Source organism: Salmo salar, chromosome ssa21, assembly GCF_905237065.1.
Source record: "Salmo salar chromosome ssa21, Ssal_v3.1, whole genome shotgun sequence".
NCBI lineage: Eukaryota > Metazoa > Chordata > Actinopteri > Salmoniformes > Salmonidae > Salmo > Salmo salar.
Window position 1 is genome coordinate 33,349,691 of NC_059462.1, and position 72,089 is coordinate 33,421,779.

At 42.3% G+C, this 72,089-nt stretch overlaps 1 protein-coding gene and 1 long non-coding RNA gene across 3 annotated transcripts; one reads left to right on the forward strand and one right to left on the reverse strand.

Annotated features, from left to right (window-relative positions):
- Window positions 1-2,579: 2,579 nt before the first annotated feature.
- LOC106582228 (uncharacterized) lies at window positions 2,580-30,993 on the reverse strand. The gene is made up of 6 exons (XR_001323273.2): window positions 30,290-30,993; window positions 9,356-9,463; window positions 9,004-9,161; window positions 4,990-5,056; window positions 4,679-4,788; window positions 2,580-3,737 (listed from the first exon to the last, which is right to left on the reverse strand). It is a non-coding gene; the product is annotated as an uncharacterized lncRNA (long non-coding RNA).
- Window positions 30,994-34,407: 3,414 nt separating this feature from the next.
- On the forward strand, window positions 34,408-64,652 carry LOC106582229 (serine-aspartate repeat-containing protein I). Of its 2 annotated transcripts, none has more exons than XM_045704692.1 (10): window positions 34,408-34,679; window positions 47,331-47,702; window positions 47,813-47,866; window positions 50,650-50,682; window positions 50,986-51,018; window positions 57,265-57,348; window positions 58,666-58,683; window positions 60,819-60,935; window positions 61,037-61,097; window positions 62,054-64,652. In XM_045704692.1, the coding sequence occupies exons 1-10, from the start codon at window positions 34,619-34,621 to the stop codon at window positions 62,073-62,075; spliced, it is 855 nt and encodes a 284-aa protein (XP_045560648.1). In that variant the 5' UTR covers window positions 34,408-34,618; the 3' UTR covers window positions 62,076-64,652. The 2 variants fall into 2 exon arrangements, with proteins under 2 accessions (XP_045560648.1, XP_045560647.1); XM_045704691.1 differs by having other exon boundaries at window positions 61,037-61,090.
- The last annotated feature ends 7,437 nt before the right edge of the window (window positions 64,653-72,089 follow it).

Below are 72,089 nucleotides of genomic sequence, written 5' to 3' on the forward strand. Positions count from 1 at the left end.
CACATTGGGCTAACTTGGATTTTTTGGGGGCAAAAAGATCATTATCTGGCTAATAATGGGGTCCTCAATTAATAAAATGGGCCATTGTGTTTGAAATGCCAGGGCCGATTTCTGGTCCCAGTCCGCCCCTGGCCATGAGAGTGTGAGTTGATTGTTTCGATAAGTCTGTGCTTGGATGCACAGGTGGTTATGTTTGTGTGTGTGCGTCTGTTTGTCTGTCTTCATTTTGCTTAATTTCCACTGGGAAATCTACCATCTACATGCACTGGGAGCAAGGAAAAACGAGGTAGCAGCAGCGAGAGAAGATGAAACACCACAGAGGAAGAATCTCTCACTCTCTGTCTCTCTCTCCCTCTCTCACCTCCACATTCATCAGTATTGGTTTCAGTTGTACAGCCTTTTTATTGATGCATACCAGTGGCTGATTCAGGTATAGGCGACGTGGGCAGCCGCCCGGGGTGGCATCTTGCAGAGGGATGGCACGGGGCACCCGCACCAAAAACTTTTTCAGAATGGTGACATTTGAGCTATCGGTTTTCTATCGCTCATTTGCATGTCACGTCAATGATATCATGTCACTGTGTGGGACTGTGGGTCAATTAACCTTGTCGGAGTGGGCGCCCTGATTCTAGTTTGTGAGCCAGGCAGGCTACTGCCTGGGAAGGTCTCCCACTCAGAAGTACAAAATGGGGAGGGGGGTGGGGGTAGGTTGACCTCAGGTCTCCCCACTGGAAGCCTGAGGTTGGGGGAGCGGGGAATCTATCAAATAGCGCACCTCTAACTCTGTACAGTACTAATGCAATCAGTAAAATCAGTCATACTATGAAATGATACCAAATAAACCACCATAAATAACCATAGTTTCACAGACATATGGTTGCATTTTTTGTGTAAAATCGTTAAGAATAATATAGTTTAGTCTTGACTCTTGGTTAAAACCTGTTTGGGACAGGGGTCAGTATTTTCACCAGAGTAGACTGCCTGCTACTTGGGCCCAGAGTCAAATATTTGCATATTATTAGTAGATTTGGATGGAAAACACTCTTTGTTTCTGAAACTGTTTGAATGATGTCTGTGAGTATAACAGAACTCATATGGCAGGCATATGGCAGACCTGAGAAAAATCCAACCAGGAAGTGGGAAATCTGAGGCTTGTAGTTTTTCAAGTGATTCCCTATCCAAACTACAATGTCTGTGGGGTCATTCTTCACTTCCTGAGGCTTCCACTAGATGTCAACAGTCTTTAGAACCTTGTTTCATGCTTCTACTGTGACTGAGGAGAGAATAAGAGCTGACTCAACAAGTGGACTGCCTGAGGCCAATGAGTTGTTTACTGCACAGTCACGCAGGTGTGCCGTTCCTTCTTTTTCCTTTGTAATGAATACGCTATTGTCCAGTTGGAATATTATCGAAGATTTATGATAAAAAGACCCTAAGGATTGATTGTAAACATCGTTTGACATGTTTCTACGAACGGTAATGGAACTTTTTGACTTTCGTCTAGGGTTTTGCGCTCGCGCATTGTGCCTTTGGAATAGTGATCTGAATGCGTGAACAAAACGGAGGTATTTGGACATAAATATGGAGTTTATTGAAGAAAACAAACATTTGTTGTGGAAGTGGGAGTCCTGGGAGTGCATTCCGGCGAAGATCAGCAAAGGTAAGTGAAGATTTATAATACTATTTCTGAGTTCTGTTGAATCCAGAACTTGGCGGGTAACTGTATAGCTTGCTTTGATGGCTGAGCTCTGTACTCAGAATATTGAACAATGTGCTTTCGCCGTAAAGCTGTTTTGAAATCTGTCACAGCGGTTGCATTAAGGAGAAGTGTATGTATAATTCTTTCAATAACTGTTGTAAATGTTATCAACGTTTATGATGAGTATTTTTGTAAATTGATGTGCTCATTCACCGGAGGTTTTGGAGGCAAAACATTTTCTGAACATCACGTGCCAATGTAAAATGGGGTTTTTGGGTATAAATATGAACTTTATCAAACAAAACGTGTAACATTGAGTCCTGGGAGTGTCATCTGATGAAGATCGTCAAAGGTTAGTGATTAATTTTAGCTGTATTTCTGGTTTTTGTGACGCCTCTCCTTGCTTGGAAAATGGCTGTGTGGTTTTTCTTGTCAAGGTGATGTCCTAACATAATCTAATGCTATGCTTTCGCCATAAAGCCTTTTTGAAATTGGACAATGTGGTTGGATTAATGAGAAGTTTATCTTTAAAATGATGTAAAATAGTTGATTGTTTGAGAAATTTGAATTATAAGATTTTTGTTGTTTTGGATTTCGCGCCCTGCTATTCCATTGGCTGTTGGCGAGGGGTCCCGCTAGCGGAACGTCTGTCCTCAACAGGTTGTGTTGTGGGATGGGTAATGTATTGATGCTCAAGTGCCAAATCAACACAAATTTGTTTCTATTTGTCTTTGTTACTTCTTTTTGATATTTGAGTCTTATTTTTGTATATATTTTTATATTTATATAGTTTTAAATGTTATGATTATTTATTTGTGTTGTTCCAAATGTCTGAATAAAAATTACAGTTAGTGCAGAATTGTGCTTTTTTGAGGGGGGGTGCTGAAGGGGGGGTTCGCCCCGGGAGCCATACAAGCTAGAACCGCCACTGATGCATACAAGCCAATGACTGTAAGAAACACACAAACAGCGCACACTGAAAGACACCCACACACACACACACACACACACACACACACAATACTGTGCCCAGAAACACACACAGCAACATGATGTATTGAGAGAGGTGATATGTGTGTATTGATAAAACATCACTCACCTCTAACAGTAACAAAGACGGACAAACACCATGAAACAGTGTGTGACTCACAGCACAGCAGGTGGAACACAATCTAAAAGCATTAATTCTCTCAGATGGTGTCTGCTCCCTGGGGAAGTAACCCACAGCGTTGGGGAGAATTCCACAAAATAACTTTTGCTTGCTTTCACAAGAACTGAAAATATCAGTTTCAGGCTGTGATTTACTGATGTTATTGCCATGCTGGCTTGTTCCTTGGTCCTGGACCATCCAGTCAGGCAGGGATCAGGATATGTTTCACAGACACAGGATGCTCCTGGATGCTACTGACAAAATCACTCACACACAATGATAACTGATATGGACACATACACACACTGATGACACTTGTTTATGATTAAATAAAGTTTTCCCATGGAGGGAAGGTTCTTTCTGTTCTGATCTGTGTACCAACTGGCATAAGGTTGCGGTGCTACAGACACTCATAGCAGCACTATAAACACTCATAACACAGTGTGTGTGGGTTCACAGTGCCAGCGGGAGAAGGTTGCTTCATTTTCATCAGCCCATTCATCTGAAGAGTATGCAACAGGGCTTACTGCTTCACTAACCAATCACAGTCCAGCCTTGGTCATCAATCTTTATCCAATCACAGTCTGGTGGTGAGGAGATTGTGAAAACAAAGATAACGGCAGGATGACAGATGAAGTGTTGGGTCTCAGCCATACAGTGTTGGGGTCAGGGTCATGGAGTAAGAGCTCAGGGGTTAGAAGTCAGGGGTCATGGTTGGTGCTGCTCCTGCAAGCTCACTAGTCTGCAGCTGGAGTCCTAGAGGCTGAGCTGGAGCCTGGGGTTGTAGGTGTTTGGTGATGACATCTCTGTGCGTCCGTTGCTCCTGTAGCTCCCTCTCTCCCCTTCCAGAGATGGAGACAGAGCAGTGTAGATGACCATAGATGCTCCCTGGGACGGGAGCACACACACACACACACACACACACACACACACACACACACACACAGAGGCTGTTATACAAACACACACAACCAGCAGCACTTCACTGGCATAAAGACAGAGCTAGATATGCAAACTCACACGAAAAGCCTGCAGTTTTCCTACATCAACATTACTTTTGATCCTAGTTCTACAGTGTGTGTGTGTGTGTGTTAATGTGATAGCGCTGAGAAGCCTGTGATTAATGTCGCATTTGTAGTTGCAGGGCAGAGGCTTCCCAAAGGTCATTTACTGAGGCAACTGCCTATAGTGATTACACTCTCTCTCTCTCTCTCTCACTCACACACACACACACACACACACACACACACACACACACACACACACACACACACACACACACACACACGGCTGCCTCCTTCCATCCCATCCTCCAGACATTAAGTGTCTCCAAGCCAAGTAATAATGTAAAATATGCAACACATTCTAAAATAAACCCACTAAAATAAACAACCACAGCTTAGTAAGCAAACCATCAAATGTTTTACAACTACATTTTCAGATGAAACACGTGTGTGTGTGTGTGTGTGTGTGTGTGTGTGTGTGTGTGTGTGTGTGTGTGTGTGTGTGTGTGTGTGTGTGTGTGTGTGTGTGTGTGTGTGTGTGTGTGTGTGTGTTTGAGAGTCATGGGACAATGATTTATGCATTCAGAATTTTCTCTCTTAAGCTTCACAAGTTCTCTCTCTCCGTCTAGCTTTGCCTATATACTGACTTAGTGAAATGCCACAGCACACATTTTAAGACACTTATTCTGTAATTAACTTCTTGAATAAATCATTCAGATTTCTTCTGAAAGCGTTGACAGTAGTGTCAGTGATGCTGAAGTTAGTTTGGGGAATTATCACTTATGTCTTCCCTTTATTTAGATACTGGATTAGTAGTGTGTGTACCCTAAAGAGCAGACGTGTGATGGGGGGAAGAGGTGGCGGTAGAGCGACGTGTCGACCATCCCAGGGTCCACTGCACATGAGCTCACTGGGAACCCTCTTCTATTCAGCCTCTGTTGCAGGTGGGACAAAAATAAGAGCAGCGCCAGCTTGGGACGAATAATAATGTCTAAAGAGAGAAAGATGTTGAGAAAAGTGGGAGTGGGGAGAAATAAGGAGAGGTGGAGTGTGTTTATGTGTGTGTGCGCGTGTGTGCGTGCGTGCGTGCGCGTGCGTGTGTGCATATGAGTGTCATGTGCAGCAGTAGGCCCCACCTCTTGACAGTCTGGATGAATTGCCTGACTGACAGCAAAGACGCCAAATCCAACTGCTCAAACTCCACTGAGTACACAAAACACACACACAGCAGTCACTTAAATACACTACACAGTACATACACATATTTATTTATTTATTTATTTATTAGAAATGTTGCCGGATGAAATCTCTTGAGATGCACCATCTAATTTTCAACAGTATATTCAAAACGAATAGATTGTCCTTTGGGCAGATCATCTGAGCGCACACATAAACATGCGTACACACTCACACACCCTTACAACAAAAACATGTCAAATAGTGGTTTTCACATGTATTACATTTTGAGTTCACACATTAACACCACCATTTCACATATAAGGAGAGTAACATGTTTTCACCTCACATGTAAACTGCCGTTTCACGTATGAGAATCGGATTGGCAGCTTCACGTGAAAATCTTTCACATGGGAAAATGTAATTGCAAATTCCCATGTGAAAATCAATCACGTGATAAAATCTAATTTGCAGATTCATACGTGAAAAACTTTCACGCGATTGTTTTTCACATGTGAACTTGCAATTCCACATGTGAAAGTGAGATTACCACATGTAAAAGTTTCACATATGATACTGCAAATTTGATTTTTACATGTGAACTTGCAATTCCACAAGTGAAAGTGAAAATCACATTTGCAGTATCATATGTAAGAAAACTCCACATTTACTCCAATGTTTATAAACAAAGTAATGTAAAAAAAAAAAAATTATAGCCTAAAAACATGATTAAAACTATAATTTTGATATCATGGATTGTCAGTCCTTGCATCCATAGCGTAGTCTATGGATTTGAGAGTGGTTGCATTTCTACAGCCTCATCCCTCAGCTGTTTACAGAACTGTAAACAGGATTGCTGCTTTAAACACCTTTAGTAGAGTCATAGTGACATTATATGGTGCAATCCTCTAGCGTGAGTTCCTTTAATAGAGTCATAGTGATATTATATGGTGCAATCCTCTAGCGTGAGTTCCTTTAATAGAGTCATAGTGATATTATATGGTGCAATCCTCTAGCGTGAGTTCCTTTAATAGAGTCATAGTGTTATTACATGGTGCAATGCTCTAGCGTGAGTTCCTTTAATAGAGTCATAGTGATATGGTACAATCCTCTAGCGTGAGTTCCTTTAATAGAGTCATAGTGTTATTATATGGTGCAATCCTCTAACGCGAGTTCCTTTAATAGAGTCATAGTGATATTATATGGTGCAATCCTCTAACGTGAGTTCCTTTAATAGAGTCATAGTGTTATTATATGGTGCAATCCTCTAACGTGAGTTCCTTTAATAGAGTCATAGTGATATGGTACAATCCTCTAGCGTGAGTTCCTTTAATAGAGTCATAGTGATATTATATGGTGCAATCCTCTAACGTGAGTTCCTTTAATAGAGTCATAGTGTTATTATATGGTGCAATCCTCTAGCGTGAGTTACTTTTGTGCCATCAATATCAAGCAAAACAACTGAAGTCAGGAACAACATTCTTAGTATTGCAAACAAAAATAATGATATTAAAAGCAAAACATAAACCCAAAAGTAATGATAAGAAAACATTACAAGGAAATCATTTTTAAATGCAAGAGCCAATTACAGTGGCAAGAAAAAGTATGTAAACCCTTTGGAAATACCTGGATTTCTGCATAAATTGGTCATAAAATTTGATCTGATCTTCATCTAGGTCACAACAATAGAGAAAACAGTCTGCTTCATCTAATAACACAAACAATTATACGTTTTCATGTCTTTATTGAACACACCGTGTAAACATTCACAGTGCACGGTGGGAAAAATATGTGAACCCTTGGATTTAATAACTGGTTGACCCTCCTTTGGCAGCAATAACCTCAACCAAATGTTTTCTGAAGTTGCGGATCAGACCTGCACAATGGTCAGGAGGAATTTTGGACCATCCCTCTTTACAAAACTGTTTCAGGTCAGCAATATTCTTTGGATGTCTGGTGTGATCTGCTCTCTTGAGGTCATGCCACATCATCTCAATCGGGTTGAGGTCAGGACTCTGACTGGGCCACTCCAGAAGGTGTATTTTCTTCTGTTCAAGCCATTCTGTTGTTGATTTACCTCTGTTTTGGGTCGTTGTCCTGTTGCATCACCCAGCTTCTGATGAGCTTCAATTGCCGGACAAATAGCCTAACATTCTCCTTCAAAATGTCTTGATAAACTTGGGAATTCATTTTTCCGTCGATGATAGCAAGCTGTCCAGGACCTGAGGCAGCTAAGCAGCCCCAAACCACGATGTTCACTCCACCATACTTTACAGTTGGGATGAGGTTTTGGTGTTGGTGTGCTGTGCCTTTTTTTCTCCACACATAGTGTTGTGTGTTCCTTCCAAACAACTCAACTGTAGTTTCATCTGTCCACAGAATATTTTGCCAATAGTGCTGTGGAACATCCAGGTGCACTTTTGCAAACTTCAGACGTGCAGCAATGTTTTTTTGGACAGCAGTGGCTTCTTCTGTGGTGTCCTCCCATGAACACCATTCTTGTTTAGTGTTTTATGTATTGTAGACTCGTCAACAGAGATGTTAGCATCTTCCAGAGATTTCTGTAAGTCTTTAGCTGACAGTTTAGGATTCTTCTTAACCTCATTGAGCATTCTGCGCTGTGCTCTTACAGTCATCTTTGCAGGACGGCCACTCCTAGAGAGAGTAGCAACAGTGCTGAACTTTCTCCATTTACAGACAATTTGTCTTACCGTGGACTGATGAACATCAAGGCCTTCAGAGATACTTTTGTAACCCTTTCCAGCTTTATGCAAGTCAACAATTCTTAATCTTAGGTCTTCTGAGATCTCTTTTGTTCGAGGCATGGTTCACATCAGGCAATGCTTCTTGTGAATAGCAAACTCACATTTTGTGAGTGTTTTTTTATAGGGCAAGGCAGCTCTAACCAACATCTCCAATCTCGTCTTATTGATTGGACTCAAAGTTAGCTGACTCCTAACTCCAATTAGCTTTTGGAGAAATCATTAGCCTAGGGGTTCACATACTTTTCCCAACCTACACTGTGAATGTTTAAATTATGTATTCAATATAGACAAGAAAAATACAATCCTTTGTGTGTTATTAGTTTAAGCACACTATGTTTGTCTATTGTTGTGACTTATAGATAAAGATCAGATCAAATTTGATGACCAATTTATGCAGAAATCCAGGTAATTCCAAAGGGTTCACATACTTTTTCTTGCCACTGTAATTGTAAATGGATGCCAAAAAATATTTTTATAATTCAATTATATAAAACACCTCTCTTTTTCCTGCAATTTCCCCCATCTATGGTTATGTTACCCTGACCTTTAATTTCTCTGCCTTTTTACCAGTTGCAAGTTTTGCCACATAAATTCCATCAACATAACACCCTGCATCCCACTAATGGTTTTCATCTGAAGCTAGGCAAGGTCGTGAGGGAAAAACACATGAAAAATGTACATGTGAAATTTCACTAGTGACTAGTGAATATTTTGTTTTTTCACTACATGATTTTTTCATGTTTTTTTGTAAGGGAGGGTGCACACACACACACACACACACACACACACACCAGGAGCGAGAGGACGTTTGGTGAGAAGCTCTTGCCTCACATGATAATAAACCTTCTGTCAGATTGTCATTCAGAAACACGCACGCGCATGCAAGTGCATACACTCCTCCCTACCCCCACCTCATCGCCCCATCGGCACATTGTCATTCAGAGGACAGAGCTAAATGCTGCTCACCTCCCCCCACTTCCTCCCCCTCCCAACTCACCCCCATCAATCAGAGCACTGTCACGCTGCCCCCCCTCCCCCCCATTCCCTAACACCCCTCAACGCCTGCCTCTTAGTCTTAACGAAAAGAAATCGATCCTGCAACAGTCCCAGTCTGGAAATATACTTCAATGACGCCCTCTCTACCTCTAACTGACGTGACGCACTAGATCAGAGGGTCATTCTGTCTTATAACTAGGGAATGATTTCTACCTTTGTAAAGGTGTGTTCACTCTCCAGCCAATCAGTAATATCCAGAGCCAAGGAGACACAAAACCAAACAGGGTTGTGTGGACTGTGACCTTTGGCCTCTGTTCTCCTCACACGAATCCTCTTCACAGCAGACACACCCTCCCGCTCATGCTGTCCAGCTAGAGAGAGAGAAGAGGGAAGGGGAAGAGAGAATACTGATGTATTTAAACTCCTAATTAAACACACCCAGTAAACACTCAGAGAGAGAGAGAGACACACACACGCACAAACATGCACCTGAACTACGTTAGGAATAATACATTCACACTGGTAGGCCTATAGAGTACAGTATGTTGTGTTACTGTAGCCCTACCTATGATAACGTGTGCCCCCAGGCTGGCCATGTGTCTTGTGGTCTCAAAGCAGATTCCCCTGATGCCTCCCGTCACTATACCAACTCTGCCATGTTGTCTGGGCAGCTCTAGAGAAATGAAATAAACAAAAGTACAAATGGAATGGAGCAATAAACATGGTGCAAATCTTAGGGTGTTTTTACATGTAGTCCACTTTAAAATAACCGATCTCAGTCCTCTCTAAAGAGAACTCTGGGGTAAAAAAAAGCTAAATAATTCAGTTATCTTTGTATTCACACTGCCCTTGCCTTTGAATGAGGACTCAACTCTTTTGCCAGATCATTTCCCCTTTTTTGTGGTCCGAGTCCTCTTTGCATTCACATTGCAAAGATCGAAGATCTTTTTCCAACATTCACAAAATTTACTCTGGGTTTTTACAATATGCAGGACAAGCCATTCCATCAGATCGTGTTATCGGACAGCTAGATAACTACTTACAGTTGAAGTCGGAAGTTTACATACACTTAGGTTGGAGTCATTAAAACTTGTTTTTCATCCACTCCACAAATTTCTTGTTAACAAACTATACTTTTGGCAAGTCAGTTAGGACATCTACTTTGTGCATGACTGTAACGATCGTCTGGAAGAGGGGACCAAGATGCAGCGTGGTAAGTGGTCATAATGATTTTTAATGAGACACTTCAAAAACAAACAGGGAAAACGAAAGCCAACAGTTCTCCCAGGTGAACACACACAAGACAGAAAACAAAGAAATACAAAAACATAGAAAAATGAACATAGAACGCCCACCCAATGTAACACACTGGCCGAACCAAATAAAGAACAAAAACCCCTCTCTATGGCCAGGGTGTTACAGTACCCCCCCCAAAGGTGCGGACTCCGGCCGCAAAACCTGACTCTGAAGGGGAGGGTCCGGGTGGGCCTTCTTACGGCGGCGGCTCAGGTGCGGGACGTGGCCTCCGCTCCACCCTCGGCGTCGCCCACTTAGGTGGCACCCCTGGCCGCGCCGGAGGACTGGTGGGCGACCCTGACTGCGCCCGGCTGGCGGGCGATTCTGGTTGAGCCCGGCTGGCGGGCGACACTGGCTGCGCACGGTTGGCGGGCGACCCTGGCTGCGCCCGGCTGGCGGGCGATTCTGGTGGCTCCGGAGGCTCCGGGCTGGCGGGCGGCTCCGGCGGCACTGACCCAGGATTCACCAGGCTGGCGGGCGACCCTGGTGGCTCCGGAGGCTCCGGGCTGGTGGGCGGCTCCGGCGGCACTGACCCAGGATTCACCAGGCTGGGGAGACCTGAAGGAGGCCTGGCCCTGGGCGCAGGCACAGGACTCACCAGGCTGGGGAGACATGAAGGAGGCCTGGCCCTGGGCGCAGGCACAGGACTCACCGGGCTGGCGAGCGGCTCCGGCGGCTCCGGACAGGCGGGCGGCTCTGGCGGCTCCGGACTGGCGGGCGGCTCTGGCGGGCGGCTCTGGCGGCTCTGGCGGGCGGCTCTGGACTGGCGGGCGGCTCTGGCGGCTCCGGACAGGCGGGCGGCTCTGGCGGCTCCGGACAGGCGGGCGGCTCTGGCGGCTCCAGACTGGGAATGCGCACTGTAGGCCTGATGCGTGGGACTGGCTTTGGAGACGCCAAACTAGTAACACACACCTTCAGGCTAGTGCGGGGAGCAGGAACAGGACGTACTGGAGAGAGAGTGCGAGGCAGGCACCTGAGAAGCATGGGTAGTTGACTCAGGCCTCACCCCTGGTCCAGCCGAACTACCCGTGTGCCCCCCCCCAAAAAAAAAAATTGGGGGCTGCCTCTCGTTCTTCCCAGATAGGCTCCGATATCTTTCGATCACCTGGCCCCATGTCCAGTCTTTCCTCCCCAGCCACTCCTGACGAGACCAGGTGTCCATCTCCTCCCGAGCACGCTGCTTGATCCAGTTGTGGTGGGTAGTTCTGTAACGATCGTCTGGAAGAGGGGACCAAGATGCAGCGTGGTCAGTGGTCATAATGATTTTTAATGAGACACTTCAAAAACATACAGGGAAAACGAAAGCCAACAGTTCTGCCAGGTGAACACACACAAGACAGAAAACAAAGAAATACAAAAACATAGAAAAATGAACATAGAACGCCCACCCAATGTAACACCCTGGCCTAACCAAAATAAAGAACAAAAACCCCTCTCTATGGCCAGGGCGTTACAATGACACAAGTCATTTTTCCAACAATTGTTTACAGACAGATTATTTCACTTATAATTCACTGTATCACAATTCCAGTGGGTCAGAAGTTTACATACGCTAAGTTGACTGTGCCTTTAAACAGCTTGGAAAATTCCAGAAGAAGATGTCATGGCTTTAGAAGCTTCTGATAGGCTAATTGACATCATTTGAGTCAATTGGAGGTGTAACTGTGGATGTATTTCAAGGCCTACCTTCAAACTCAGTACCTCTTTGCTTGACAACATGGGAAAATCAAAAGAAATCAGCCAAGACCTCAGAAAAAAAATTGTAGACCTCCACAAGTCTGGTTCGTCCTTGGGAGCAATTTCCAAATGCCTGAAGGTACCACGTTCATCTGTACAAACAATAGTACGCAATTATAAACACCATGGGACCACGCAGCCATCATACCTCTCAGGAAGGAGATGCATTCTGTGTCCTAGAGATTAACGTACTTTGGTGCGAAAAGTGCAAATCAATCCCAGAACAACAGCAAAGGACCTTGTGAAGATACTGGAGAAAACAGGTAAAAAAGTATCTATATCCAGAGTAAAACGAGTCCTATATCGACATAACCTGGAAGGCCAATCAGTAAGGAAGCTAAAGCTCGGTCGCAAATGGGTCTTCCAAATGGACAGTGACCCCAAGCAGACTTCCAAAGTTGTGGCAAAATGGCTTAAGGATAACAAAGTCGAAGTATTGGAGTGGCCATCACAAAGCCCTGACCTCAATCCTATAGATAATTTGTGGGCAGAACTGAAAAAACATGTGCGGGAAAGAAGCCACTGCTCCAAAACAACCATATAAAAGCCAGACTACAGTTTGCATCTGCACATGAGGACAAAGATTGTACTGTTTGGCCATAATGACCATCGTTATTTTAGGAGGAAAAAGGAGGATGCTTGCAAGCTGAAGAATACCATCCCAACATGGGTGGCAGCATCATGTTGTGGGGGTGCTTTGCTGCAGGAGGGACTGGTGCACTTCACAAAATAGATGGCATCATGAGGGAGGAAAATGATGTGGATGGAAAATGATGTGGATATATTGAAGCAACATCTCCAGACATCAGTCAGGAAGTTAAAGCTTGGTCGCAAATGGGTCTTCCAAATGGACAATGACCCCAAGCATACTTCCAAAGTTGTGGCAAAATGGCTTAAGGATAACAAAGTCAAGGTATTGGAGTGGCCATCACAAAGCCCTGACCTCAATCCCATAGAAAATTTGTGGGCAGAACTGAAAAAACATGTGCGAGCAAGGAGGCCTACAAACCTGACTCAGTTACACCAGCTCTGTCAGGAGGAATGGGCCAAAATTCACCCAACTTATTGTGGGAAGCTTGTGGAAGGCTACCCGAAGCATTTGACCCAGGTTAAACAAGTATGTAAACTTCTGACCGACTGGGAATGTGATGAAAGAAATAAAAGCTGAAATAAATAATTCTCTACTATTATTCTGACATTTCACATTCTTAAAATAAAGTGGTGATCCTAACTAACCTAAGACAGGGAATTTTTACTAGGATTAAATGTCAGGAATTGTGAAAAACTGAGTTTAAATGTATTTGGCTAAGGTGTATGTAAACTTCCGACTTCAACTGTACATTTTGGAAGTTAATAGATTGCATTTAGTTAAAAGACAGTAATTGTAATCAGAAGATACTATTAACATGTCAATATTATTGGTAACAGAATAAATAGCAGAAGAATCACTGCAGATTAAATAATGCTGTAATTGAAAATTGTACACCCAATCTAGGCTACTGCCCCTAGAATAGAATTGAGTTAGATTAGATTTTGTACCCTATGTTGTGATTCTCACCAAATATGTTGTCTTCTCACACTATTCAAACCCCACCATCAATAAACAGCTTATGAAGCTCTATTAGCCAATAGATCACATATTGAAAACAAATAATCTGAACTGAAAACTCCACACATATTTTGGAATTTCTGTCCATCCTTGACAATTGCTAATCAATATCCAAAAACAGCACACGTTTTTTTCCACGAACCTGCACATGATCTTCTTCTCTCATTTGTGGCACCAATGTGAGGGGTTATGGCAGGGGAAATGGTGTTGCAGTAGTCTAGTGTGTGGTGAGGGAATAAACTGGGGAGCTTTGTGTTCACATTGCCCTAAAAAAGGGAACCGGACCGTGGAATTCAAGCGAACCGAACTCAGACCACCTCTCGAGATGGTGTGTGTCTGTGTCTGTGTGTGTGTGTGTGTGTGTGTGTGTGTGTGTGTGTGTGTGTGTGTGCTCAGTAGTAGAATTGGGACAAATTTGTGTTGTAGTCACGACAGACATATATATACAGTACTAATCAAAAGTTTGGACACACCTACTCATTCCAAGGTTTTTCTTTATTTTTACTATTTTCTACATTGTAAATAGTGAAGACATCAAAACTATGAAATAGCACATATGGAATCATATAGTAACCATAAAAGTGTTAAACAAATCAAAATATATTTTATATCTGAGATTCTTCAAAGTAGCCACCATGACATATTTGCACACTCCTGGAATTCTCTCAACCAGCTTCTTGAGGTAGTCACCTGGAATGCATTTCAATTAACAAGTGTGCCTTGTTAAAAGTTAATCTGTGTAATTTCTTTCCTTCTTAGTTCATTTGAGCCAATCAGTTGTGTTGTGACAAGGTAGGGTTGGTATCCAGAAGATAGCCCTATTTGGTAAAAGACCGAGTCCATATTATGGCAAGAACAGCTCAAATAAGCAAAGAGAATCGACAGTCCATCATTACTTTAAGACAAGAAGGTCAGTCAATCCGGATGATTTCAAGAACAGTCGCAAAAACCGTCAAGCGCTATGATGAAACTGGCTCTCATGAGGACCGCCACATGAAAGGAAGAGTTACCTCTGCTGCAGAAGATAGGTTCATTTGAGTTACCAGCCACAGAAATTGCAGCCCAAATAAATGCTTCACAGAGTTCAAGTAACAGACACATCTCAACATCAACTGTTCAGAGGAGACTGCGTGAATCAGGCCTTCATGGTCAAATTGCTGCAAAGAAACCACTACTAAAGGACACCAATAAGAAGAAGAGACTTGCTTGGGTCAAGAAACATGAGCAATGGAAATTAGACCGGTGGAAATCTGTCTTTTGTCAGATGAGTCCAAATGTGAGATTTTTGGTTCCAACTGCCGTGTCTTTGTGAGACGCAGAGTAGGTGAACGGATGCTCTCCGCATTTGTGGTTCCCACCGTGAAGCATGGAGGAGGAGGTGTGATGGTGTGGGGGTGCTTTGCTGGTGATACTGATTTATTTAGAATTCAAGGCACACTTAACCAGCATGGCTACCACAGCATTCTGCAGCATTACACCATCTCATCTTGTTGGCGCTTAGTGGGACTATCATTTGTTTTTTAACAGGACAATGACCCAACACACCTCCAGGCTGTGTAAGGGCTATTTGACCTAGAAGGAGAGTGATGGAGTGCACATTCAGATGACCTGGCATCCACAATCACCCGACCTCAACCCAATTGAGATGGTTTGGGATGAGTTGGACCACAGAGTCAAGGAAAAGCAGCCAACAAGTGTTCAGCATATGTGGGAACTCCTTCAAGACTGTTGGAAAAGCATTCCAGGTGAAGCTGGTTGAGAGAATGCCAAGAGTGTGCAAAGCTGTCATCAAGGCAAAGGGTGGCTACCTTGAAGAATATAAAATCAAAAATATATTTTGATTTATTTAACACTTTTTTGGTTACTACATGATTCCATATGTGTTATTTCATAGTTTTGATGTCTTCACTATTATTCTCCAATTTAGAAAAAATAAAGAAAAACCCTTGAATGAGTAGGTGTGTCCAAATGTTTTACTGGTACCGTATAGTTAAGCAAACTTTTCTATGCATGTTGTTAACCAGCACCTCAAGTACAAGATCCTAAGTAACAGTTGGTTGCAGTTCCCTGTGCAACATTAATATGAATAACATCACTTCCTGATATGGCAACTGCTCAGCATCTGACCGTATGGCGCTACAGAAGGTAGTGCGTACGGCCCAGTACATCAATGGGGCCAAGCTTCCGGCCATCCAGTCCTACATACTAGGTGGTGTCAGAGGAAGGCCCAAAACATTGTCAAAGACTCCAGTCACCCAAGTCATAGACTGTTGAACAATTAATCAAATGGCCACCCGGACTATTTGCATTGACACCCCTTCCATTCGTTTTTACAGTGCCACTACTCACTGTTTATTATCTAAGCATAGTCACTTTACCCCTACCTACTGTACATGTAAAATTACCTCAACTAACCTGTACCCCCACACATTGATTTGGTACTGGTACCCCCTGTATATAGCCTCATTATTGTTATTCTATTGTGTTACTTGATTCCATTTTTTTAAAATGTTTTAGTTTAGTTTCTTTTGCAAATATTTTCTTAACTCTATTTTATTAAAACTGCATTGTTGGTTAAGGGCTCGTATGTAAGCATTTCACGGTAAGGTCTACCTGTTGTATTTGGCGCATGTGACAAATAACATGTGATTTGATCAATATTGCTACATGTTCTCATTTTTTATTTTTACAAGAAAGGCAGACTCTACCTAACTTTGGCTTTTAGTCCATGTCTGCAATAAACTGGAATTTGAACTGAACGGTTGTTTAATGTCTCTGACTGTCCATTACATTATTTTGTAGATTTTATTTACATTCACACAGTCTTTCAGGTGTATAGGTCTTCGGGTGGCCCTACGAGGCCTTGTGTGAGGAGTGTTGATTACATCAGGAGGTGTTTGACCTGTGATGTTTGGATCTTATTGTTGAGGTGCAGCGTTCACCTCTAGGTTGTGTTCCGCACCCTGCTGGGCATCAGCTGGTGCTCTGTTTACTGGCTCTGTGCCAGGCTCCTCAACAGTGAGGAATTCCTCTATTTCTCTGCTCTTCCTCAGGTGTTTCCTGTTCCTTCTGAAGACTTCTCCCTGTCCTCACCTCGTAGGACCTTTGCTCCACAGGTCTGACTACTGTGGCCCTCTGCCACCACTGTTTCTGTCCTGTGAGTGGCTGAACTCTCACCCTGTCATCTTGTTGCAGCACTGTTAGATCCTTAGCAGAGGTGTTGTAGTACTTTGCCTGTCTCTGCTGTCTTTCTTTGAACCTTCCTGCTGACAGTTTGTCATCACCGGTCTCAGTAGATTTTCACTCATTACCAGAAGTGTCTTTGTATCTCCCCATGAGCGCCATTACAGGGCTGCTGTATGTTCCTTGTGATGGGTATTTCTGTGATCCAACATGGCCAGGTATGGGTCAGTACCTGCTCTCTTTCCTTTTGCCATTAGTCTTTTGGATGTTTTCACAGCCAATTCCACTTTCTCATTACTTTGCGGGTGTTCTGGAGATTATGTTTTGTGTTTAAAGTCGCAAGCCTTGCTGAAAGAGTACTGGGGGCCATTGTCTGAGTAAAGGATGTCAGGTATCCCATAGCGTGCAAAGTGTGTTTTCGGTTTTGGAATGACCTTTTTCGACTGTGCGTTCTCCAAATGGTCCACTTCCCAGAAGTTTGAGAGGTATTCAACTGTGACCATGAAGTCTCTGTCGTTGAAGTGGAAAAGGTCGATCCCTATTTTTTCCCAAGGGACGCTTTGGTGCTTCTTGTGGCCTCAGCATCTCTTTCTGCTGCTTCACACCCCATGCAGTGCAGGTGCTACATTGTTCCATTCATGTCTGGCCAGTAGACACACTTGCGAGCTCTTCTCAGACATCCCTCAATTCCTGTGTGAGGAATGGATTCTCTGCATTATCTCTCACCTGAGGGCAGCAGGCACAACGACTCGCTCACCTCTGAAGATAACAACATTTTGCACACTCGGCTCATCTCTGTTGTGAAAATACATGGCTACTTCAAAGGGTACATGTTCTTTCACTTCAGGCCACCACTGCAGGATCAACATTTTCAGTGTCTGGAGCTCCTGGTCCAGATCAGTGTCTCTCTGAATGGCCTTTAGTCTCTCGGAGACACAGGCAGGTCGGGCAGCACCACTTGTCTTCCAGGAACGTATCGGAGACTGACCTTGTAGTTTTGGAGTCTCATGATCATGTGTTGTAGTCTTTTTAGTGTGTTGAGAAGAGGCTTTGTCATGATGCTCTCTGGAGGCTTGTGATATGACTGCACTTCCACAGCTCGTCCATATGTGAATTGGTGGAACCTCTTCATGCCAAAAACCACTGCAAACAGCTCCTTCTCTATCTGTGCATACCTCTTTTCAGTCTCTGTCAGGGCTCTGCTGGCATATGCTATTGGTTGTCCTCCCTGCATCAAGGCTGCTCCTAACCCACTTTCTGAAGCATCACATTGTAGTACAAGCTGTTCTGTTGGGTTGTAGCATTTCAGCACAGGGGTTTGTGCAATGGCATCCCTGATTTTCTTGAAAGCCAGCTCATGTCTCTCTGACCACTCCCACAGTGAGTCCTTGTGTGTTAGCTGCAGCAGTGGCTCACAGAACTCTGTGGCGTGGCTGCAGAACTTGGCTAGGTAGTTTACCATGCCCAGGAAGCACTGCACCCCCTGCACATCTGTAGGCCTAGGCATCTGTCTGATGGCTGTCACTTTTCCTGGGTCCACTTTCAACCCCTCTGATGTTAGCAGGTGGCCAATATAGGGCACTTCCTTCGCCGAAGCTGCAGCTTCTCCGGATTCAGCTTGATATTGAGCTTCCTGCAACTGTCCAGGAGCATTCTCCGGTTCTTGTCATGGTCTAGAGTCGCTGCTTCATCATTGTCTTCTTCTCCCAAAATCAGGATGTCATCTGCAATGATTTTGACTCCTGGAAGACCATCCATTGCCTGGTTCAACTTACTCTGAAAGATCTCTGGGGCTGGACTGATTCCCATTGGCATGCGCAGCCACCTGTAGCGTCCCATGGGAGTAGAGAACGTGGTGAGATAGCTGGATTCCTCCTCCAGTTCCACATGCCAAAATCAGTTTTTCACATCACAAACAGAGAACACAGGTGCTCTGTTCAGATCTGGCAGCACATCTTCAATAGTGGGAAGTGGGTAATGGCTCCTCCAGAGCGCCTTGAGAGGTTTTAGATCAATACACACTCTTAGTTTTTCAGACGGTTTCTGCACTACGATCAGGCTGATAATCCAATCTGTGCTTTTTTCAACTGATTTTATCATCCTTCTTTTCTCTAGACCACCAAGCTCCTCTTTGAGTGGTTCATATAGTGCTGCTGGCACTCTTCTCTTTGGCAGCTGGACAGGCCTTACTCGCTCATCCATTTCCAGCTTCAGTTTGCCAGGTAAGCAGCCGTCTCCCTGGAAGACATCAGCGTAATCCTGTTTTATTTGCTCTTTAGTCCAGGATCCTGTTGTTTTCTGGATGGCCAGGATGTTGTGATGCTGCACTGTAATCAACTCCATTGTATGGATAGCCTTAATGCCTAGAATGGGCCTGTGCACATTATTGTTGACTACGATGAACTCAACTCTGTAGGTTTTCTTATTACGTGGATTGATCACTTTAAGTGTACACTTCCCCAGAGTACTCTTGTTATACATCACCAATACCTGACTGCAGGGCTCTAGGTGACTGGCTTTTATGAGGTTTGCAGGGATAACATTACAACTAGCACCACAATCTAGCTGAAATCTGACTTACATTTGTTGACCAGCATGGTTGTAAAGAGAGGTGCATTGGGGTCTGTGGTTTTCTCCTGAACCACATTGATGCTCTCTGACTTTGGCCCTAGTGTGATGCAGAGAACATCCTCACCGCTATCTGAGTCAGCTGACACATTATCCATTGCCAGGACTCTGTTTCTCTCGCACTTTTGTAAACCGTAGAGATTGTTTTATCACAGAATTGACATTTTTGTCCATATGCAGGGCATTTTTCATTTTTTCTCATGTGTCTGTCCACAGTATCTGTATTGTATAATGCTCTGTCCCTCTGTAGGGTCTCCTCTCCCTCTGTAGGGTCTCCTCTCCCTCTCGTTCCCTCTGTAGGGTCTCCTCTCCCTCTTGGCCCCTCTGTAGGGTCTCCTCTCCCTCTCGTCCCTCTCCCTCTCGTTCCCTCTGTAGGGTCTCCTCTCCCTCTTGGCCCCTCTGTAGGGTCTCCTCTCCCTCTCGGTCTCTCTGTATGTTAATGCATGCACTGCTACAGGGCCCTATGACTTTAGCAGTTCTTCCAATCTATATGCATTCTCTAAACTGAGATCAGTCTCTCTGAGTAAGCGTTCTCTTGAGTGTGGGCCGCACGTGCCACACAATCCTGTCTCTGATAAGAGAGTCTGTGATTACTCCAAAGTTGCAGGTGGCCACTAGAGTCCTCAATTCAGTGATATATTTGTCTAAACTCTCATCTTGGCCATGACTGCGCATGAACAAATTAGATCTCCCAATTGTTTTCATTTTTCTTGGGATCACAAAATGCATCCAGTGCTGCAATTACTCCTCAACAAAGAGAATGTATTTTGTATAGCCCACACAGACGGTCTCACAAATCTCTCTGCCTTTTCCCCAATGAGATAATACAGTAGCTTCACTTCGTAGTCATCAGGTTTTTCTCCCATTGTAAGAGCCATGTACAAATTGAATTCCTCTTTCCTTCTTTTCTAGGTAAAGGCTAAATTGCAATCATCAGTCTTTGTTCCCTCGGAGGTTTCAGTGCATTTTCCATAGCGATTTATTTATAGAATGGAATGTTAGCTGCTCACGAATCTGCTTCTGTCCCATAGCCAGTTTGCTTTAGCATCACTCACGAGCCAGCTAGCGTTGACGTTCGGCTCGATGACTAGCTTGTAAACGGGACACTTGTCCAAACTGCCGCCTGGGATGTATTCTTCAAATACATCGATGAGATCCAGGTTCTTTTGAGTTTCAATATGCTTTGTGTTGTGGTCACGACAGACAAAGATATATAGTTAAGCAAACTTTACTATGCATGATGTTAACCAGCACCTCAAGTACATGAAGACGGTAAGTAACAATTTGTTTCCATTTCAAGTGTAACATCAATATGAGTAACATCAATACTGCTACAGAACCCACTATTTATGGGGGATTTTTTACTGGGTGATTTGAAAAGTCATAGTCAATCGATCAATAATATAATCTGCAGCATTAGCTCCAGGTAAATGTTGCAATTCTTCAGCCATTCCTGGACCTGTGACCAAAAACAAGCTACATATGGACGGTTCCAAAATAAATGATCTAATGACTCTGCCTCCTCGCAGCAAAATCTGCAGAGCTGGGAAGATTGTATCCCCCATATAACATTATATTAGATGCAATAATTATTTTAATAATAATTTAAATAGATATATTCAAAGTTTTGAATCCGCCGTCATTTTGCGTGTCAATTCATGTTTTCAATATTTTTTTTATTTAACCTTTATTTAACTAGGCAAGTCAGTTAAGATAAAATTCTTATTTACAATGACGGCCTACAAGTGTCAATTCACAAACCATGTGCCATGGAATTGGTACATCGAAAATCTCTTCCCAACTATTTTGCAATCTATATGGCACAACTGTCAATGTTTTGGTCCTTAAATGAAACTGGTATATATTTTATTTATTTTCTTTAACCAGTTTTGGTCTTTAATGCAGGGCCGACGGACAAGTTCCTTACTTTTTCTCCCTTCCACTTGCCTTTAATAATTTACAAATATCATACCTTTTATAAACATTTAATCAAGAAAAAATATCTATATATTTATTTATTTTTATTTCACCTTTATTTAACCAGGTAGGCCAGTTGAGAACAAGTTCTCATTTACAACTGCGACCTGGCCAAGATAAAACAAAGCAGTGCGACAAAAACAACAGAGTTACACATGGGATAAACAAACATACAGTCAATAACACAATAGAAAATCTGTATACAGTGTGTGCAAATTAAGTAAGGAGGTAAGGCAATAAATAGGCCATAGTGGCGAAGTAATTACAATTTAGCAATTAACACTGGAGTGATAGATGTGCAGATGAGGATGTGCAAGTATAAATACTGGTGTGCAAAAGAGCAGTAAAAACCGAAACAAATATGGGATGAAGTAGGTAGTTGGTTGGATGGGCTATTTACAGATGGGCTGCTCTGACAGCCGATGCTTGAAGTTAGTGAGGGAGATATAAGTCTCCAACTTCAGTGATTTTTGCAATTCGTCCCAGTCATTGGCAGCAGAGAACTGGAAGGAAAGGCGGCCAAAGGAGGTGTTGGCTTTGGGGGTGACCAGTGAAATATATCTGCTGGAGCGCATGCTATGGGTGGGTGTTGCTATGGTGACCAGTGAGCTGAGATAAGGCGGGGCTTTACCTAGCAAAGACTTGTAGATGATCTGGAGCCAGTGGGTTTGGCGACGAATATGTCGCGAGGACCAGCCAACGAGCGCATACAGGTCGCAATGGTGGGTAGTATATGGGGCTTTGATGACAAAACGGATGGCACTGTGATAGAGTGCATCCAATTTGCTGAGTAGAGTGTTGGAGGCTATTTTGTAAATTACATTGCCGAAGTCAAGGATCGGCAGGATAGTCAGTTTTATGAGGGTACAAAATTAAGGAGGCTTTGTTGCAAAATAGGAAGCTGATTCTAGATTTAATTTTGGATTGGAGATGCTTAATATATGAGTCTGAAAGGAGAGTTTACAGTGTAGCCAGACACCTAGGTATTTATCAATTAGTATATTTGAGTTTAACCACAATATTTGTTGTATTATTTGTCCTGTCTTTTCTGGTGGATTAAACTGAAATTGCAACCAACTTTCTACGGCTTGTTTAAAAAAAGAACGATATTTTGGAGATTATTTCGTCTTCAAATAACCGTAAGTGAGCGGTTGTAATCTGAATAAGGGGGAAAAGGCCATTCTTGAACATGGGGTGAGACTAATTTAAGTATAACTTTTGTATGACTGACGCCTTTAATGAGAGGTCTAATGCTTTAATATTTTATCATGTATGCCCTCCGAATTGATATTCATTATATAAATAGACCCTTTTAATTTTGTCTCGCTTGCCATTCCAAATAAAATGGAATATTGTTTGCTCATATAATTAAAAAAACAGGTCTCTAGGTGTAGGCAAAACCATAAGCAAATAGGTGAACTGTGATATGACTAAAGAGTTCCACAAATAGACAGGTGTTTTCCTTTCCAGGGTAGCAAGATCGTATCTATTTTTGCTAACTTTCTTTTTACATTTATTGGAGTGAGATCATTTCTTTCTTTCGGGATATGTTTACTGACTATATCCACATCCCGTCAGACCATTTTATTGGTAAACTATCTGGTAATGTGAAAGTTGTATTTTTTTGTGACCCAATACGTAATATAATACACTTATCATAATTTGGGTTTAATCCAGAGAGGTTAGAAAAAGTATCTAGATCCTCTATGAGGCTGTGGATGGATTCTAATTGTGGATTTAAAAGAAAACATGAATCATCAGCGTACAATGACACGTTTGTTTTTAAGCCCTGGATTTCTAATCCTTAATACACTGCTCAAAAAAATAAAGGGAACACTTAAACAACACAATGTAACTCCAAGTCAATCACACTTCTGTGAAATCAAACTGTCCACTTAGGAAGCAACACTGATTGACAATAAATTTCACATGCTGTTGTGCAAATGGAATAGACAATAGGTGGAAATTATAGGCAATTAGCAAGACACCCCCAATAAAGGAGTGGTTCTGCAGGTGGGGACCACAGACCACTTCTCAGTTCCTATGCTTCCTGGCTGATGTTTTGGTCACTTTTGAATGCTGGCGGTGCTTTCACTCTAGTGGTAGCATGAGACGGAGTCTACAACCCACACAAGTGGCTCAGGCAGTGCAGCTCATCCAGGATGGCACATCAATGCGAGCTGTGGCAAGAAGGTTTGCTGTGTCTGTCAGCGTAGTGTCCAGAGCATGGAGGCGCTACCAGGAGACAGGCCAGTACATCAGGAGACGTGGAGGAGGCCGTAGGAGGGCAACAACCCAGCAGCAGGACCGCTACCTCCGCCTTTGTGCAAGGAGGAGCAGGAGAAGCACAGCCAGAGCCCTGCAAAATGACCTCCAGCAGGCCACAAATGTGCATGTGTCTGCTCAAACGGTCAGAAACAGACTCCATGAGGGTGGTATGAGGGCCCGACGTCCACATGTGGGGGTTGTGCTTACAGCCCAACACCGTGCAGGACGTTTGGCATTTGCCAGAGAACACCAAGATTGGCAAATTCGCCACTGGCGCCCTGTGCTCTTCACAGATGAAAGCAGGTTCACACTGAGTCTGGAGATGCCGTGGAGAACGTTCTGCTGCCTGCAACATCCTCCAGCATGACCGGTTTGGCGGTGGGTCAGTCATGGTGTGGGGTGGCATTTCTTTGGGGGGCCGCACAGCCCTCCATGTGCTCGCCAGAGGTAGCCTGACTGCCATTGGGTAGCGAGATGAGATCCTCAGACCCCTTGTGAGACCATATGCTGGTGCAGTTGGCCCTGGGTTCCTCCTAATGCAAGACAATGCTAGACCTCATGTGGCTGGAGTGTGTCAGCAGTTCCTGCAAGAGGAAGGCATTGATGCTATGGACTGGCCCACCCGTTCCCCAGACCTGAATCCAATTGAGCACATCTGGGACATCATGTCTCGCTCCATCCACCAACGCCACGTTGCACCACAGACTGTCCAGGAGTTGGCGGATGCTTTAGTCCAGGTCTGGGAGGAGATCCCTCCAGGAGACCATCCGCCACCTCATCAGGAGCATGCCCAGGCGTTGTAGGGAGGTCATACAGGCACGTGGAGGCCACACACACTACTGAGCCTCATTTTGACTTGTTTTAAGGACATTACATCAAAGTTGGATCAGCCTGTAGTGTGGTTTTCCACTTTAATATTGAGTGTGACTCCAAATCCAGACCTCCATGGGTTGATAAATTGGATTTCCATTGATTATTTTTGTGTGATTTTGTTGTCAGCACATTCAACTATGTAAAGAAAAAAGTATTTAATAAGATTATTTCTTTCATTCAGATCTAGGATGTGTTGTTTAAGTGTTCCCTTTATTTTTTTGAGCAGTATATTATTGTTGGATCTGATTTTAACAGCTAAAATGTCAATGGTAATAATAAATAGATATGCCGATAGTGGACAACACTGTTTTACTCCTCTTGACAGTTTAAAACTTCATGAGAAGTAGCTATTATTTACTATTTTACACCTGGGGTTACTATACATAACTTTAACCCATTTTATAACAGATTCTCCAACATTGAAATATTCCAGGCATTCATATATATTTTACATTGTAGAATAATAGTGAATAACTTAAAACTACGAAATAACACATAAGGAATCATGTAGTAACCAAAAAAGTGTTAAATAAATCAAAATATATTTTGGATTTTAGATTCTTCAAAGTAGCCACCATTTCCCTTGATGAAAGCTTTGCATTCCATGAGCGCAGCATTTATTTTTCAACTCGAAAACAATGAGCCCAATCAGTCCTCCATGACAACAAAATCATAAACAACGGAGTAAGGCTGGCTAATAAGTCCTTAATTTTGGGGTCATGCTCAGGTAAAACAATTTGGCTAATCTATACTTCCATATTTCCAAGTCCTATTCTTGAAGATCAAGGGGTATAACATTTATTGAAACGACTGGAATTCTGATAGACTTTGGTTTTTAATGTAAAGATATCATTTAATTGTATTATTATATGTAGTAGAAAGCGATGGGTTAGAAGAAGTCTACATAACCAACTCATAAAGTAAAATGTAACATCAATATATGGCCACTATGTAAACTTTAACATTGATTTATCCTTCAATAGATGTCTTTCTAATCTAAAAGTCACGGAATGTAATCAGATCACATTACTGAGTTTGGGTAATCCAAAAGTTTACAATTTTATACAGGTAACTTGTAACTGTAATGGATTACATTTAGAAAGTAACATACCCAACCCTTCTGCACTGGTATGCCATTCAGCCCTGGAGTTTTCCCGGACTTAAAGGCTTTAATTGCACCAAGAAGTTCCTCCTATTTAAGACTTAACCTGCGTGTGTGTATTTTATTTTATTTATTAGGATCCCCATTAGCGAAAATAGACATTACAGACAAAGACTTTACAATTTACATACATTGAGAAAGAGAGAGAGAGTGTGAGTGAGTGAATGAGTGAGCTTCTAGGTTCAGGGTGAGTGAGGTGGCCCACACCTCTGTATTGGAAATCGCATCTCACGCATGACTGTGGGATTATTTAGGATGATGGGACAGTATTGTGACAGCTTCGCGGGCCTGTACACACACACTATCGCATACACACACTACCGTATACACACATGCACACATGAATACATACACAACCACATTCTCACATAATCACACAAATGAACACGAAAAACACACATCCCTTCGGATTGGGATTGTTGTTCAGCAATGTGTACTAATAAGATCATAGACAGACTTATCACAGTGTTGCTGTGTGTGTGTGTGTGTGTGTGTGTGTGTGTGTGTGTGTGTGTGTGTGTGTGTGTGTGTGTGTGTGTGTGTGTGTGTGTGTGTGTGTGTGTGTGTGTGTGTGTGTGTGTGTGTGTGTGTGTGTGTGTGCAACATGTTGCATAACTCAAAGATAAGTACAGTGGACATGAAGCATGACAGAACTCGAGGGTATGTGTGCTATCCAGCACAGAGAATACATTCAGTTTAGCCCAGGACTAAGAACTTCCAATGGCTAATGGAGCCTCGAAGCCCAGGGCTAAGGGAGGTTTGAAAGTGGAATAACCCCAACCTTAGCCCAGGGTTTAGCCGGACCTGCTCCAGATTAGGGTTAGTAGTACCGACTTTTAGATTTTTTCCCCCCGGAAATCACCCAAGACAGCCAGTGTGGCCCTGGGGTTTGGTCTAGTGGTTACTGCCAACGCCTTTGGTATATGTACATCAATATGATCGAGTGTTGGATTGAATCCCCGTCCTACCGCTATTCCCACACAACCTTCTCTTTCTATTACCTGGCTGTTTCTACTCTCTTCATCATAAAACATTTTAAAATGTGGGCTTCAGGGAACACGTGTGAGCCGGCCTTTAACCCTGGTTTAGTGTTAATCCTTGGGTTAACAAATGCCTGTGTGCAAGGAGGGTAAACTAGCCATGGGACAGTTTTAGCCTGGGTTAAAGAGATTGATAAGGAGGTACCGTCTGTAAGGAAGGAGAAAGGAGGGAGAAAGAGCGGGTGGGGTAAGAGGGAGAGGAAGGAATATCTACCTCAATGACCTCTTACCCCTGCCATCGACTTGTTACTAGAACCCAGTGTATATAGCCAAGTTATCATTACTCATTGTGTATTCCTTGTGTTATTATTTTTTATATTATTTAACATTTTTTCTCTCTGCGTTGTTGGGAAGGGCCCATAACTAAGCATTTTACTGTTATTCTACACCTGTTGTTTACGAAGTGTGTGACAAATACAACTTCATTTGATTTGAAGGGAGTAAAGAAGGAGATGGAGTGACAGAAGGAGAGAGGGGGAGGGAAGGAGAGGATAATGACAGGTCACATCACAGGGACCTTGAGCTCATAGCACAGACAAAGAGGAAACCGTGGGGGGCCACTTTATACTGACATCTCAAAAAATACTATGAGTCACACACAGTACAGGACTCTGGCTTTACCACGGAATGTTTGATAATAATAACTACAGAGTACGAGAATGATGACACAGACGGTGTGTGTGTGTGTGTGTGTGTGTGTGTGTGTGTGTGTGTGTGTGTGTGTGTGTGTGTGTGTGTGTGTGTGTGTGTGTGTGTGTGTGTGTGTGTGTGTGTGTGTCTAGACGATCTACAGTTGACCATGATAGGTTGACCAGCCTGACTCCTAGAGAAGCGACTTCAGTCCCTCGTAGCCCAGTCAGAACACTGTCTATGTGGAAGCTCATCTGTACAAAATGATGGAGCCTGTTCCATGTTGGCTTGATGAACGATGTTTTTTGGTGTAAAAATATTTCATATTTCACCGACTGTCTCACATACCATAACCTAGTTGTAGTGTTAGTAATCTAAAGACATCTGTTCCCTATACTGTCATCTTCCTGTGTGACACGAACACTTAGTCTCGGCCCATGTGATCTCCACACACACAAGGATGGACCGCTTCACTGACCCTCAACCTAGAAATACACTATCTAACATACACACACGCGCGCACACGCACATCCACACACACAGAGAAAGGCGGCTGTATCTTCTGTCCTTGATGTGTCCTTCAGCCCCTCATGTTGCTATTCTGGATGGTTTATCTGTTTCTTCCAGGCAGGATAGAAGCCGTTATTCTGTCAGTCAGTTTATACAGCTTCAGCTGGATCAGAACACTGTCGATCTATTTATACTTTATTTAAGTCGGCCTATTATTTAAGTATATGGACAAATAAAATTTTACATTTCAAGGGTGTGTGAGGAATTTTCTACAGACACGTTGATTTATCTTGAGCATTGAATGTCCCCAAGAACACAGTGGCCTCCATCATTCTTAAATGGAAGATGTTCAGAACCACCAAGACTCCTCCTAGAGCTGGCCACCCGGCAGCAATCAGGGGAGATTTATTTAACTGTTATTTTACCAGGTAAGTTGACTGAGAACACATTCTCATTTACAGCAATGACCTGGGGAATAGTTTCAGGGGAGAGGAGGGGGATGAATGAGCCAATTGTAAGCTGGGGATGATTAGATGACTGATAGTATGAGGGCCAGATTGGGAATTTAGCCAGGACACCAGGGTTAACACCCCTACTCTTACGATAAGTGCAATGGGATCTTTAATGACCTCAGAGAGTCAGGACACCCTATAACGTCCCATCCAAAAGACAGTACACTACAGATGGATATTTTTTTAGACCAGAGGAAAGAGTGCCTCCTCCTGGCCCTCCAACACCACTTCCAGCAGCATCTGGTCTCCCATCTAGGACCAACCCTGCTTAGCTTCAGAAGCAAGCCAGCAGTGGGATGCAGGGTGGTATGCTGCTGGCTAAATGGACCTTGGTCAGGGAGGTGACCAAGAACCTGATGGTCACCCTGACAGAGCTCTAGAGTTCCTCTGTGGAGATGAAAGAAACTTCCAGAAGGACAACCATCTCTGCAGCACTCCAACAATCAGGCCTTTATGGTAGTGGCCAGATGGAAGCCACTCCTCACTAAAAAGCACATGACAGCCCCCTTGGAGTTAGCCAAAAGGCACCTAAAGACTCTCAGACCATGAGAAACAAGATTCTCTAGTCTGATGAAACTGACTGGGGCAAAGGTTCACCTTCCAACAGGACAACAACCCTAAGCACACAGACAAGACAACACAGGAGTGGCTTCAGGACAAGTCTCTGAATGTCCTTGAGTGGCCCAGCCAGAGCCCAGACTTGAACACGATCGAACAGCTCTGGAGAGACCTGAAAATAGATGTGCAGCAAAGCTCCCCATCCAATCTGACAGAGTTTGAGAGGATCTGCAGAGAAGAATGGGAGAAACTCCCCAAATACAGGTGTGCCAAGATTGTAGCGTCATACCCAAGAAGACTAGGATGCTGTAATCGCTGCCAAAGGTGCTTCTCACACACATGCACACAGACACACGCACTCAGACACACACACTCAGACACACTCACTGCCAAGTGGTCGACATGCCTAAAGGTGTATTATGTATTGAATACAACCACGCAACATTGACTCAGCATGGCTATGATGATTAGAGGAATAAATGGCATGCTCATTGCTATTCTTGTAACAAATGTATTTGGGTGCAGGGTTGTAAAGGCATATGATAGAAGAGATTAATCCCACACTGAAAGACAGATTTTTTTATTGGGCAGCAGCAGTCAAAAACGAACGCGTTTGTCAGCGTCAGGGTATAGAGTACTAGCGACAAACATCAAATGATTAATGCATGACACAAGAAAAGCTCATGTAAGAAATTGGATTCAATAGGGTGAAGAACAATCTTGTTTTTTAAATCTTCTTGTTTGATCGCGTTAGGCGGCAGGTAGCCTAATAGTGAAAAGCGTTGAGACAGTAACCGAAAGGTCACTGGTTCTAAACACCGAGCCGACTAGGTGAATGTTGCTCTGAATAAAAGCGTCTGCTAAATGTAAAAATGTTCGATGTTAATGCCAATGTCAGATCATATAGGACTATGCAGCTCATATGCTCAACCCACGTATGCAAGGGCGAACACACACACACACACACAGCGATGATACATTGGTATCACCACAGCCCAAACTTGCCCACTGGGACAGCGCCGGTTCCCGCGTGGTGTCATTGCCTGTCCTCGTGCGCTCATCTGGTATTCTAGCCGTTACCTCTCCGCTCATACTGGAGACGATAACAGAACATTCCTGCCGCGGGCATTGTGTTACTTCAGTCTCTGTGGCCAGCCCACACACTGTTACTGTTATTTGGGGGCATTACAGGCGAATAAGACCCCAATTACACCAAAACGAAGACAAATTTATGCTCCTCGTTTTGTATTGTGAATGGCCAAAAAAAAAAATAATATATATAATTCCCAACTGACCTTCTTGCCAGGTTTCTATCTCCAAAAAGAGATTTTTAGCCTCAAGACATATCTGGTAAATAAGATTATACATACATTTCATAACGGACTGGAACCTGGAGGCGCAACCGGGAACCTATGCGCGGGACTGTCTGTTTCTGTTTCACTTGTTCTGACACTACAGAGCCACACACATACACACAAACACAGGAACGTGAAGCAGAGGAGACGTGCTGACTTACCAGGGTGACCCTCTTTCAGACGGGTCTCTCTCCACCGTTAGGTTATTCGGTGGTTTTCCCGGTGTTAATCAGATCAGATGCCGTGGTCGCAGTCCACGTCTCTACAGATGTACCAGAGGATCACATAGAGGATGAGGAGGATGGCGAAGATGAACAGAGCTACTAGAATAGCCTTGTTCACTGGAGAGAGAAACGACTGCATGACAGAGCTCATCGGCAGACAGTGTGTGACAGCACAGTGTGTGTGTGTGTGTAGGTTTCTGTGTGTGTGTTTCCACGCTAAGTGTCTCAATAACACACTTCTCTGCTCTCTACCAGCATTAACTGTTGAGGATGGATGTGCGGAATCCTCACACAATTATTCACACAGTCACCTAAACACCCACACACCCACTCACACAAGCAAACAGCTCAGGCTTCCCAATTCCTGAGAGCAGAAATCCAGAAATCCACCAGAATTCCGCTCTGTTACATAGTCGTTATGACTCAGATGTCTCTGTCTATTAAACAAAACGGTATCTCCATGTATGAAATTCACAGTCAACAATACTGATGAATCCAACAATGAACTTAATGATGGATAAAGACTAAATAATACATCTAAAATCAACCAGAACACATTTGAATCGGAGGATTTCCAAGTTGCGAGCTGTTGCAGCTTGCTGCGCTCAGTTAGCGAGTCGCGAAGGAAACCGGTTGATTAGTATTCCTATCCTCTCCGTGAGGCGTGCATGTGGTGAACTCGGTTAAAAGTGCCTGAGGGCGACCAGCAGGCAGCACACGCTGTGAGGGGCTTGGTAATAACGATAATAATAACACGGTCCTGTCATGACTCGAGGCAATATAAATCTCTGTGGCTATACATTCGCTCTGTGAGTAGCTAGTAACATAATAGGGTTGTATGTTTATCATATTGTATTGTAACAGATCGCACAGCTAGGAGCCTTTTTTCATGCTAGCAACAACATTCGTTCAGTTGAACATGATTAAGCTTTATTTCAGAGAGCTATGTTATTCATTAGTATAGGCCAATATTTATAGATGTATTTTTCGGTCATCAACATTAGCCTATTGATTTCATTGGAACAATTCGGATAAGCTGATAGCCTAATGGTTAGGCTACCATCAATAATGATCTAAATAGGATTTCTTATTTGGTATAAACAGATTAAAATGAAAAGCCATATAAATAAAACAATGATCAGCATGGTGCCTGTTTAGGGTTTGTGGAGCGTAGACATTCATCAGAATGTGACTTCTTAATGACCTATATTATAAGAGCGGCGTGCACCAATTCAGCGTTCATTAATCTCAGTACCTTTATGAACCACTAGATGGCGACAACAGGCTGCTGTCTCCATATAGTGGCCTCTCCAAGTTGCGCTAGTCTCACTACCATAGAGGTAGTACTACTCCTTTTGGGGGCCCTAAGCAAGATTTGGCGAAGAGAAAAGGTTTCAGTTTTAAAGCACGTTTTCTGCAATTCTACACATTTAGCCATGGGGCGGAGATCCTTTTTCAATTGTATAAAAAAAATTATGCAATTATACTCATTTTGCCATGGGGCAGAGAGATATTTTTGCAGTTCTACAAATTTTGCCACGGGCGGAGAGAACATTTAGACATTTTCTAAAACATTTCATGCAATTCTACTAATTTTGCCATGGGGCAGAGAGAAAATGTAGCAGTTTTAAAGCTAATTTCCTGCAATGCTACACATTTTACCATGGCTTATGCTATGTTAATGTTATCTGAGTGGGAGTAACTAACAAAATTAATGTGGGCCCCCTGGAGGTCAGTGTCCATGGGCACGTCCCCTGCGTGCCCGGTTGGCATTCGTCCATCATAATTACAAGTTTAGATAACTGGCTAGACTAATTTACCAATCTAAAAACTGTTAGCTGACATGGCTAATTGAGTGCATGAGAGCATCAGCTGTTCTGGACGACTGGGTGATCACGCTCTCCGCAGCCGATGTGAGTAAGACCTTTAAACAGGTCAACATTCACAAGGCCGCTGGGCCAGATGGATTACCAGGACGTGTACTCCAAGCATGCGCTGACCAACTGGCAAGTGTCTTCACTGACATTTTCAACCTGTCCCTGACTGAGTCTGTAATACCAACATGTTTCAAGCAGACCACCATAGTCCCTGTGCCCAAGAACACTAAGGTAACCTGCCTAAATGACTACACCTGTAGCCATGAAGTGCTTTGAAAGGCTGGTCATGACTCACATCAACACCATTATCCCAGAATCCCTAGACCCACTCCAATTTGCATACCACCCCAACAGATCCACAGATGATGCAATCTCAATTGCACTCCACACTGCCCTTTCCCACCTGGACAAAAGGAACACCTATGTGAGAATGTTATTCATTGACTACAGCTCAGTGTTCAACACCATAGTGCCCTCAAAGCTCATCACCAAGCTAAGGACCCTGGGACTAAACACCTCCCTCTGCAACTGGATCCTGGACTTCCCGACGGGCTGCCCCCAGGTGGTAAGGGTAGGTAGCAACACATCCACCACGCTGATCCTCAACACGGGGGCCCCTCAGGGGTGCGTGCTCAGTCCGCTCCTGTACTCCCTGTTCACTCATGACTGCACGGCCAGACACATCTCCAACACCATCATTAAGTTTGCCGATGACACAACAGTGGTAGGCCTGATCACCAGTAACAACGAGACAGCATATAGGGAGGAGGTCAGAGACCTGGCCCTGTGGTGCCAGGACAACAACCACTCCCTCAACGTGATCAAGACTAAGGAGATGATTGTGGACTACAGGAAAAGGAGGACCGAGCACGCCCCCATTCTCATCAATGGGTTGTAGTGGAGCAGGTTGAGAGCTTCAAGTTCCTTGGTGTCCACATCACCAACAAACTAACATGGTCCATGCACACCAAGACAGTCGTGAAGAGGGCACGACACAACCTATTCCCCCTGAGGAGACTGAAAAGATTTGGCATGGGTCCTCAGAAGGTTCTACAGCTGCACCATTGAGAGCATCCTGACTGGTTGCATCATTTACATTTTTTTTTTTAAAATTTTAGTCATTTAGCAGACGCTCTTATCCAGAGCGACTTACAGTATTGAATGCATACATTTCATTTCATACTTTTTCCCCCTGTGCTGGCCCCCCGTGGGAATCGAACCCACAACCCTGGCGTTGCAAACACCATGCTCTACCAACTGAGCTACAGGGAAGGCCCAAAAAACATTTTTAGTCATTTTAGCAGATGCTCTTATCCAGAGCGACTTATAGTGGAGTGCGTACATTTTATTACATTTTAAATACCGCCCCCCCCCGTGGGAATCGAACCCACAACCCTGGCGTTGCAAGCGCCATGCTCTACCAACTGAGCTACAGTGGGACTGCATGGTAGGGAAACTGCTCAGCCTCCGACCACAAGGCACTGCAGAAGGTAGTGCGTATGGACCAGTACATCACTGGGGCAAATCTTCCTGCCATCCAGGACCTCTATACCAGGCGGTGTCAGAGGAAGGCCCTAAAAAGTGTCAAAGACTCCAGCCACCCTAGTCATAGACTGTTCTCTCTACTACCGCACGGCAAGCGGTAGCGCCAAGTCTAGGTCCAAAAGGCTTGTAAACAGCTTCTACCCCCAAGCCATAAGACTCCTGAACATCTAATCAAATGGCTACCCAGACTATTTGCATTGCCCCCCCCCCCTATTTTATTCTGCTGATAATCTCTGTTATTATCTATGCATAAGTCACTTTAATAACTCTACCTACATGTATATATTACCTCAATTACTTCGACTAATCGGTGCCCCCGATCATTGACTCTGTATCAGTACCCCCTGTATATAGCCACGCTATTGTTATTTTACTGCTGCTCTTAATTGTTTGTTACTTTTATTTCTTATTTTTGTAGGTATTTTTCTTAAAACTGCATTGTTGGTTAAGGGCTTGTAAATAAGCATTTCACTGTAAGGTTGTAACCTGTTGTATTCGGCACATGTGACAAATACAATTTGATTTGATTCGATGTAATCTGTTACTCCCCAACCCTGCCACTCAACTATCAGTTACTCTGTCTGGGGTGTGGCTGGGACAAAGACACACCCCCTAAAGTTGGGTCCATGTACAGACAAAAGAATACATGAGAAGATTGGAGCTGCAGCAGAGGAGAAGGCAACATGAGAATATAGCCATCGCACATCATACCACATCATACACATAGCTAGTATACATTACCAGAAACATCATCACCATCATCATTACTACTTTTATTATTTTATGCTCACTATTCAATAGAGAAGTTTAAAACTCCAGTTTTGTAATTCAGAACACTGTTCCCATGATGTCATACCTGTGGATTCTCCTGCTGGGCAGTTTGGTGATTGGAGCCAAGACACAAGGTAAGCACTTTTACATCCACTAATGTACTTTGGTAAGCATTTTTACAACTGGTTTTATGGTGCTTTATGTTTCTGTTTCTACTTGAGAGGTTAGTTAAAGGCCCAATGCAGCCATTTTTATCTCAATATCAAATCATTTCTGGGTAACAATTAGTACCTTACTGTGATTGTTTTCAATTAAAATTGTCTAAAATTGTTTCTTAGCAATGAGCAATTTCTCAAGCAAGAATTTAGCTAGGACTGTCTGAGAGTGGTCTGAGTGGGGAGGGGGAAACTGAAAACTAGCTGTTATAGGCAGAGGTTTGGAACTCTCTTTATTGGTGGTCTATTAACTCATTTACTGCCTGGTGGTGTCACCAGGCACGCCAAAACGCCATCCCACCAAAACAGGTCGAAATTTCAGCCAATCTTTTAAAAAAGCTCTTAGGGGAGAGTGGGGTAAGTTGAGCCACCCTTGTTTCTAGGAGGCCATACACAAAATTGATCATTTGACAAAATATTTAGGACGAGGTCCATATGGAAAAAGTGGCAAGCAATTTAGCTCCAAAAAAAGATTTTCACCAGGTCAAATGAATTTATTGTGTTGGAGGTTTCATGATGCTTGTTTCTAAAACAAAGTAGATCATTTTAAGATTGTTCTATACATCAGTTGGGTGTATAAGCTTAATTATAAGATCCTAAACCTAGCATGAAAATGCATCCTTGTAGCTGTGTTGTCTAAAATAGTCAAAATGTTTGCCTTTGGTGTAAGTTGAGCCGATGGCCATGGCGTAAAATGAGCCAATGGATGAGCCAATGACAAGTTGAGCAAATTAAAGTATTTTCTTCCCAGGTATAATGCAAGGCATTATCTCTGGGATATGAGGTGACAACAGGGTCTGGCCTATGTTAAAAGTGTTTACATTTTTTGTGTGTTTGTTAGGTGTAATCCTGTGTTAAAATATGATTACAATTATTAAGAGGCAAAAAAGCTATTGTGATGGTGTTGAATTGTGTTTGGTTAATATAGATAAACATGGTTTTAAAAAGGTAGTGGTAATATTGTATTCAGTACAGAAATGTGTAGGTGGCTTAACTTACCCTGTCCCGCGGCTCAACAAGTTGTGCCAAGAGACCACTTTTTTTTGGACAAGCTATGTTTTAAATACTGTAATGTTTACATGAATTCTAGCAGTGGTGGGAAAAGTACCCAATTATCATACTTGAGTAAAAGTATAGATACCTTTAATTGAAAGTTACTCAAGTAAAAGTGAAAGTCACCCAGTAAAATACTACTTGAGTAAAAGTCTAAAAGTATTTGGTTTTATATATACTTAAGTATCAAAAGTAAATAGAATTGCTAAGATATATTTAAGTATCAAAAGTAAAAGTATAAATCATTTCAAATTCCTTATATTTCTTGTTTTTCAAATATACAGATAGCCAGGGGAGCACTCCAACAATCAGATATAATTTACAAACTATGCATTTGTGTTAAGTGAGTCTGCCAGATCAGAGGCAGTAGGGATGACCATGTGTTCTCTTGCGTGAATTGGACCATTTTCCTGTCCTGCTAAGCATTCAACATGTAATGAGTACTTTTGGGTGTCAGGTAAAATGTATGGAGCAAAAACTACCAGATTTTCTTTGGGAATGTAGTGAAGTAAAAGTAAAAGTTGTCAAAAATATAAATAGTAAAGTAAAGTACAAATACCCCAAAAACACTACTCATGTAGTACTATAAAGTATTGTTACTTAAGTACTTTAGACCACAGAATTCTAATTATATGTTGATATCTTTGTTAGAAAGAACACTATATTTCCCTTGACGAAGTGATGCTGAATGTGGTTTAACTGCCTTGTTCAGGGGTAGAACAACAGATTTTTACCTTGTCAGTACAGGAATTTGATCTAGCAACCTTTTGGTTACTGGCCCAACACTCTAACCACTAGACTACCTGCCTCCTCGAAGTTAGCCTACTCTCCTCTACACTAAAAGGGCGTTATCATAATGTTCACAATTTCACAGTATTATTCCAACCTCATAGTGTGGAAATATACACTGAGTGTACAAAATATTAGGAACACCTGGTCATTCCATGACATAGACTGACCAGGTGAATACAGGTGAAAGCCATGATCCCTTAAAGATGTCACTTGATTAAATCCACTTCAAATCAGTGTAGATGAAGGGGAGGAGACACGTTAAAGAAGGATTTTTAAGCCTTGAGACAATTGAGACATGGATTGTGTATGTTTGCCATTCAGAGGGTGAATGGGCAAGACAAAATATTTAGGTGCCTTTGAACGGGGTATGGTAATATGTGCCAGGCGCATCGGTTTGTGTCAAGAACTGCAACGCAGCTGGGTTATCATGCTCAACAGTTTCCCGTGTGTATCAAGAATGGTCCACCACCCAAAGGACATCCAGCCAACTTGACACAACTGTGGGAAGCATTGGAGTCAACATGGGCTAGCATCCCTGTCGAACACTTTCGACACCTTATAGAGTCCATGCCTTGAAAAATTGAGGCTGTTCTGAGGGCAAAAGGGGGTACAACCCAATATTAGGAAGGTGTTCCTAAGGTTTTGTACACTCAGTGTATATAAAACACAGGAAAATCACGTTTTGGAATTCACTGGGTCTTTAAGTACAAACCTTTCACACCTGCCACTTCTAGTACATACTGTCTGTCTATCTGTACCTGAGGCTGAAATGCAGAATAAAATAAAAAATGTTTATAAACCTGCTCTAATTTATCATTATATACACACTTGGCTGTGTGTCAGATATCATCATGTATTTATGTAAAATGTTATTTACCAAGATATGATGCTGTTGTGTAGATGTGTTCTACTGTATATATATAGTCCTATAGGTTGTGGCCTACTGCATGTGTCTATTCTATAGCGTGTGGACACTGGTAGAAATGTGTTTAATAAAACATTTTGTGACAACTGCTGATGTAAAAAGGGCTTCATAAAATACATTTGATTGAGTCTCTTAAGGGTGTGTCCCACTGGAAATGTTATGTGGGGTGTGGACCATGTGACGTTTTACTGTCTAGCTGTGTCCATGCTCTCTTTCTTTCTTTCTTTCTTTCTTTCTTTCTTTCTTTCTTTCTTTCTTTCTTTCTTTCTTTCTTTCTTTCTTTCTACTCCTATACTGTCTGTCTGTCTCCTCTCTTTCTTTCGCTTTCTCACTTCCCCGCTCTCTTTACTTTCTTTCTTTCTTTCTTTCTTTCTTTCTTTCTTTCTTTCTTTCTTTCTTTCTTTCTTTCTTTCTTTCTTTCTTTCTTTCTACTCCTATACTGTCTGTCTGTCTCCTCTCTTTCTTTCGCTTTCTCACTTCCCCCGCTCTCTTTTTTTTCTCTCTCTCTCTCTCTCTCTCTCTCTCTCTCTCTCTCTCTCTCTCTCACCAGCAGACCTTTGTGTTTTCCTCTGAACAGCCTCAAGTCCACAACTAGCAGGGACACAGGCATCTGGCTTGAAGAATGATTAACTAATACCAGTATTGGTCACAATCTGTTGATATATGAGTTATTAGTCTCACCTGGCTTTAGTCATGTTGGTGAATGTTGTGATACATTATTATTAATATTATTCTTGGCTGCCACACCCACCCTTTGGTAGACTCTGGCTGGGATCTGAAGCCAGTTCATTAAAGGTTCAATGCAGCCATTTTATCTCAATATCAATGTTACGACTTCCGCCGAAGTTGGTTCCTCTCCTTGTTCGGGCGGCGTTCCGCGGTCGACGTCACCGGTCTTTCAGCCATCGCCGATCCACCTTTCATTTTCCATTTATTTTGTCTTGTTTTCCCGCACACCTGGTTTAATTTCCCTCATTACTTGACGTGTATAATACCCTCTGTTCCCCCCATGTCTGTGTGTGGAATTGTTAGTTGTAAGTGTTTGTGCACTTCAGACTGGTTTGGCGACGGGTTATTTCAACCCATATTTCGCTGTTCTGGGTGCAGTTTGTTTTGCCTCATTAAAGTGCTCCGGTTGTTATCCATTTCTGCGCTCCTGCGCCTGACTTCCCTGCAGCCAGTTACGCACCGCTTACAATCAAATAATTTCTGGGTAACAATTAAGTACCTTACTGTGATTGTTTTCAATTAAAATGGAGAAAAAATGTGCAATTTCTCAAGCAATAAGTTTGCTTGGACTGACTGGGAGTGGTCTGAGTGGGGAGAGGAAAACTGTTATTGGCAGAGAGGTTTGGAACTATCTTTCTTATCAGTCTATTAACAAATTTACTCCATGGTGATGTCACCATCGAAGGCCAAAATCCATCCCACCAAAACAGGCAAAAAATTTCAGGCGGTCTTTTCAAACAGCACTTACACTAAAAGGGCATTATCATAATTTTCACAATTTCACAGGCAAATTTACATTCAATGATGAGACTGCCCATTTCCAAATGACAGAGGCAAATGCAGCACATTGCAATGCTTGCAGTTCTACCTCCAGTTACTGCAGATGGATTGAGCACTGCGCTCAACAATGCCTGCCGAAGCTGTTAAATAGCAAATTAACAAATACATTTTTTAAATGTAAATGTTAAGACACAATCACTAAAAGTAACTCATCAAGGAGATGAAGTAAAACTCATATAGGCCTATGTTTATATTATTAAACCAAATTCTTTTTATGGTTATTCTTATTTCCCTGGACTTAACTTTAATTGTGTAAATTTGAATATAGGAAATGACATATACTCAATAATATTGTGTTTAAATTGTTGCCTTTTTAAAGTAGATTCAACACATATTTTTTACAGTGTACTGAGAATGTGTCAACTAATGGACAATTGTGTTGTTTCACACCATTTGTTCATTTTGCTACATCCCATCCCCTTCTTTGATCATCAGCTGATTATCAGCTGTTGTCAAACACACATGAATCTGAAAATACTATTATTTTCCTCAATATTGTGCAGCGAATCCTACTAGATAAAAGGGTGAAATGAGTACGACATCTTGGCATTTAAAGCATACTCAATCTTTTAAATGTCTCATACTATAAAACTTTCAGTTTTTACATACCAAAAATGGCTTCTATTTAGAATGCAGGTATGGGTATTCCTACATAGACATGTCCTACATTCCTACATGTCTTCATGTAAAGACAGGAGCAGCAGTAACTATTCTAGATCAGTGGTTCCGTAGAATTTTCTAGATCAGTAGTTCTGTGAACCACCTGGATTCTACTGTGAACCTCCAGAAAATCTAAACAACTGGTACATATGAAATGGCACGCTATTCCCCACAGTGCATTATCCTGTTGTCCATTGTGCTCTGTCTGGCCAAAAGTAGTGTGTTATTCTACAGGGCCAGCTGAAACAGGCAGAAACAACAACAGGGGTCTACGCCGCCACACAATAGTAATACCTGAGAACACATTGTTCTAACTCAGGGTTTCCCAAACTTGGTCCTAGGGCCCCCCCTGGGTGCACGTTTTGGTTTTTACCCAAGGACTACACAGCTGATTCAAATGACCAACTCATCATCAAGCTTTGATTATTATAATCAGCTGTGTAGTGCTAGGGCAACAAAATAAAACTGCATCCAGGGGGCTCCCATGCAGGACCGAGTTTAGGAACCCCTGTTCTAACTCACCTGAACATTACCTGTCAACCACCTCACGCATTGGCAAGGTTACCCACACAATTACTCATTAACTCTCACAGCTTATTGTACAGTATGGATTTTATACAAGCTCTAAAAGTCTCATGTCAGAATTAGACGTTCATCCATGTTTCTCAAATGTCCAATTTTGAAGTTGTTTCAAACAAAGTGTTTAAGGTTAAGTTTAGGCATTAACTCAGAATTCTTAAGGTTAGGCATTAACTCTGAATGGTTAAGTGTTAAGGTTTGGGGTAAGCTTAAAACCAAAAAATATAAAAAATTACTTTCGCTGAATTCGAACATGCAACCTTTGGAGGCAGATGCAAAACTGAAACCTACTTGAAGGTAATAGTTACTTCTACTGGCCGGTTTCCATGTCATCGCCCGACATCCTCAGATATGAATAGATGTCGAATACTGACTTGTGTCACAGGTGAACTGCCTGAATCTGCGCTGCGTGTATAAAATGGAGCCCATGTTGTGTATTCTCTTTAGGTTCCTATGGCAATGACAAGTTACAGTATATTACAGTCTGTTACAGTATATTACAGTCTGTTACAGTATATTACAGTCTGTTACAGTATATTATAGTCTGTTACAGTATATAACAGTCTGTTACAGTATATTACAGTCTGTTACAGTATATTACAGTCTGTTACAGTATATTATAGTCTGTTACAGTATATGACAGTCTGTTACAGTATATTATAGTCTGTTACAGTATATTATAGTCTGTTACAGTATATTACAGTCTGTTACAGTATATTACAGTCTGTTACTGAATGTCAGAGTCAGAACTGCCCATGTAGTTAAACTCCTTGAGTTGTAGTTTGCCCTGCTTTTATTACAGCACCGTGTAGGGGAGGGTCTGCTCTCTCTCATCTCTCATTGACTCTGTGTGTTTGTGTGGATGTGTGTGTGTGTGTGTGGGTAACTCTGCCAATATCATCCAGCCTCCTATAGTTCCTAATATAGAATGGAGGCTGTCTATTTAACACACAGATGGAATATATGGGGAGGCTGTCTATTTAACACACACATGGAACATAGGGGGGAGGCTGTCTAGTTAACACATACACACACACACATGGAATATAGGAGGGAGGCTGTCTATTTATTTATTGCCGTACCTCCCTTATCTTACCTCATTTGCACACACTGTATATAGACTTTTTCTACTGTATTATTTACTGTATGTTTGTTTATTCCATGTGTAACTCTGTGTTGTTGTATGTGTCGAACTGCTTTGCTTTATCTTGGCCAGGTCGCAGTTGTAAATGAGAACTTGTTCTCAAATAGCCTAGCTGGTTAAATAAAGGTGAACAAATATATATATTTAGCGCACACACACACACACACACACACACACACACACACACACACACACACACACACACACACACACACACACACACGGAATATAGGGGGGAGGCTGTCTATTTAACACACACATGGAATATATGGGGGAGGCTGTATATTTAACACAAACATGGAATACAGGGGGGAGGCTGTCTATTTAACACACAGATGGAATATAGGGGGGAGGCTGTCTATTTAACACACACATGGAATATATGGGGGAGGCTGTATATTTAACACAAACATGGAATACAGGGGGGAGGCTGTCTATTTAACACACAGATGGAATATAGGGGGGAGGCTGTCTATTTAACACACAGATGGAATATAGGGGGGAGGCTGTCTATTTAACACACAGATGGAATATATGGGGAGGCTGTCTATTTAACACACAGATGGAATATATGGGGGAGGGTGTCTATTTAACACACAGATGGAATATATGGGGAGGCTGTCTATTTAACACACAGATGGAATATATGGGGGAGGCTGTCTATTTAACACACAGATGGAATATATGGGGGAGGATGTCTATTTAACACACACATGGAATATAGGGGGGAGGCTGTCTATTTAACACACACACACACACACACACACACACACACACATACATACACACACACACACACACACACACACACACACACACACACACACACACACACACACACACACACACACACACACACACACACACACACACACGTCATACAGCTAAGAAAAGCTCTGATATCAGAGAACAGCAACACGCTGTATAATTGTATGTGGATCCCCCACCCACATGTATGTGCAGTATGTTTAAGTTGCAGTTGTCTTAAGGAACAGTAGTCTTAATGACCAGTAGTCTTAAGGAACAGTATGAATTAGGTACAGTAGTCTTAAGGAACAGTATGTATTAGGTACAGTAGTCTTAATGAACAGTAGTCTTAAGGAACAGTATGTATTAGGTACAGTAGTCTTAAGAACAGTATGTATTAGGTACAGTAGTCTTAAGGAATAGTATGAATTAGGTACAGTAGTCTTAATGAACAGTATGTATTAGGTACAGTAGTCTTAAGGAACAGTATGTATTAGGTACAGTAGTCTTAATGAACAGTAGTCTTAAGGAACAGTATGTATTAGGTACAGTAGTCTTAAGGAATAGTATGAATTAGGTACAGTACTCTTAATGAACAGTATGTATTAGGTACAGTACTCTTAATGAACAGTATGTATTAGGTACAGTAGTCTTAAGGAACAGTATGTATTAGGTACAGTAGTCTTAAGGAACAGTATGAATTAGGTACAGTAGTCTTAATGAACAGTATGTATTAGGTACAGTAGTCTTAAGGAACAGTATGTATTAGGTACAGTAGTCTTAATGAACAGTAGTCTTAAGGAACAGTATGTATTAGGTACAGTAGTCTTAAGAACAGTATGTATTAGGTACAGTAGTCTTAAGGAATAGTATGAATTAGGTACAGTAGTCTTAAGGAACAGTATGTATTAGGTACAGTAGTCTTAAGAACAGTATGTATTAGGTACAGCAGTCTTAAGGAATAGTATGAATTAGGTACAGTAGTCTTAATGAACAGTATGTATTAGGTACCGTAGTCTTAAGGAACAGTATGTATTAGGTACAGTAGTCTTAATGAACAGTAGTCTTAAGGAACAGTATGTATTAGGTACAGTAGTCTTAAGAACAGTATGTATTAGGTACAGTAGTCTTAAGGAATAGTATGAATTAGGTACAGTACTCTTAATGAACAGTATGTATTAGGTACAGTAGTCTTAAGGAACAGTATGTATTAGGTACAGTAGTCTTAATGAACAGTATGAATTAGGTACAGTAGTCTTAATGAACAGTAGCCTTAATGAACAGTAGTCTTAAGGAACAGTATGTATTAGGTACAGTAGTCTTAATGAACAGTAGTCTTAAGGAACAGTATGAATTAGGTACAGTAGTCTTAAGGAACAGTATGAATTAGGAACAGTAGTCTTAAGGAATAGTATGAATTAGGTACAGTACTCTTAATGAACAGTATGTATTAGGTACAGTAGTCTTAAGGAACAGTATGAATTAGGAACAGTAGTCTTAAGGAACAGTAGTCTTAATGACCAGTAGTCTTAATGAACAGTATGAATTAGGTACAGTAGTCTTAAGGAACAGTATGTATTAGGTACAGTAGTCTTAAGGTACAGTATGAATTAGATACAGTAGTCTTAAGGAACAGTAGTCTTAATGACCAGTAGTCTTAAGGAATAGTATGAATTAGGTACAGTACTCTTAATGAACAGTATGTATTAGGTACAGTAGTCTTAAGGAACAGTATGTATTAGGTACAGTAGTCTTAAGGTACAGTATGAATTAGATACAGTAGTCTTAAGGAACAGTAGTCTTAATGACCAGTAGTCTTAAGGAACAGTATGAATTAGGTACAGTAGTCTTAAGGAACAGTATGTATTAGGTACAGTAGTCTTAAGGAACAGTATGAATTAGGTACAGTAGTCTTAAGGAACAGTATGAATTAGGTACAGTAGTCTTAAGGAACAGTATGTATTAGGTACAGTAGTCTTAACTTCTATGGGCTAGGTGGGATGCTAGCGTCCCACCTGCGGGACACAGCCAGTGAAATATCAGGGCGGAAAATTCAAAAACAACAAAATGTCATAATTCAACTTTCTCAAACATACAACTATTTTACACCATTTTAAAGATAAACTTCTCGTTAATCTAACCACATTGTCCGATTTCAAAAAGGCTTTACAGTGAAAGCAAAACATTAGATTATGTTAGGAGAGTACATAGACAAAAATAATCACACAGCCATTTTCCAAGCAAGGACATGTGTCAATAAAACCCAAAACACAGCTAAATGAAGCACTAACCTTTGACGATCTTCATCAGATGACACTCCTAGGACATTATGTTACACAATACATGTATGTTTTGTTCGCTAAAGTTCATATTTATATCCAAAACAGCATTTTACATTGGCGCGTGATGTTCAGAAAATGTATTCCCACCAAAACGTCCGGTGAATGTGCACATCAATTTACAAAAATACTCATCATAAACGTTGACAAAATATATAACAATTATTTTAAGAATTATAGATAGACTACCCATGGATGCAACCGCTGTGTCAGATTTTACAATAGCTTTACGGAGAAAGCACATTTTTCAATATTCTGAGTACTGAGCTCAGCCATCACGACGAGTTATTCAGACACCCGCCAAGTTCGGGGCAACCTAAACTCAGAATTAGTATTAGAAATATTCTCTTACCTTTGCTGATCTTTGTCAGAATGCACTCCCAGGACTGCTACTTCCACAACAAATGTGTTTTTTGTTCGAAATAATCCATATTTATGTACAAATACCTCTGTTTAGTTCATGCGTACAGATCACTTATCCAAAGGCATAACGCGCGAGCGCGGAACGAGAGACGAAAAGTCAACATGTTCCATTACCGTACTTAAAAGCATGTCAAACGCTGTTTAAAATCAATCTTTATGGTATTTTTAACGTAAAATTGCGATAATATTCCAACCGGACAATAGCATATTCATTCAAGAAGAAAAAGAAGGAGGGGCGTGCTTGCGGGACCGAGCATATCCAATCCCTTTGTTGCCAGGCAGACCACTCAGTAACTGAGCTCCTATTATCTGCCCAGTGACAGGAAAATGCTCAAACCACTTTCTGAAGGCTTTAGACAGCCAATGGAAGCCTTAGGAAGTGCAATGTCCCCCATAGACACTGTAGTTTCGATAGAGAATCAAAAGAAGAACTACAATTCTGACTTTCCACTTCCTGCTTGGAATTCTCTCAGGATTTTGCCTGCCATATGAGTTCTGTTATACTCACAGACACCATTCAAACAGTTTTAGAAACGTCAGAGTGTTTTCTATCCAAATCTACTAATAATATGCATATTCTAGTTTCTGGGCCAGAGTAATAACCTGTTTAAATTGGGTACGTTTTTCATCCGGCCGTGAAAATACTAACCCCTAGCCCAGACAGGTTAAGACTACTGTTCATTAAGACTACTGTTCCTTAAGACTACTGTACCTAATTCATACTGTACCTTAAGACTACTGTACCTAATTCATACTGTTCCTTAAGACTACTGTTCATTAAGACTACTGTTCCTTAAGACTACTGTTCCTTAAGACTACTGTACCTAATTCATACTGTACCTTAAGAATACTGTACCTAATTCATACTGTTCCTTAAGACTACTGTTCATTAAGACTACTGTTCCTTAAGACTACTGTACCAAATTCATACTGTACCTTAAGACTACTGTTCCTTAAGACTACTGTTCCTTAAGACTACTGTACCTAATACATACTGTTCCTTAAGACTACTGTACCTAATTCATACTGTTCCTTAAGACTACTGGTCATTAAGACTACTGTTCATTAAGACTACTATACCTAATACATACTGTACCTTAACACTACTGTACCTAATACATACTGTTCCTTAAGACTACTGTTCATTAATTCTACTGTACCTAATACATACTGTTCCTTAAGACTACTGTACCTAATACATACTGTTCCTTAAGACTACTGTACCTAATACATACTGTTCATTAAGACTACTGTACCTAATTCATACTGTTCCTTAAGACTACTGTTCATTAAGACTACTGTTCATTAAGACTACTGTTCATTAAGACTACTGTACCTAATTCATACTGTACCTTAAGACTACTGTACCTAATTCATACTGTTCATTAAAACTACTGTTCCTTAAGACTACTGTTCCTTAAGACTACTGTTCATTAAGACTACTGTTCCTTAAGACTACTGTACCTAATTCATACTGTTCCTTAAGACTACTGTACCTAATTCATACTGTTCCTTAAGACTACTGTTCATTAAGACTACTGTTCATTAAGACTACTGTTCATTAAGACTACTGTACCTAATTCATACTGTTCCTTAAGACTACTGTACCTAATTCAAACTGTACCTTATGACTACTGTACCTAATTCATACTGTTCCTTAAGGAACAGTAGTCTTAAGGAACAGTAATCTTAAGTCCCTGTCTCTCTTTTCCTGATGAAACTCCCACATACGGTACAGTACACACATATTATGACATGCCTGCCTTGGTCATTGTTGATGGATTGTGTTTCAGGACTATTGATTCTGTTCTTTAGAACAGGGATGGGCTACTCCAGTCTCTGAGGGCCATAGAGTGTGTAGACTTTTGTTCCAACCCAGCTCAAACACCTCATTCAACTGGTCAGCTATTCAGTGTGGCCCATTAAATCAGAAGGTGGATCAGGAGTAGGGCTGAAACAAAAGCCTGCACACACTGTGACCCACTAGGGCCAGCTGGCCATGCCTGGTTGAGAGAAAGAAGAGGGTTGGAGTGAGAAGGTAGTCTGCTGTTTCGCCTCTACACTCTCTGGCACAATGCTGCACCTTACTTACAATAGGGGAATGTCACTGCCCCCTATGACTGCAACACACACACACACACACACACACACACACACACACACACACACACACACACACACACACACACACACACACACACACACACACACACACACTAGAGTAGTCCTGCCATCTGAAAGTCGACGTCTGCCTGAATATTTATTGATGATGTTATAAAATGTGATGTGGGACACCATACCTGCTGCCTGCTAAAGGAAAAATATGTTCCTTTCTCCAGAAGACCCTGCTGCTGAGCCAGAAACAAAGGAAGCAGAGGCAGAAGCAGCAGAGCCCGAGGCAGAAGCAGAGGAAGTAGCCGCAGAGGAGGCCCCAGCAGCTGAGGAGGCTCCGACAGAAGAAGTGGAGGAGGCTGCAGAAGAGGAGGAGGCTGCAAGTTCTGAGGTGGCTCCGACTACAGACCAAGAGGCTGCAGCTGCAGAAGGGGAGGCTCCGGCTACAGACCAAGAGGCTGCAGCTGCAGAAGGAGAGGCTCCGGCTACAAAGGATGAGGCTGCAGCTGCAGAAGGAGAGGCTCCGACAGAGGACACAGAAGTAGTAGAAGAACCAGCAGTGGAAGTAGAGGTGGCCCCTGAAGCTGAGCCAGAACCAGGTGAGCCACACACACACACACACCCACGCACGTACACATGCACGCACACACACACGCACGCACGCACACACACACACACAGTTGTTAATGGTTATTGTTGTGTTTCGAAGCGGAGGCGGCAGAACCAGAAGCAGAGGAACCTGCTGTAGAAGAGGAAGCTGCAGGTCAGACACCCCATATAACTACAGTACATTCATGGCCTTTACATGTCTGTTAAGTGTATGTGACCCGTTTCCATTCATTTAGCTGTATGGTGGTGTTGTGTATGAACGAGTTCTTGGATTCGTTTGTCCTTACTTTTGGGAATCTAGAATGGAGGGGCTGGAGGTTCAGGTGAAGTCGGTGGGGAGAGTCAATTTAGTTTTCCTTCTGAGGACTCTGACTGACAGTCAACAGCCTGCCACAGCAACAGACCCTGACATTCTAGCCAATGACCTTTTAGAGTTCCCACAGGACAATGTAGAAATTCAATTATAGACAAAATGTATGTTGGAATGCAAGGCCAAAGTGTCCTGAAAGAAGTCTTAAACTGTTGAACTCAAACTGTATATCCAAATATATTGATACTGTGATTCTGCCAGTGTGTAGGCCTCAATGCACTCTCCTCTAACAGTGTAAATTCAAATTAATTGATATTAGTTTTCTCCTTCATAACACACATGCTGGCGTACACACTCACACCCACACACCCATCCCTCTCTGTGCAGTTCTTACTTTATTATGAAATGGGTGTTGAATGCCTAGATTCACTCCGGACCGTGGAAGATCGACCTCATGGCTCACTTCACATTTAAAGATCATTTACGATTGAGCCGGCATAATGAGCTCAGCCGCCCCCACATTCCCATGTTCACAGAGACTGCATGCACGGAAAACGCTGCAATGCAGTCGAACATGGGAACATAGCCTTTAAAGGGCGGCTGAACTCACCGTTTTTGCCTGGGCTTGCTCCTAGGTTTGCTGCTGCTCATTAAAAAAAATGTGATTTGCTTCATGGGGTGTGGTTCGATGTGGGTGTGCTATGATCGCTATATCATACCCTGGAAGTTATTGTTGTTTGTCCCTCTTGAATCCCCGTAGCAACAACATAGCCACAACCACTTCACCCTCAAAACAGTTTATTAATTGAAGATACCTTTGTATATATAGTGTATGTGGACACCCCTTAAAATGAGTAGATTCAGCTATTTCAGTCACACCCGTTGCTGACAGGTGTATCTGGAGTGGTGTAAAGCTCGTCGCTATTGATCTCTGGAGCAGTGGAAACGCATTTTCTGGAGTGATGCATCACGCTTCACCATCTGGCAGTCCGACAGATGAATCTGGGTTTGGCGGATGCCAGGAGCACGCTACCTGTCTGAATGCATAGTGACAACTGTAAAGTTTGATGGAGGAGGAATAATGGTCCATACAGAAGTGGTTTGTTGAGATCAGTGTGAAAGAACTTGACTGGCCTGCACAGAGCCCTGATCTCAAACCCATCGAACACCTTTGGGATGAATTGGAACGCCGACTGCGAGACAGGCCTAATCGCCCAACCTCACTAACGCTCTTGTGGCTGAATGGAAGCAAGTCCCCTGCAGCAATATCCAGTGGAAAGCTTTCCCAGAAGAGTGGAGACTGTTATAGCAGCAAAGGGGGACCAACTCTATATTAATGCCCATGATTTTGGAATGAGATGTTCAGGGGTCCACATACTTTTGGTCATGTAGTGTATGTAAATCAATAAATCTGTAATACATTTTGACGTTTCTGTCGAGGAGGTCTTAGTCGTGAAATTTGACATTGTGCTAAGCTGTTTTGTGCAGTATTTCTGAAGTAACATTTTTTGCATGAAAACGAGTCAATGCAGACAATATCGAGTCAGCTGCTGTGGTGCTAAGCTAAATCACCATTGCTTAGAAACGTGCTGTTAGTACGGACTGATTTCTGAGAATATGTCTACAACTTCATCAGCAAGCTGTTAAACTATCCTTAATAAAGGACAAGCTACACACGGTTTATCAGTGCCCAAAATCAACAGCTAGCTAAGTTCCATTTTTGTCAAGTATCTAGTAGCTAGCAGGCACATTGAGCAGGCAGGCTACGTTAGCTAAATCAGCTTGTGTGCTTCGGTGCTGTTTTGTTTTTACAACTTTCTCACTATCTATTACCATCTAGTTGGCAGTGTTTCATAGGGAATCATGCTACAGAACAGGTTGTGATTGGACACAAGACACTCGCAAATGGGTTTTGAATTTTGGAATATTGACAATTGGCATTTGGGATGCAAGTGTACACTGTCTAAATTCTCATTTTGCCCAAAAGAGTGGCAGATTCGAGTGATCACTGTCACATCAGCAAGTGGCCACTCGATAAAGGGCTTACGGGCCAAGTGTCCTTTCAACATAACAATGGCAACGTATTTTCTTATGTAAACAAGTCTGAGGCGCTGCATAATAGACAGGTCTGTCTCGATGTCTGTAGGTTCTGCTATTATTAGATAGAGTGCAATCAGCGCAGTTGTTTCTCTGTGCATGACAATTCTTCCTAGGCGTTACCATCCCCGTGTTAGTGGGCATCATTGAAATCAAAACCCAACCCTCAAATATCCAATGTATCTCGGAACGTAACAGATTCCCTAAATCTCGTAAATCTCAGTTTTGGAAGATACTGACTTTATGACCAGAATTATGCTATTTACACTTTGTGTAAATATAGGATGTTTTCAACCAGTTAAGTTGTTATTTGAGTTCAGCTGCCCTTTAGAAGGTGCATAGCCGAAAAGGGGCGATCAGATTATATCCCAGCCTAAATCCCAGTTTAGATCTGTTGTCTGTGAGTGTGTAAGTGTGATGGGTTAAAATAGTATTACTGTAATAAGTATCACATTGTTTTAATGGAACTTTGCCAATGATGTCCTCTCAGTATAGTCATGGTATCTGATAATGGTCTGTTTGTTTTTCAGAGTCGGAAGCGGCGCCTGCACCAGAAGACGGAGGTAAAACACAACGTCAACACATTCACACCCCTCCTACCTGTAAACCCCATCACCTCTCACCTGCACACATCTACAGTTAGACATTGACATCTGAGTGGTGTTCATTAGGCCCAAAACACAAAACACTTGAAATGGAAAAATGGAAATATATAGCTCAGGTAGTACCTGCACTGTTTTCAAAGCGTTTTCCCCGGTATGCTGAACAAACAACTCTGCCTCTCAGACAGTCATCAATCAACCTGCATGCGCTGCTTATATTTATCTGTGTTTATGTTTGTTTCTGTGTGTCTGTTTCCATTGCAGGTGAACTAGATCTGTCTGAAGCTGTTGAACCAGGTAAGGATGGTTTACTTACTGTGGTACTGTCAATACCAAAAATATCAGTATTCCCCTCTGCATTTATAAGACTTCAGATTTCTGATGAGACAGTAAAGATGGTTTACTATAGAACTAGTAGAAAAAACAGTTACTGTGTTTGAGAAGCTCTGTTATCAGACTTTAGTGAGGTGGCATTTATTAATGTTAGGTAATCCAGCTCACCTTCCACTGCTGCAGTTACAGCTAGGCCTACAACATTGGAGTCACAGATACCACTAGTCTGTGCAGTCTGTAGTGCTACTGTAGTCCTCTATGTGTTTAGCTTGGCCATTAAAGCAGCAGTCCTATCTGTACTGACATCCATTCCAGGGCAGTCCTCTATGTTCTCATCCTCAAGGGACTTTCCACCTATTCTCTCCAGTTCTGGATGTTGTTCTTTACCATAATGACTGCCACAGCCTGGTTCTGTCAACAATCAGCATAGATTCACCCGCAGAGGTGTGACCATGCCCCAGAGTAGGGTACAGCTGTAGGGTACTCCCGTTACTCCAATGTAATTAGCCTAGCTTTAGCGTCATCCTAAGCAAACTATTGACACGAGTTTTCAGCAGCCTCACATATCGTTATTAACATAATTGGCTGTTACAACAAATGATTTGCATGATACTTATTCTGCCTCTCAAATGTTTTAACCGGCCTGCTAACACTGACAGTTGTTCTAGTAAAGCTAGTAAAGCTGTCATATTATACTTTTGTCACTGTTTGTTAACTCCTAGATTTTTGGCTGGTTAGCTGACGTTAGCTGGCTGGCTAGCGAGAGAAGTTAATCTCAATCTAATTTGCTAGTCTTAGACATGTCACGTAACTACTTCCAGTCTTTGCCTGCCCTTGGAACGGTCTAGGTATATAGAAAAGGTGATTATTTTTGGCTTGCCTATATGTCCTTTCAACTTGCCGGAGACCAGCTGAAGAGACAACCCTACAAAATGGCTCAAAATAGCTTATGGCAATATCTACACCTACTTGGTGGAATCTCCAGGTTTGCATAAATATCCAAATGCAGAAGAATATTATAGCTGTTATTTGGGCGGATACAACTCACTAGTCCTTACTACAAGCTAACTTGCCAACTTTAGTTGGACTAACTTGCAAAGCTAGTTGGATGCAAACAAGTGTTAGCGACTTACCAGTGATGAAGTGCTTTGAATACACATAAATGTATCAAGTAACCGGATCAATCAATCACATTTATTTTTAAAGAGCTTTTTTACATCAGCCGATGTCACAAAGTGCTATACAGAAACCCAGCCTAAAACCCCAAACAGCAAGCAATGTAGATGTAGAAGCACGGTGACTAGGATCACACAGCTTTCTATCATCAACATGGCGTAATTGCCTGAAACCATGAGGTTCATATAACCTGGCACTTGGGCAGTTGATGAAACTTAATTTGGTAGTCTTTTCTCCTACTATTGCTCAAATAAAACGGTACCCAACAGCTTTTCGCATCTTAAAAGCAGGGTTAGTTAGCTAATTGAAGAAAGTAAATTTCAATAGGCTCTTTGGCTGATAATCATGACGTACATTCCATGCAACAGTCTGTTCATGCTAACATTTTTACGTTTAGAATGAAAGTGTTTTTAGGTATAATGTAGTTTGTTGATTAAGACGACATCAAAGTATTTAAAAAATGACCAACCGGACTTGATACATATGAATTAACTAAGCAGGGTTTATTAAAAATAGACATTAACAAACAAATAGATGAACATGTTTCAGTATAATACAATACGCTATAAAAAAGATATACATTTATCAATAATGGCTGTAGATGCCAAAAAGGCTTTCGACCGTCTTGAATGGCCTTTTCTATTAAAAACTTAGTAAGCTTTCAACTTACCAGCTGAAATACTAATTTAATAAAAATATTATATAAATATCCAAGACAGGGATGTCCTCTCTCCCCCCTCCTGTTTGCACTGGCAATTGAACTGCTGGCAGAAAGAATTAGACAGGACCCAAACATAACAGGTATCAGTATTGGTAAACATGAATATAAACTCATTTGATTTGCAGATGAACTCCTGATATACAGTACCTGACCGATATTGAAAACTCAATGCCCCCTTGCAAAAAATATTTTCAGAATAATCTAAAATCTCAGGATATAAAACTAACGTGGAAAATGTTATAATGGCAAAATAATAACTCACGGCGCAAGTCCTAATCCAGGCACTTGTCCTCTACCTTCTGGTCTACTGCAACTCGCTGTTGGCTGGGCTCCCCGCTTGTGCCATTAAACCCCTGCAACTTATCCAGAATGCAGCAATCTGCCTGATTTTCAACCTTCCCAAGTTCTCTCATGTCACCCCGTGCCTCCGCACACTCAACTGGCTTCCAGTCGAAGCTCGCATCCTCTACAAGACTATGGTGCTTACCTACGGAACAGCAAGAGGAACTGCCCCTTCCTACCTTCAGGCTATGCTCAAAACTCTACACCTCAACCCGAGCACTCCGTTCTGCCACCTCAGGTCTCTTGGCCCACCCACCCCTACAGGAGAGCAGCTCCCGCTTAGCCCAATCTAAGCACTTCTCTGTCCTGGCACATGGCAATGGTGGAACTAGCTTCCCCCTGAAGCTAGGACAGCATATCTTCCAAACAGTATCTTAATCCTCCTCCTCACCTCAACACCCCCCCCCCAAAAAAATATGCCGAACAAGCATTTGCACATGATAGCTACTTTATTGAGGAAAAATGTACTTTTTATGCCTGTGATATGTGGTTGTCCCACCTAGCTATCTGAAGATGAATGCCATAACTGTAAGTAACTCTGGATAAGAACATCTTCTACATGACTCAAATGTAAAAAGTAAAGATCTACACAGCAATCCTTTAAGTGGACCACAAAAAATATGAAATACTTAAGATGTTTAAGAAGTGACAACAGACAACACATACAGATAACTTTATCCCATTACTCAACAATATGAAAGCAGATCTATTTAAACAGAACAATCTTCCCATAAATCTTACAGGTAGAATAAACCTCTACAGAATGGCATGATTTCCAAAGTTTTTATATTTATACTTGGTAATACCATTTACCTCACCAAAGACATTCTTTAAAAAAGTATACTCTGCCATAACATACTTTATATGAGCAAATAAAACTCAGAATAAAAAGGAACATTTTACGTCTTCCTAAGTCAGAGGGTAGTTTTAACCGCTTAGATTTGAAATTGTATCAACTCACCACCCAGGACTTGTACTTGAAACACATTGTTAAATACACTAAAGAGGAACAATTGGTATATATTGAAGATACGCATGCTCACCCCCATAATCTTTTCACGTGTCTATTTTCAAAGGATAAAAGCTAAGAACATTAACAACTTCATAGTTAAGAACACTATAACAATATGTAAGAAAATGAAATGGATTCTACAAGAACCACTATCACTCCCAAAAAACAAAACCCTATGGAACAATCCTTGGATAGCTTTTCAGAATTCACAGATAAATTGGTCCATATGGAAAACTAAAGGCATAGAAATCAGAAATGACTTGATAGGACATGCATTTATAGGAAATAGATTTATTTCCATGACAGAATTAAAAATCAATTTTGGACTGGCCAATATAGATATACAAACCTTGCAGAGAGCCTATCCATCTGACTACATCTTAGAAAGAAATATAAACTATTGGAACCAAGACATAAAAATAACTGATATTGGCACAAGATGGAGGGAATGATGGAACATATCTAACAAAATTACAGGTAAAGAAAATGTACACTTAATCCAGTATAAACTAATGTATAGAATTTATTATACAAGATACAAAAGTCACAAATTCTATAGCACAACGACAGAGTCATGTATAAGTGTAAAACGAACAATAACTCAATAATCAATGCCTTCTGGGAATGATATAAAGTTATCGGCAGAGTTAGAAAGTTGGCTGTCATAAGTATTACAATGTAAACGTGCTTTAAATCTGTCTGCTTATTTCAAGACGTCATATGTGACTCACCACCTGGATTTGGTATTATGTAGCAACATTTGAAATTGTGTTTTTTACATTGTATAAAAGTAGAGACTCGGAGCTACAAAATGGTATATCATATGCTGCATTTGAGGAACAATGAGAAAGTAATTCTGCTTTGAAAGTTGATAAACTTGTAAACACACTTTTGAGAAAATGGCCTTTGAATATTTTGGTATCTAGTGAAGAGCTCTTCTTTGTCTGCACCCATTCAGCATCGTTTACACCCTCTTAAGCTTAAGCCCACCCATCTCGTTTCACTCTCTGAGCGTTCAGATCGCACACTAGATGCTCTGGCCAACGATTTGTTTACCTCTAGATAACATGAAAACAGCCTAACCAGCCAGTCTGACAGAGAGTTATTCAGCCAGCCATGCTTTTTTTGCCTAAGTTTACTGGCACCGGCCATATTCAACGGGTGTGGTACCCTTTTGCTTAAGACATGTAGCTATCTAGCTAGGTAAACAATGAACCTAGCTAGGTAAACTATGTGTAAGATCACACACATCATGTAACGTTAGCTAATGAGCCAGCCATCTAACTTTACTTAGTTAAACATCAATGAACATAATGCCAAATAATGTTGTTACTACTCTGCATGAATCTGCTGGGAGCTAACCAACCATGTTCAATGTTAGCTAGCTAACATTTGGCTCTAACTAGCAAAGCAAACGGCTCTGGGATACGAATAATAAGGTCATACACGTAACGTTAATTAGGAAGCCAGCCAGCTAAAGTTAGCTAGCTAGCTAACAGTACACGTTAGCCTAAAATGAAAACCCCTTTTCAAAAATTTGAAACGTGTAATATCTGAAAATGTAGCTAGCTAGACTATCTTACCCGTATACATCATCATGCATGATGGACGCGTCTCCCTGTCACGGATGCCATGCCACGGTTGCCCTTAGTTTGAAGATGTAATCCGGAGACAGGTGTTTTCACCATCTCTTTAGCTATCATATTCTAATTCCACTGATTTTAAAACTCAAGCCTCCAGAAAGTAGTGAGCAACACTTATGTAGCTCCACTACGCGATAATTTTTTTTTTTAGAAGACGCGTTCGACAGGATTACCAACTCAAACTGACTAGCTCAAATAGACAGAAGCCTTCTATATGGCAGACCAATCCGAACTCCGAACTCGGCAAGTCCAGCCCACTCATTATCTCAGCCAATCATGGCTAGTGAAGGAAGGCTTGTAATTTAACAATTGTATTCGTATTTACAGATGGCATACAAGTTTGTTATTAAGGCACATGAAAGTTCACATGTTCCAGAAGGCATTTCTGCCAAAAATGGCATTTTGAGAAAAATTTAAAACATTCAAATGGCTCTGAAACGGGTCACATATTTATTTTTTATTTAACTAGGCAAGTCATTTAAGAACAAATTCTTATTTACAAGGATGGCCTAGGAACAGTAGGTCTACTGCCTTGTTCAGGGGCAGAATGACAGATGTTTACCTTGTCAGCCCGGGGATTCAATCTAACAACCTTTCGCGATGGGTTGACTGATGCTCTTTTTGTCAATTGTCTTGAAAAAACATATACTAAAAACTGGACATCAACCAATTCTCCCTCATTAAGAAAATCGAACAATCATATGCTTCATTATCTGAATATTGAAAGAGCGTGAGAGACAGAGAGAAACCAAATGGTGAAATTTGAGGACGTGGCAGAGAGTAGTACAGGCACTGGAGATGGGGGTGAGAACAGGTGGGTCTGGGCAGGGGTGAGAACAGGTGGGTCTGGGCAGGGGTGATGTTGTTGATGTTTGTGTTTGTCTGTATGTTGTTTTTTGTATGTGTATGTTTTGGTTTCTATTGTTTGAAAAAAAAAATGTAAATAGAATCAACAAACATTTTTTTAAAGACTAACCAAGCATATCCAAAATGTTTAATTAGAATGATAAAAAAAAGAATATTGCCGTTGACGGATTATGAGTAAAGTAAGAACATTTCACATAATAGTAACGGAAGTACCCTACGGCTGTACCCTACGGTACGTTAAGCCATGCCTCGCGGCGAGTATCACTAAGGTACGTGTCTCAGTATTCCACTCCGGATACGGTTGCTAAGGAAGTAGGAGAGAGAGAGATATATATATATAGTTAAAACGGCTGAAGGACAACAGAGTCTCTGTTCTTCTTCCTGTCTCACCTCTCTTCGATCCTCCCTGACAACACCTGTCTCACCTCTCCTCCCTCCTTCCTTTACAGAAGCTGAGCCTGAAGCACAAGAGGAGAGCGAGCCCACAAAGAAGACACCCACGGGAGGGAAGAGCCGCAGAGGGGGCTCAGTTGGTTAGTATCTTATACTGGTGGTGGTGGCTACAGTACATACAGTATGCAATCAGCCAGGCTGGAAGAGTTAGCTACAACACATACAATATGCAACCAGGCAGGCTAGATGAGCTTGGCTAAAGCACAATATAGAACCAGGCAGGCTAAAAGAGCTGGCTAAAGCACAGTATGGAACCAGGCAGGCTAGAAGAGCTGGCTAAAGCACAATATAGAACCAGGCAGGCTAGAAGAGCTGGCTAAAGCACAATATAGAACCAGGCAGGCTAGAAGAGCTGGATAAAGCACAATATAGAACCAGGCAGGCTAGAAGAGCTGGCTAAAGCACAATATAGAACCAGGAAGGCTAGAAGAGCTGGCTGAAGCACAATATAGAACCAGGCAGGCTAGAAGAGCAGGCTAAAGCACAATATAGAACCAGGCAGGCTAGAAGAGCTGGCTGAAGCACAATATAGAACCAGGCAGGCTAGAAGAGCTGGCTAAAGCACAATATAGAACCAGGCAGGCTAGAAGAGCTGGCTAAAGCACAATATAGAACCAGGAAGGCTAGAAAAGCTGGCTGAAGCACAATATAGAACCAGGCAGGCTAGAAGAGCTGGCTAAAGCACAATATAGAACCAGGCAGGCTAGAAGAGCTGGCTAAAGCACAATATAGAACCAGGCAGGCTAGAAGAGCTGGCTAAAGCGCAATATAGAACCAGACACATGTCTGTTCACTAAAACTTGCTCCAGTCATTAATGGCTCATAGTCACTACTATCCATATGCAAATATAAATGTTAGTTAAGTATGTGTGTGTGTTTGCATGTAGATCTGGTCCTCTCCGAACCGGTTAGAGCAGAAACTCTATAGTAGTACTAGCCTAAGGGCATCAACTACATTACAGACACTCTTTCCCTCCCTCCCTTTCCAGCCCATACCGCAGAAGCAGAACGTAAGAGCCTTGCTTCCCTTAATGATATATTTAAGCAATAAGCCACAAGGGGGTGTGGTATATGGCCAATATACCACGGCTAAGGGCTGTTCTTATGCGCAACACGGAGTGCCTGGATACAGACCTTAGCCGTGGTATATTGGCCATATACCACAAACCCCAGAGGTGCCTTATTGCTATTATAAACTAATTACCAACGTAGTTAGAGCAGTAAAAATAAATGTTTTGTCATTTATACCACAGCTGTCAGCCAATCAGCATTCAGGGCTCAAACCACCCAGTTTATAATGTGTGAATTATTGTGTGTGTGTTAGTGTGTGTGTGTGTTTTATTTGTGTGTGTGTTATGTTCATAATTGTGTGTTTCTTTCTGTTCTCTTCTGAACAGGCACAGCGGAAGCTCAAGGTAAGTCCTTCTCCCTCCCTCTGTCTTTTTTCTCTGTGTCCATCCTGTGGAATGGTTTTTAGTTTCCATACTGTGGAATGGTTTTTAGTTTCCATCCTGTGGAATGGTTTTTAGTTTCCATCCTGTGGAATGGTTTTTAGTTTCCATACTGTGGAATGGTTTTTAGTTTCCATACTGTGGAATGGTTTTTAGTTTCCATACTGTGGAATGGTTTTTTAGTTTCCATACTGTGGAATGGTTTTTAGTTTCCATACTGTGGAATGGTTTTTAGTTTCCATACTGTGGAATGGTTTTTAGTTTCCATACTGTGGAATGGTTTTTAGTTTCCATACTGTGGAATGGTTTTTAGTTTCCATACTGTGGAATGGTTTTTAGTTTCCATACTGTGGAATGGTTTCCATACTGTGGAATGGTTTTTAGTTTCCATACTGTGGAATGGTTTTTTAGTTTCCATACTGTGGAATGGTTTTTAGTTTCCATACTGTGGAATGGTTTTTAGTTTCCATACTGTGGAATGGTTTTTAGTTTCCATACTGTGGAATGGTTTTTAGTTTCCATACTGTGGAATGGTTTTTAGTTTCCATACTGTGGAATGGTTTTTAGTTTCCATACTGTGGAATGGTTTCCATACTGTGGAATGGTTTGTTAGTTTCCATACTTTGGAATGGTTTTTAGTTTCCATACTGTGGAATGGTTTTTAGTTTCCATTCTGTGGAATGGTTTTTAGTTTCCATCCTGTGGAATGGTTTTTAGTTTCCATACTGTGGAATGGTTTTTAGTTTCCATACTGTGGAATGGTTTTTAGTTTCTATCCTGTGGAATGGTTTTTAGTTTCTATCCTGTGGAATGGTTTTTAGTTTCCATACTGTGGAATGGTTTTTAGTTTCCATACTGTGGAATGGTTTTTAGTTTCCATACTGTGTAATGGTTGTGGAATGGTTGTGGAATGGTGGAATGGTTTTTAGTTTCCATACTGTGATAGCGGGGATCAGTGATGGGGGCCAAGTGTCTTACCTGTCCCTTCTTGTCTCAGAGGGTTCTCTCCTCCACATTCCATTTCCATCGTGTGTGTGTGTGTGTGTGTCTGCGTGCATGTGTGTAGACGTGTGTGTGTGCGCGTATGTGTGTGTGTATGTGTATGTGCGTATGAGGACACGGTGTCCTCTCAGACACTACTGAGCACGTGCAGACGGTGTGTGTGGGGGGATGTGTAGTTTCTATAGTACCTGCCTAAACCGCCCACCTGCGAACGTTCTTCTCAAACATAACTGTCACCGTGCAGTTTATTACTGATAGCTATAACTACAGCAAACAACAGAACTCAAATTTCAACTTGTGCTATACGCTCTTTCATCATTTTACTCCTATCTTATCTTACTATCTGTTTCTTTCTCTCTCTCTCTCTGTCTCTCTCTCTGTCTCTCTCTTTCGCTTTCTTTCTCTTTCTTTCTCTCTTTCTTTCTTGCTCTCTCTCTCTTTCTCTCTCGCTTTCTCTCTCTCTTTCTCTCTTAAACACGTTCAAAAGAAAAGAAACTCCCTCACACTGTACTCTCAAAATATCCCTTGTTTACTGGGACCTCTGACAGTGGTGGAAAGGCAGAAAAGTTAAGTGATAGCAAGTGAAGTGTGCGGAGGGTTCCATTCATTTAAACTATGGTTGTTATTTCTTGTGTGTAGTGACTCTGTTGTGATGGTATTCTGCTGTGTCGTATTGTCTCACTGTATGTGGGAAGAGTTCGATTGACGCAGTGACAGAGTTAAGAACTGGATGTGTTGACAGAGTTAGTATCTGTACCTGCTGACAGTTGTGTGGAGTGTAGTGTGCTGACTGTAATTATTGGATGTATGTTTCAGAATACTCTCTGGCGTTAAAGACACGCATTATAATGCACACACATACAACCTCGCCACATTTCACAAGGAACGCCACTGCTCTGGACACAAGCAGAGCCCTGCAGTGTATGAACAGTATGTCTGGATGCAACATACTGTATGTCTGAATGAAACAGCATCACACTGCACTACCTGATATGAAAGAAATCTGCTGTGAAAATACTGTACAGAAGCACCTAATAGAACCATGCAACAAGCTGCATTAAAACAGTGTTATAACCAGTGTACTGTTGTCGCTATAGGGGCTAGCTCTGGCTCGGTTGTGAGCATTCTGTGTGCTATCGGCGTCGCGATCGTTGGAGCTGCCACCGGATACTTCGCCTATCAGAGGAAGAAGCTCTGTTTCAAGAACAGTGGAGGTGAGATACCATCAACTACATAATGTACAGTCTGTTAATGTAGCTACATTCACCCCTAGAGAGAGAGAGAGAGAGAAATTAATTTCCTGTCTCTCCATCAGGGGACGTAGTGAGTGCCCCTAAGGAGAAGGCTGAGACCCAGTCAGATCCCCAGGGTACGTAGTACGTAATGTCTTAATAAATCAAACAAGTCATGTTGTGTTTGTCCGGTGTTGTGTTTGTCCGGTGTTGTGTTTGTCCGGTGTTGTGTTTGTCCGGTGTTGTGTTTGTCCGGTGTTGTGTTTGTCCGGTGTTGTGTTTGTCCGGTGTTGTGTTTGTCCGGTGTTGTGTTTGTCCGGTGTTGTGTTTGTCCGTGTTGTGTTTGTCCGGTGTTGTGTTTGTCCGTGTTTGTCCGGTGTTGTGTTTGTCCGGTGTTGTGTTTGTCCGGGGGTTGTGTTTGTCCAGTGTTGTGTTTGTCTGGTGTTGTGTTTGTCCGGTGTTGTGTTTGTCTGGTGTTGTGTTTGTCCGGTGTTGTGTTTGTCCGTGTTTGTCCGGTGTTGTGTTTGTCCGGGGGTTGTGTTTGTCCAGTGTTGTGTTTGTCCGGTGTTGTGTTTGTCCGTGTTTGTCCGGTGTTGTGTTTGTCCGGTGTTGTGTTTGTCCGGGGGTTGTGTTTGTCCGGTGTTGTGTTTGTCTGGTGTTGTGTTTGTCCGGTGTTGTGTTTGTCCGTGTTTGTCCGGTGTTGTGTTTGTCTGGTGTTGTGTTTGTCCGGTGTTGTGTTTGTCCGTGTTTGTCCGGTGTTGTGTTTGTCCGGTGTTGTGTTTGTCCGGGGTTGTGTTTGTCCGGTGTTGTGTTTGTCTGGTGTTGTGTTTGTCCGGTGTTGTGTTTGTCCGGTGTTGTGTTTGTCTGGTGTTGTGTTTGTCCGGTGTTGTGTTTGTCCGTGTTTGTCTGGTGTTGTGTTTGTCCGGTGTTGTGTTTGTCCGTGTTTGTCCGGTGTTGTGTTTGTCCGGTGTTGTGTTTGTCCGTGTTTGTCCGGTGTTGTGTTTGTCCGGTGTTGTGTTTGTCCGTGTTTGTCCGGTGTTGTGTTTGTCTGGTGTTGTGTTTGTCCGGTGTTAATCCAGCGTGTCCTTTTCTGGTTGCAGTACTCAGCAACTTGCTGACTAATTCATCCTAGATCATCTGAGATTCCACTGGAAAAGAACCAGGACCAGCGGCAGAGTTTCCCATAACGCACACACACACACACACACACACACACACACACACACACACACACACACACACACACACACACACACACACACACACACACACACACACACACACACACGCGCGCATACGCAAACACTCAAACACAGATTCGTCTCAATCTTTAGGCCTTGAACTGATATAGCTGTAAAACTGTGAGATAGTTGTGTGGGGTTATGAACCTTCAGCACCACGTTAGAGTGTGAGACCAATCAGTAGTATCTCTGTGTCTTCTAATGATCACATTTGTAATCTGTTTAAAGGGGTGACATTTTCTGTCCACTAAACCGCACCGAAACAATGTAAGCCTATTTCTCCTAATACTAGTACTGGGATGTACTGTACTGTAGCTCAGAACCTCATTCTATGTTGTCTATGAGAAGGCAAGGCAATTTATATGGATCTAACGTAAACAATGTGTATAGGCACAGCTCATGATTATTAGTTCCTAGACTATTTTGGATAAAATGGCTCCTCTATTTGAAATGGTACCTTTGTTTGTTGTTGGTTTCTTTGCAATGATTTAGCCTGGTCCCGTGTTGATTGTGCTATATCCAACTCTTTTAGCCTGGTCCCATAATGAATGTAGCCAACTCCTTTAGCCTGGTCCCATAATGAATGTAGCCAACTCTTTTAGCCTGGTCCCATAATGAATGTAGCCAACTCTTTTAGCCTGGTCCCATAATGAATGTAGCCAACTCTTCTATCATTGTCAAGCCATACACATTTGGGGTAACAATTAAGGAACTCCGAGATGAGTTGGCTAAAGCAGCAACAGACTGGACCACCTGGCAAGTAGTGTTGTTCAGGAAGCTGTATGAGAGCTGGTAAGTGGAAGCTGTATGAGAGCTGGTTAAGAGGACAGAAGAAGTCACCCCTGTTGTGTGTTTGCTTGGTATTTGGGGGGCTTGGAGACCTTTACTGGTGGGTTGTCTAAAATGTAACAATGAATGTGAACATTTATCAAATCAAATCAGAGTTTATTAGTTGCATGCAAAGGGTCGCAGATGTAATTGCAGGGTACAGTGAAATTTTTATGCTCCGAGCGCCAAAAATGCAGGTCAAAGAGCTCTGTTGAAATAGTCTGTGTTACAATATAATGCTGTACTGCTCTGTAAATGCCTTACATTAGATGGTTCACCTGGCAGGCCTGACCACGATTCTATCTCACTACTAGTGCCAGTCTGAAATGGCTCCCTGTTTCCTCTATAGTGGAATACTTTTGGAGCCCTGTTATGAAAAGAATAGGGTGCCATTTTGGACATAGTTCAGGGGGGGGGGTTCGAGGAGTACGGCCTGCGGGCCGTATCCGACACTTCAATCCGGCCCGTGAGACATACCCCCTTTTCTCCCCAATTTCGTGGTATTCAATTGGCAGTTACAGTCTTGTCCCATTGCTGAAACTCCTGTACGGACTCGGGAGAGGTGAAGGTCGAGAGCCATGCGTCGTCCGAAACACGACTCAGCCAAGCCGCACTGCTTCTTGACACAATGCCCGCTTAACCCGGAAGCCAGCCGCACCAATGTGTCAGAGGCAACACCGTACACCTGGCGACCGTGTCAGCATGCATGTGCCTGGCCCGCCACAGTAGTTGCAAGAGCACGATGGGACAAGGAAATCTCGGCCTGCCAAACCCTCTCCTAACCCAGACGACGCTGGGCCAATTGTACACCGCCTCATGGGTCTCCCAGTCACGGCCAGCTGTGACACAGCCTGGGATCGAACCCGGGTCTGTAGTGATGCTTCAAGCACTGCAATGCAGTGCCGTAGACTGCTGTGCCACTTGGGAGGCCTCCGCAAATTGATTTTAACAAACAATTGGTCCCCCAATTCTTGAATATCAAAATCCCGATGTGGCCCTCGAGCAACGTTTGCCCACCCCTGCTCTAGACTTAGGCAGGACTGTCACACACATCACCATGGAGACTGTCAGGGGTCTCCAACGCCCGTCCTGGAGAGCTACTGGGTGCACTGTGCTGTTAACGCAGGTCTGGAACAAAAGCCTGCACACCCAGCAGCTCTCCAAGATCAGAATTGGAGAACCCAGTGCCTGCTTCACACTATCGGGCTGACCCGAACAATACTGTGCTGGCCAGCATATTTTCTTTTCATATTGTCCTTTCTAACAAGGCTCCAGCAACTATGGTGGATGTGTAACCAGGCCAGCCCAGTACAGCTTCACAGTCGAAGACTAAAACTCCGGAGAAGCACTTTCTGTTTAGCCTGGTCCCATGATCTGTGTGTCCTTTAGCCAATTAACTGCTCTGAATATCATTGTCTTGACAAGGCCTCTTTTGGAGAAGCACTTTCCCAATCTGGTCATGTTTTGAGTAATGATGATACAAGTTGCTATACAGAGACCTACGGTCTTCTATTTAAGGAATCTGTCTTTATCTTGTGTTTGAGAATTGTGTGATTTTAATCTTTTAGCACTTATTTGTTTTGCTTTGAATAATGTTGGAGACCTGAATAAAGGAGCTGTTAAGGGGGAACTATGTGTCATGTGCCTGTTGTGTGTGAAGGGTGTGGCAAAGTCTGGTTCAAACCCAGTCAGTAACATATGGATCAGTGCTATTAGAGACACAGCTGCCTGTATGAATCAGACATGACCAGGACAGCTTGATATGTCAGGTATTCATCATCAGAGGGCGGACACACAAACACACGGTTGTAGTGATTGATAGTGACAGGCACATAAAGCAAGGCCTGGAGCGTCAGGTGCATTACTACAGGTATATGTGGGAACCTGCGCTGAATAACTTCTCACCTTACGGGTGGACATTATCATATCATCCAGAAGCATTCACCTGCTAATTAGATCAGGAAGTGCACACGGGCGTAAATGGTGTTTTGGAATATTTGATTGTAATTCAAACAGACAACAAACTTGTGATCATGGAATGCAAAAACAAATATGTTAGTTGGTGTCACGACAGACTAATAAACTTTAGTAGTTCAAGGCAAGACAGGTGTTGGTAATAAATATTGAAAATCGAGGCTATTGTATTACATTGGGCCAATTCATGAATGAATTAGAGCTGAAATGTCAGAATGCGTTGTTGGCCAGACTCACAGCCATCTTAATATATATTATTCAAATGTATTTATGTGTATTGTACATATGAATATTTGTCCTAACCTATCAAATGTAATGCTTCCTTTGCACATGGCATTGACCTTGGTGCTGGAGGAATTCTCTGCAGCAGAACTGACAAGATTCCCTATTCCACATGATAAATAAGTGTGTCTGTATGTGAAGGAGTGCCAAACAGTTCACTGGTCTTGACGATAATGATTCACTTGGTATTATCAATCAAGGAGGGGAATAATTTGGTTTTTAAAGCATTTGCCTTGTTCACACTGCAGGCCTTAACGATTAAATATTTTTTTTAATGTGTTTTGGAATACTGACGGTCCAAACAGCAATTTACAAGTGACAAAATCGGATTTATGTGTGTCAGACAGCAATAATTTGCTGACATTGCTATGCTAGTTGTCATAGTAATGATGGGTGGTGGTGCTCGTGCTTTCTATCACTCAGAAGTCATGTAGAAAGATAAGGTTGGTAACAACAATGCCTGCCATGGACGTTTTTCAGTTGCTTTGAGTGTTCAAAATCATACACTCTTAGAAAAAAGGGTTCTTCAAAGGGTTCTCCTATATGGACAGCCAAAGAACCATTTTAGGTTCTAGATACACGACATGGCCAAAAGTTTGTGGACACCTATTCATTGAACATCTCATTCCAAAATCATGAGCATTAATATGGAGTTGGTTCCCCCTTTGCTATAACAGCCTCCACTCTTCTGGGGAGGCTTTCCACTAAATGTTGGAAACATTGCTGCAAGGACTTGCTTCCATTCAGCCACAAGAGCATTAGTGAGGTCGGGCACTGATGTTGGGTGATTAGGCCTGGCTCGCAGTCAGCTTTCCAATTTATCCCAAAGGTGTTCGCTGGGGTTGAGATCAGAGCTCTGTGCAGGCCAGTCAAGTTTTTCCATACCGATCTCGACAAACCATTTCTGTAGAACCCTTTTTTTGTGCACAGGGGCATTGTCATGCTGAAACAGGAAAGGGCCTTCCCCAAACTGTTGCCACAAAGTTGAAAGCACAGAATCTTCTAGAATGCTGTAGCATTAAGATTTCCCTTCACTCAGTGTTTAATTTGAGTCACCTCTCAGTTTTGGACTGTTTCGTTCCTGAACCTATTTGCCAGGATCCGGTACCTCTCGAGGCATGAAACATCATTTTCACTGTTTGCAATGTAAACATTTGAATAAAAGCGATCAGAGTTAATTCGAGTTGCCTCTAATTATCCTACATCTTAAAAAAGTAGCGTAATGTGAAGACGTAGACTTTCAGCCCGCGCCTGATATTCTAAGAATTGATTCGGGTTGGGCCAGCACAGGTTTATGATTTGCGCAACATTGTAGCCTAGAGTCCAACTTGTGGCAGTTGCTGTGGTGCGAGAAGCATGCCTGTATCTCTCAGAACCAGAATGAGATTCACTTTCTATGATCTCTTTCCCTCTCTGCTCTGATAGACATGAACCCGCAACTACCATCTCTCCATAGTTGTACTTGATCATTTATTTCCGTATAGAATCATAACCATGGGAAGGGTGCTGCACCGAGGATCAATGGGTTTTGTTCTTGTTTTTGCCTAGCTTGGATTGTGAGTAGCCTAGTCACAAGCCATTGCATTCAGTTGGGAACGAGTGGCAAATCTGTCAGTGAACAGCATGCACCCAAAACAGGCCTTTCGCAATATTTCAAGTACAATCATGGGATAGCACAAGTTAGAAAGCAAATGGCTCCTGCTGAAACAACAATGCTTATCTATATGTAGGCTACGGAAATATTTGATCAACTTCCAAATAGGCCTATGAGTGAACAGCATTGTTTTAACAAACTTAACCGAGAGAGATTATGGAATGTCGTTTGGGTCTTTGCGTGTCAAAAACAATACACATCAAATAACACTGTCTGACCGTCAAATAACACTGGCTGACCGTCAAATAACACTGTCTGACCGTCAAATAACACTGTCTGACCGTCAAATAACACTGTCTGACCGTCAAATAACACTGACTGACCGTCAAATAACACTGTCTGACCGTCAAATAACACTGTCTGACCGTCAAATAACACTGACTGACCGTCAAATAACACTGACTGACCGTCAAATAACACTGTCTGACCGTCAAATAACACTGTCTGACCGTCAAATAACACTGTCTGACCGTCAAATAACACTGACTGACCGTCAAATAACACTGACTGACCGTCAAATAACACTGACTGAGCGTCAAATAACACTGACTGACCGTCAAATAACACTGTCTGACCGTCAAATAACACTGTCTGACCGTCAAATAACACTGACTGACCGTCAAATAACACTGTTTGACCGTCAAATAACACTGTCAGTATCAGTAGCATTGTCAAAGCTGTACAAAAAAGTCTGCAAACAAGCAAACACCGGCCACGAACGATGTGTTTACAATACAGCATTGGTAATAAAGCATTATTTGTTCGACCGCAACTTCTGGGGTACCTCGCTAGCGCCAATACAACCAGCCTGAAAACAATAACCAGTAGAAACTGCAGTCATTTTCATTATTCTTAGCAATGATTTAGGAATCCTTATGAGTAAGTATTAGCTAAGCAGCCACTTGTTGTTCGCCTATTGAAATTGAACTTCAGTTCATGAAAATAAATAGCTTGCCAGCTACTTAACCCTGTTGCCCAAAGCTAACCTTATAAGCAGCCAGCTAGCGTTATCTGGCGTTATCTAGTGAGGCTCGACCGGACCGGGTTGTGTTGTGAAGCTAGCCACAATAAGGATTAGGCCCAATAGTGAAATTTGCGGTTTACCTTCAAAATAACAGTACCTCTTTGAAAGTGATGCAGATGGTTACAATTGGTGGAATCATGCCATATTTAGACTAGATAATGTTAAACAAGGTTGGAATGTGAAGCAATGAAATGGGGTATCAGTCTACTCGGTGACACCCACAGAACACAACTGTGAAGAGTTTACGCAAATATTAGCATTGTAGTTGTTATGGTCTGACTGTGACCGTGTGAAATCACCTCCCAGTCAGCCTATCGTGTGTATTGACATTCATATTGCACTGTACAGCTTTACCTAAGGCTTGAGGATCAAGGATTGGGGATCAATGAAATTGGGGTATCAGTCTACTCAATACCCAAGAGAATGTTCCCTAGAATGTTTCCTTCTCAGAGTTATCAGACTCCAAAACATCCATGCAGTATTGTTTTTCCTCGGGAATAGTGTTCAATACACATAGGTTGACAATAAATGTGGCTCAATTCACAGTTGTTTCAGAGTCCCGCAATAAGAGCTACGACGCTAATGTTCTCTTGGTGTCACTGAGCAGACTGATACCCCATGTCATTGATCCACAATCCATAGGTAAGGCTGTACAGTGAAATAAGTATGCCCCCAATGCAATTCTAAAGTAGAATACATCCAGTGTGATTTCAACAGATTTTTGTCAAATTAACAAATTATTATATTTTGTTGATTTTATATAACAACATTCCAACCTCATTTAGCATTATATATTCAATTATGGCATAATTCTGCTATTTACTACTATTCTACTAGCTTCACAACACACAGCCTTGTCCGGTCGAATCTCACTAGCCAGATGAAGCTAGCTGGCTGCTTATAAGGTTAGTTTTGGGCAACAGATTTAAGTAGTAGTGATGGGCATTCCGGCTCTTTTCAGTGAGCCGGCTCATTCGGCTCAGCTCACCAAAAAGAGCCGGCTCTTTTGGCTCCCAAGCGGCTCTTAAAAAAATATATGTTTTGTATTTTTAGAAGTCAAACAATTGGCGATAGTTTGACTATGATTGGACCTCCATTATGGCATCTGCTGAGGGATTCCTTCGTGCTGCATCCCCAGTTGCTCTCTCGTCAAACAGCATCCAAACAGCAGACTTTTGTGGCACTACTGCTGGTGCTTCTGCTCCATCTGATCCCTCTTCTTCCTGTTGCCCTGGTGACTGAGCCAGCTGACTGCTGGGGATGTCCCTCCCTGCTGCTGAGGTTATTAGATGCTAGCTAGGTACCAAGCTAAAGCTAGCTAGCTACCCCAGAAGTTGCGGTCAAACAAATAATGCTTTATTTCCAACGCTGTATTGTAAACACATTGTTTGTGGCCGGTGTAGGCTTGTTAACAGACTTTTTTTGTACAGCTTTGAGAGTGTTACTGATGGTAGTGGTGGCGCTTGGCTTGTACATGCAAATTCAGAACACACAACATTCTATAATAGAACTGTGTTATTTGACGTGTCAAATGAAAAGTTTATTTATTTATTTAGTGTTATTTGATGTGTATCTTTTTTGACAAGCAAAGACCCAAACGACGTTCCATAAGAGATAGGCTTTTGGCACGAGCGCATAGCTAAGAATATGCTTAACACCCCAGCAGTCCTAAAATCTAAACTAGATGCCCTTAATCTCACACAAATTATCAAGGAACCCACCAGGTACAACCCTAAATCTGTAAACATGGGCACCCTCATAAATATTATCCTGACCAACTTGCCCTCCAAATACACCTCTGCTGTTTTCAATCAGGATCTCAGTGATCACTGCCTCATTGCCTGCATCTGCTATGGGTCCGCTGTCAAACGACCACCCCTCATCACTGTCAAACGCTCCCTAAAACACTTCTGCCACCAGTAATGGTGGGTTGATTGATCATTTCCGGTCACAACTTGTAGACTTGTTTACGTGCTGCTGTGCGTTTTGTTGCCAACCTTACTTTGCTACCTGACAACTTTACGGTTTTTACTTTTTAATTACCGTTTATATTTTTAGTTTTTCCCCCACTCTACTTTTTTTCATTTAACCTTTTCACTCCGGACGCTTTATCTGGACGTGGTTCGTCAGGACCTCCACCAGCCTTCTAATTGCAGTCGCGATACTCATAATATACAGGAGAACGATCGCCTTACGCGAGGATAGCTGTGCTGCAAGCCCAGCTTCAGACGCAATTGTTAGGCAAGGGTAATTTCAGTGTAGGAAAGGATGAAACAACATCTGTACCACCAGCAAGTACAGATAGTAGTATAATTCCCCTCGCACAGTCCCCGCAGCCGGACAACTTTCTCATGGCTTGTGGAGGGAAATGCTGTAGGAATGCTCAACCGGTGTTGCTCATTCATCCGACAGAAACTTTCAACCGGTTCTCCCCATTAAGCAGCAAGTCGGAGTCAGAGGCCGAGCCTTCTCTGGTCTCTACTCCTCCCGTTACTCCCGTTACGGGGTCTGAGACGCCGAAGCCTCCCACCATTTGCTCTGACAAATTGAGAACCCTAGTCATTGGTGACTCCATTACCCGTAGTATTAGACTTAAAACGAATCATCCAGCGATCATACACTGTTTACCAGGGGGCAGGGCTACCGACATTAAGGCTAATCTGAAGATGGTGCTGGCTAAAGCTAAAACTGGCGAGTGTAGAGAGTATAGGGATATTGTTATCCACGTCGGCACCAACGATGTTTGGATGAAACAGTCAGAGGTCACCAAGCGCAACATAGCTTCAGCGTGTAAATCAGCTAGAAAGATGTGTCGGCATCGAGTAATTGTCTCTGGCCCCCTCCCAGTTAGGGGGAGTGATGAGCTCTACAGCAGAGTCTCACAACTCAATCGCTGGTTGAAAACTGTTTTCTGCTCCCCCCAAAAGATAGAATTTGTAGATAATTGGCCCTCTTTCTGGGACTCACCCACAAACAGGACCAAGCCTGGCCTGTTGAGGAGTGTCGGACTCCATCCTAGCTGGAGTGGTGCTCTCATCTTATCTACGAACATAGACAGGGCTCTAACTCCCCTAGCTCCACAATGAGATATGGTGCAGGCCAGGCAGCAGGCTGTTAGCCAGCCTGCCAGCTTAGTGGAGTCTGCCACTAGCACAGTCATTGTAGTCAGCTCAGCTATCCCCATTGACACCGTGTCTGTGCTTCGACCTAGGTTGGGCAAAACTTAACATGGCGGTGTTCGCCTTAGGAATCTCACTGGGATAAAGACCTCCTCCTTTCCTGCCATTATTGATAGAGATTGTGATACCTCACATCTCAAAATAGGGCTACTTAATGTTAGATCCCTCACTTCCAAGATAGTTATAGTCAATTAACTAATCACTGATCATAATCTTGATGTGATTGGCCAGACTGAAACATGGCTTAAGCCTGATGAATTTACTGTGTTAAATTAGGCCTCACCCCCTGGTTACACTAGTGACCATATCCCCGCGCATTTTTGGTGACTTTAATATTCACATGGAAAAGTCCACTGACCCACTCCAAAAGGCTTTCGGAGCCCACACTTGACTCAGTGGGTTTTGTCCAACATGTCTCCGGACCTACTCACTGCCACAGTCATACTCTGGACCTAGTTTTGTCCCGTGGAATAAATGTTGTGGATCTTAATGTTTTTCCTCACAATCCTGGACTATCCGTCCACCATTTTATTACATTTGCAATCGCAGCAAATAATCTGCTCAGACCCCAACCAAGGATCATCAAAAGTCATGCTATAACCAACCCAAAAATTCCTAGATGCCCTTCCAGACTCCCTCTGCCTACCCAAGGACGTCAGAGTACAAAAATCAGTTAACCACCTAACTGAGGAACTCAATTTAAACTTGCGCAATACCCTAGATGCAGTCGCACCCCTAAAAACCAAAAACATTTGTCATAAGAAACTAGCTCCCTGGTATACAGAAAATACTGGAGCTCTGAAGCAAGCTTCCAGAAAAATGGAGCGGAAATGGCGTCACACCAAACTGGAAGTCTTCCGACTGGCTTGGAAAGACAGTACCGTGCAGTATCGAAGAGCCCTCACTGTTGCTCGATCATCCTATTTTTCCAACTTAATTGAGGAAAATAAGAAC

Bases quoted from the DNA above. Each gene is read 5' to 3' on its own strand.
- LOC106582229 (XM_045704691.1), top strand. From the start codon at position 34,619: ATGATGTCATACCTGTGGATTCTCCTGCTGGGCAGTTTGGTGATTGGA. The intron at 34,680-47,330 runs GTAAGCACTTTT...TCCTTTCTCCAG, and splicing joins GATTGGAGCCAAGACACAAG to AAGACCCTGCTGCTGAGCCA. The intron at 60,936-61,036 runs GTGAGATACCAT...TCTCTCCATCAG, and splicing joins CTGTTTCAAGAACAGTGGAG to GGGACGTAGTGAGTGCCCCT.